Source organism: Aplidium turbinatum, chromosome 14 (genome assembly GCF_918807975.1).
Source record: "Aplidium turbinatum chromosome 14, kaAplTurb1.1, whole genome shotgun sequence".
Taxonomy (NCBI): domain Eukaryota; kingdom Metazoa; phylum Chordata; class Ascidiacea; order Aplousobranchia; family Polyclinidae; genus Aplidium; species Aplidium turbinatum.
In genome coordinates, this window is record NC_137485.1 from 12,541,533 (window position 1) to 12,613,621 (window position 72,089).

At 38.0% G+C, this 72,089-nt stretch overlaps 2 protein-coding genes across 3 annotated transcripts; one reads left to right on the forward strand and one right to left on the reverse strand.

The window, feature by feature from the left end:
• Positions 1-12,296: 12,296 nt before the first annotated feature.
• Positions 12,297-45,469, forward strand: LOC145783023 (cleavage and polyadenylation specificity factor subunit 6-like). Its single transcript, XM_082594786.1, has 10 exons — positions 12,297-12,470; positions 21,278-21,352; positions 32,568-32,669; positions 32,868-32,971; positions 38,107-38,252; positions 38,702-38,923; positions 41,998-42,104; positions 42,232-42,637; positions 43,616-43,772; positions 45,091-45,469. Exons 1-10 carry the CDS (start codon positions 12,414-12,416, stop codon positions 45,287-45,289), a joined length of 1,575 nt encoding a protein of 524 aa, XP_082450912.1. The 5' UTR covers positions 12,297-12,413; the 3' UTR covers positions 45,290-45,469.
• Positions 45,470-45,536: 67 nt separating this feature from the next.
• Positions 45,537-54,198, reverse strand: LOC145783025 (CUE domain-containing protein 1-like). Of its 2 annotated transcripts, none has more exons than XM_082594790.1 (12): positions 54,064-54,198; positions 53,255-53,404; positions 51,673-51,745; positions 50,854-50,980; positions 50,422-50,489; positions 50,019-50,215; positions 49,150-49,292; positions 48,721-48,770; positions 48,328-48,391; positions 47,869-47,928; positions 47,551-47,649; positions 45,537-45,726 (listed from the first exon to the last, which is right to left on the reverse strand). In XM_082594790.1, exons 1-12 carry the CDS (start codon positions 54,126-54,128, stop codon positions 45,713-45,715), a joined length of 1,110 nt encoding a protein of 369 aa, XP_082450916.1. In that variant the 5' UTR covers positions 54,129-54,198; the 3' UTR covers positions 45,537-45,712. The 2 variants fall into 2 exon arrangements, with proteins under 2 accessions (XP_082450916.1, XP_082450914.1); XM_082594788.1 differs by having other exon boundaries at positions 50,422-50,491; positions 50,814-50,980.
• Between the last annotated feature and the right edge of the window lie 17,891 nt (positions 54,199-72,089).

Below are 72,089 nucleotides of genomic sequence, written 5' to 3' on the forward strand. Positions count from 1 at the left end.
TTTTCTATATACTATATAGGAAGATAAAATGCTCAAAAAACCTGAAAATACCCATCAAACTTCAGACGACTTTTTAACACTAATGTAGCGCCATGCGTACGGGAAACTCGTATTGTTACATCTCAATCACATTGCTTATTCACTCATTGTGTCATAATTGCAATTGTAACTTTGGTACTTGCTGAAGTCAATTCTTCAACAGTTTAGTTTCTTCCGTAATTTTGAATGTTGATCGCAAGATTTTAGCTCTCCAAGTTCGTCGTTTCGTTTAGGCTACGTGTTTTTTGTTTTTCTTTTTCGTTTTTTTACGTTGGTGCTGTGTTTTCCATTTCTTTGTTCTTACTAATTTTTCTTGCGATCTAACGTTTTTGGTGTGTTCTTACTACTGTACAGTATCTTTTTTATTGCGTTTTCACTGTGTTATTTTGTTTATTGGTTTGTTTTGAATCTTTACCGTCGGACTGACAAAGCTTTGATTGGTTATTCCTGGTAGTTTCACAAACTTGTAAAGGCTTTTGACGCAGGCCCGGTCGCCGAGATTGGCAGAGTGAAGTTTTCCGATTGTTGAAGTGTTGTTGTCGGGAATTATTCCATCCATTATGTGCCGCTGAATGGAGAGCAGTTCTGAAATGTGTTGCTCAAGTGCACGCCCCGAGAGCCGAACCAGCGCCGCTTGATCTTAAGTGGAGCGCGTAACCACTGTGCTAACGGAGAGACAATTGACTTCTTATTGTGTGGTGCGGACCTCGAGCCGATTTACAAGTGTTGATTGGGCCCTCAGAGCAATTTGAGTTTGAGACCCTTGGTCTACATTCTACAAGAACAATTCCAAATCTTCATCTTCTACAGTGTTTTCACTCGAATCTTTGGCATTGGCATGAACATTGTCAGCTAAACACTGTCTAAAATATCGTAATAACACTTTTCAGTCTCAATTTCCGAAAAACATTTATTTAAAAAACTAGTTTCATAGTATGTATCAACTGCTTCCAAAAAGAGCCAAATATTGAAAAAAAAGGGCCAAGGGGCCAAAAAATTTTTTTGGGGGCCAACTACCTCTAAAAAGGGCCAAATTTCACAAATTTGGCCCCAAAAGGGCCAATCTGGCAAGCCTGACTCAGCAATCGTGGAATTATCGTCACGCTCGACTGACTTTATGGACACAATCAACAATCAAGGTTGCCAGCTTGGCTAGCGTATCTATGGTAGGCTATTATTGTACGGTTTGGGCTTGGCGAGTGGTGGCTTTTGAGCTCTTTTGGAATATTTTGTTTGGCGTATATTTCAAGTTTTCACAGAATAGCCTACTATGAAAAATCAAGACAATAAACTTTCTTCACGTAGGTTATGCAACTTCTGTTTCATGATCGTTGGAACTACCACTTAAGCTTAGGCTATTTCCAGTGACTCATTAAAGCTTGTTGTAGGCAGTTTACAAACCTGAGATAGAGGGGCGCCGGAACAATTTTAGGACGAGAGTTTTAGGATGAGATATAGCGATAATGCTGGGCAACTCATTTGTTTTCCCGCTATTAGCCATGAAAGTCGAAATGTGAGACAGATGAATAATTGCAATAGCTTGAACAAGAAACGAAAGGTAAATTTCACATTCATAGCATCACAATCTGCTGCAAAGTATAAAATGTGTCCACGGGATAATTTGTGTGGGCCTACTGTAGGCTATAGGCCCTATAATTTGGCTATTTGCAGTAGCTTACATGACCTTAAAAGGGCACCATTGCCCCCCATCCAGAGAAAATTTGAGGGCAGGGGGCATCCTCCCCCCTGCTGAGACAGCTTCATTAGCATCACGGATCCAACCGCCAAACCAAGACAATTTTAATGTTTGGTACACACCATAACTAGGCTACCAAATACTGTAGCACAGCTTTCGGTAGCCAGCAGTAACTTTCATTTTGGTAACACTCAGTAGATTAATTGAATAAAACTTCAGCTTGTCCTGGAACTACAGCTCCAAAAAAGGTCTTTACTTACTTATCAATGGTTGACAGCCTTGTTGTTAGGCATTGTCGGAAGTTTTCAGGGGTTGTCAGGCATTGTAGAGTAGCTACTTTCAGGCATTGTCTAGGATTTCCAGGCATTGTCGAACATTATCAGTGGTTGACGGGGTTGTTAGGCATTATAGAACATTTTCAGGCATTGCCAAACATTTTCAAGGGTTGTCGAGAATTTTCAGGGGTTGTCAGGCATTGTAGAGTAGCTACTTTCAGGCATTGTTGGGAATTTCCAAGCATTGTCTAGGATTTCCAGGCATTGTCGATCAATATCAGTAGTTGACAGGTTTGGTAGTCATTATGGAACATTTTCAGGCATTGTCGAACATTTTCAGGGATTGTCGAACATTTTCAGGGGTTGTCGAGCATTTTCAGGGATTGTCAGGCATTGTCGGTAATTTCAAGGCATTGTCTAGGATTTCCAGGCATTGTCAATGCTAGACAACCCCTGAAAATGTTCGACAATGCCTGACAAACCCGTCAACCACTAATAATGATCAACAATGCCTGGAAATCCTAGACAAAGCCTGGAAATTCCCAACAATGCCTGAAAGTAGCTACTCTACAATGCCTGATAACCCCTGAAAATGCTCGACAATCCCTGAAAATGCTCGACAATGCCTAAAAATGTTCCATAATGACTACCAAACCTGTCAAACACTGATATTGATCGACAATGCCTGGAAATCTTAGACAATACCTGGAAATTCCCAACAAATGTCTGAAAGTAGCTACTCTACAATGCCTGACAACCCCTGAAAATGCTCGACAATCCCTGAAAATGTTCCATAATGACTACCAAACCTGTCAAACACTGATATTGATCGACAATGCCTGGAAATCCTAGACAATGCCTGGAAATTCCCAACAAATGTCTGAAAGTAGCTACTCTACAATGCCTGACAACCCCTGAAAATGCTCGACAATCCCTGAAAATGTTCGACAATTCCTGACAAACCCGTCAACCACTAATAATGATCAACAATGCCTGGAAATCCTAGACAATGCCTGGAAATTCCCAACAATGCCTGAAAGTAGCTACTCTACAATGCCTGATAACCCCTGAAAATGCTCGACAATCCCTGAAAATGCTCGACAATGCCTAAAAATGTTCCATAATGACTACCAAACCTGTCAAACACTGATATTGATCGACAATGCCTGGAAATCTTAGACAATGCCTGGAAATTCCCAACAAATGTCTGAAAGTAGCTACTCTACAATGCCTGACAACCCCTGAAAATGCTCGACAATCCCTGAAAATGTTCCATAATGACTACCCAACCTGTCAAACACTGATATTGATTGACAATGCCTGGAAATCCTAGACAATGCCTGGAAATTCCCAACAAATGTCTGAAAGTAGCTACTCTACAATGCCTGACAACCCCTGAAAATGCTCGACAATCCCTGAAAATGTTCGACAATTCCTGACAAACCCGTCAACCACTAATAATGATCAACAATGCCTGGAAATCCTAGACAATGCCTGGAAATTCCCAACAATGCCTGAAAGTAGCTACTCTACAATGCCTGACAACCCCTGAAAATGCTCGACAACCCCTGAAAATGCTCCACAACCCCCAAAAATCCGACAATGCCTGACAATGCCCGACAATGCCTGACAATGGGTATTTAGAGGTACCCTCTGTGACTGTGATTTGTTTTCAATCGCTAGAATCTCCATAAAGCAGTCCATGCGGAACGAAAATGTGACGTCATCACAAGCAATCCCTACGTCAACTTGAAAACGAAGAAAGTTTTATTTAAACAAAAACCAAAAAAGTATATTAAAAATAAAGTTGTTTTGCTGTGCCAAGTTTGAAGTCAATGCATACAGCCATAGCTACGCTGTTAGCCTTCAAACATCGTTATGCACCACTGAGTTGCATATCTATATATAAGATATCTATGGTTCTACACCCTCAAAAAATTTTCAATAGACAGCCACATCACTGAGACTTGGCAGTCAAAGTTGCCAGGATGCAATCAAATCAATCAATCACTCATTTTATTTTTCGTCATTAGCGCGTTCGGGACCAAAAAAATATTAAATTCAGAAAAAAATGATACATTGGCCGAATTTTATATGTTGTGTCCGGTAGTTAGTTAGCAAAGCATCGGACACTAATTTGTGCCAAAGTTTAACAAACATGATCAGTCTGTTGAAGAAGAACAGCAGTGAAGCGATACATAAATAAATCAAAGTTTTTTCGCCAGTATTCTGCCAGTGACAACTGAGACAAAATTTGACATTTGTTATCAAAAGTTAATAAAAAAAATGAAATTTTATCGCCAGTATTCTGCCAGTGACAACTGAGACAAAATTTGACATTTGTTATCAAAAGTTAATAAAAAAAATGAAATTTTGGTTGTTTTCAAATTTTATTTTTTAAATTTAGAGTTTGATGAATACGATGTTGAAGTAGAATATAACTGCTGATTTCCAATATGATAGGCCTACCATATTTTCATCGCATAAAAAGAGGACACGTTTCGCCAGAAAGTAGAATTTTACTCTTGAAACATTTTTTACATGTGTTTAGATCAACGAGATATAACACAATGAGTGAAAACTCACTCTTCTCTTAGTGTTTCTCTTTTATCTCTCTCGTTTCTCTACGTCGTACATTTCATGGTTCACTGCTTGCACATGGAAGGCTACAGACTGCGACCGTACGGGTGTACGGCGTGCTAAGAATGCACTAAAGCAAGGCTAAAGTGACGGCGAATACCACGAAGCAATTGGACTGTTCCGACCATAGTATTATTGTTAGGTGGTTTAAAAGTTTATTTTCGTTACCGCTTGTCTTTTCAGATTATTGTGTGAAATTTTAAAGTAGGTTAATCAGGATTTTACAGGTCAATAAGCAGGGTAGATACATAGGCTCTTGCTAACAACAATATTAAATTAGTATAGGGTAGCAAAAGTCTACGAAATACGATACAAAACGACTGACTGTAGGCTATATGGTTATCAAAGTTTATCTTATCCAGCTATAAACAACCAACAGGGCTAGAAGAAGTTTGGCTTTTTATAACAGTGCAATGGAAAACAGTTCTGATAATTTAACCATCGAGTATCTTGTGGAAATAATCGAAGATGAAGAATTTCAAAGTATTCCTATTTCAACGAGCGCGTCTACAGTGCGTGAATTTGGGTAAGAAAGCGTTTCAAAGGACCTCGCACCTCTAATTAAATTGTGCAGTTGTGTGTTGAAAGCTGAATAAAATTGTTTGGATTATCCGGTAATCCGGTATTTTTGCAGATGTCACTTATGTCCGAAAACTTACAAAACCAACGGGGGATTGCGTTTTCATGTCAAGTCAAAGCACGCTGAAAACACATGTAATAACACCAGAAAAGGTATGGTACTACAGTTCCGCATATTACCTGCCTGTAGACCGGCAAGACAACTTTATAGCCTGAATCGTCCATTTACACATTGTTTCTACGTCTGGCGACGACGGATCAACGTTAAAATCTGACTGCAGTCAGCCACTTGTGTGTAACAATTGCTGTGGTAGGCATATCCAGTCTGCCAAATTAAAACATATCGCAAATATTGCATTTATTCAACACCTGCCTACGTCGAATCGACGTAAAAAGGGGAAATTGTTAGACCACATTCCAGACGTCAAAATAGCAAAATGATCCCCTAATTTCTTGAAACGGAGACCCATACCCCCTTCAGGTTGCAACTAAGACATCATGTATTACGTTTTCGTTTGCAGAGGGGGCATTGGTCCCCCTGACCCCCCTCTCGGGAGCCCTGATTCTACTGAATAGCGTCATTACACCAATATATAATGGAAACATAAGCTACCGGGACGCATCTTTTGAAAATGTACCATTACATAGGTGTATAGAGGGAATGGACCAATCAGAGGGTTAGGGAAAAGGATAGTAATAATATAGTTGCTAAGATCGAGTTTTCGACCAACCAACATGGTGTAGAGAGTATGCTATTGGCCAGAAGACTGGAGGTCGTTGGTTTGAATCCTCTATTTTGGTTAAGATAACTTTGATTTGGGAATTTGTAGACAAGTTTCCTTTTAGGAAACGTATTGTGGTACACTTTCAAAAGGTGCTACCGGGACATCCGCCACTACATGTAGTATTCATTACACACTTTGTATTTTTTTAGTGTCTGAATCAACAGTACAGAAGATGTGGTTACAAATTGGTGGTTCACTTGATAACTTCACTGATGCAGCTCTTCAATATTACATTCGTGCATTCGAATCCACCACAAATGGGAGCGAACTTTTTCACAAGTTTAGCTGTGATGCAATTGAAGTGATCCCAGGTTTATTTCACGGAAAACTTCAACGTATGGAAGCAGTGGAGCAAACAAGAAAATTGTTTGATGTGTTTCTGAGGTAAAAACCAAACATATAGTGGCATTTTCATTCTATACCGATGCTATAGCTTGTTTAACCAATGTAGCTTATCAACAGTGATTTACATTTATTTCAATCATGTCTGGTACGACGAACGACAGTTCTGCCAGATTTCAGAAACTGCCTTCATAGTTAATATATGCTTATCCAGTGATCTCGTGGGATTGCTGTTGACTGAGCCAATCCCAATCTCTCCGTCTTATCTTCAAGTACGAAACTTGTCTTAATTCAGTCTGTATTTATTGGTCAATATCCAAAAACTTCATATAAAGTCGGCAAATAGATAACGCAATTGTCTATAGCCTACCAGCCAGTAAATGAGACATACTCAAGATGCATAAAACGGGGCAAGATGCATATTTTAACTTTGCCTACATTACCGTAAAAAATAGCACGAATTTACGATTTGTATACCATTAAATACTCTTGCCAGCATCTATGTTCAATACACAAACATTAACGTTTTGAAATTTACATTTCAGAGATGAAAATAGCAAAGTTTCACAACAACAACAAACGACTAATAGGCCTACGGTGCTTCCCAGCCAGCAAGCCCATATGGGCCTCATATACTATTTTAATGGGCTTGTGGGCATGTGGGTTCTATGTGGGTTTTTTTGTTTTTGCCATATGTGCCCAATATGGGCTTTCTTGCAGAATGTGTTTCTAAATGACAAGGTAGAATATAAAACTTCCAATCTTCAAATGCGTGATCATATAAATGCATTTTAATAAATTTAGCCACATAAAATTATTGATCATGGGCTAAGCATAAATATTGATGGGCTTCCCACTGTTTATGGGCAGACCATGGGCTGCCCACATTTTTTATGGGCAGAACATGGGCTGCCCACATTTTTTATGGGCAGAACATGGGCTGTCCACATTTTTTATGGGCAGACCATAAGCTACCCACATTTTTTATGGGCAGACCATGGGCTGCCCACATTTTTTATGGGCAGACCATGGGCTACCCACATTTTTCATGGGCAGGCCATGGGCTGCCCACAATTTTTATGGGCAGACCATGGACTGCCCACATTTTTTATGGGCAGACCATGAGCTACCACATTTTTTATGGGCAGACCATGGGCTACCCACACAGTGATTCAAAGGTTTGTGGGCAACCCATACTAATATGATATACACCTTGATCAGCATTTGTCTAGACTTTGAGATTTTTTTAGTTGTCTCAAACGACTTTTATTGATCTTTTAAACAAACACAAAATGAAATTGAACAAGCAAAATTACTGGGGGCACCTTGCTATGCATTGCGCAAAGCTCACTGCTTGCAGTTGGAGCACTTTGGCAAGGTTGGCAGTAGTACTATTTTTGGTGCTTACGTACTACAAATAGGAAAATGTCACTTGGAGGTATATACCTTCATGACCATTCCAGTGTATAATAAACGGTGTGCAATGTCTACAGTAATTGACGCTCTTGGCTTACGCCGATTGAGCACTTTACTGGGGGCACCTTGCTATGCATTGCGCAAAGTTTACTGCTTGCAGTTTGAGCACTTTGGCATCTGTCTGCAGTTATATATATACCTGATATACATATGGGCAGCCTGTATTAGATTTATGGGTTACACTTACATCTGGGCAGCCCATATTAGATTTGTGGGTTGAGTGTGAGCAACCCATAAATGAATATGGGCAGCCTATATGGGGGCAATGTGATGCCCGCGGACACAATGTGTATGGGCCCCATATAGGCAGCTCACATGGGGCCCGTACATCAGCCCATATGGGTCCCCATGTGGGGCCCATATGGGCTTGCTGGCTGGGTTACAACTGATGAAATACACATAATAGAATATATTGGGGGATACGTGTTACGAAAATTGAAGCGCAGTGCCACAGATGAACAACAAGGCATTTTGTCTAAACTAGAAAGTGACACCAGTTGCACAGCGGGTTCATCTATGATTGACACACTACAAAACGACGAATACGGAACATTACTGAAGCCAAGTCCTACTCTGATGAAAATTTTGCTGAGGCTGGAAGTGGATTTTCGAAAACATTTCAGCTTTTGTAATACAATGCAGACTGTGTTTAAGGAGATATAAATGCTATCATTATTATTATTATTATAATTTCACGCAGTGGCGTAGCCAAGGGGGAGGGTTTTGGGGGTTACAACCTCCCCCCTTTGGCACGCGTATGACGTCACGATATTGAGAATAATGCTTTCAGTCTAAAAAAAAATTGCCTAATTTTAAACAAAATTGCATTAAAAGAGCGAGTTTTGCCAATACCAAACATCTCAGCCAGGAATTAGCAACAAGAAAACACAGAGACTAAGCTTTATTTCCGAAAAATGAAGAAAACTTGATCTTCGGCATTTTTATATGATATATATACTTTTATATGATATGATCTTCGATCTTCGGAAGAAAACTTGATCTTATCCTTTTGCTATGCTACCGGACAGCACCATTTTACAGGAATATTCGTACCCACATTTTTGTTGAAAATGCTCTCAAAATGCACCAAATTCAAAGTAATTTTTCAAAATGTTCTGGGGGAGGCCCCCCAGATCCCCCGCCGCTGGGTGGTCAAAACCCCCCCCCCCTTTCAAAATTCCTGGCTACGCTACTGATTTCACGATTCAACTAGCAACAGTGCAAGACTATAGCCTAAGGTTTTAAAAACATTGTAAGACTTACGACGCTAGTCTAGACGACTTATTAGAAATTCAGGTCCTTCAAAATTGATTAAGTTGCTGACAGGCTAACAGGAGCCTGGCTGGGTTAACTTTAGGGCTGCACTAGAGTTTAATTTTAGGCTTCTGACAATAACATAATGTTAAATAATAGGTTGAAAATAGCCTAACATGTGGATAGCACCTTACCCATGGTACAAAACTATATTACTAATTAGCCAAGCACCTTAGGCGGTGAGATAGCTCAGTGGTAGAGCTCAACGCACATAAAATCGAAGGAACATCCCATCTAAAACTCTTGTGATGTCCGTTTAATCTACTGCGCAAGTGTCTGTAGTGAAGCGTGACGACCGACACGTAAAACGGAGCAAAAAGAGGAGTTTCCACTCATTGTGTTATATCTCGTTGGTTTAGATCATTACGGTATAGGCCTACGCAGCGAAAGTTACCAAAAAAGAAAACAAAATGACTGAACGTTTAACTTATGTTTCTCATTTCTAGTGCTTCCTTAAGACAACAAATATTTTATATTTTTAAAAGTCAGCAAAAAGTGAAAAAAAGACCTAATTTTTAGACAGTTTCAGTCAGACAGCAATGATCACAAAAATCTGCAAAATGTGACAAACCAGGCACGATCTCCAGGTCAAGCCTTAACTTTTTTCAACAAGGAATGGTCAGCCTTAACGAAGTTGTTAAATTATTTGCCAGAAATAGGACTAAAACAGTAGGCTGCACTGTGTGGAGGACTTGAACCACTGACCAGGGCCTCTGAGAAAAACCAACAGGAGAAAAACCAACTTTTACGATTTAATTTTGGGTGCTTTAAAACGGAACATTTTTGCACGTAAAGCATTAAATCACCACTTTGGGCCCCTAATTTGCGCGCAATGCACTCAATTACTTTTCCGGGCCCTTTTGCTACATTACGGGCCCCCCAGGACTAAAGGATAACAACTTTTATGCTTGAATTTAGTCGTTTAGGGTGGTTTTAACCATCATTTTTTCGCGTAAAGTATAAAATCGCAATTTCGGGCCTCCCAACAATCACAGTCCTGGGCCCTCAAGGGTACGCCGTACCCTCAGTACCCCACTCTCATAGGCCCTGCCACTGACACAGACCCGGTCACTGAGGTTGACAGCGTTAAGTTTCGGCTTGTAGAAATGGAGGGGTCTGTGTATTCGTTCATTCATGAGTTGCTCCTGAACGAACAGCGTTGGAGTGTGGAGTGGAGCACTTTTAGACATTCCTTTCGATTTGTTTCAAGTAACAAACGAGTTAAACTCGGTTGGTAATCAACAATGTCTACAAGCGTTGTATCAATATAAAACGTATGGTATGTAGATAAAAGAATAATTTTTTTGTGAAAGTGTGAGCAATGAGCATGGTCTTTAAAATGTCGTTTAATATTTTACAATAAACCAGGCAATGAACGTTCAACAACAGTTCCATAAAATGCACCAATTTCTTGTAGAATTTATAAATCAACATGTTACATTGGTATACAAAATGTTTAGAAAACAAATAGCCTACAAGCTGTCGCTGAAACGTCATCAAGCAATATAACCCCGTTGAAAATATAAGCATGAAAACCCAAACTGTCAAAAAAGAGGACATTTGAGCATTTTTTAGTGTCCTCGGAGGACAATTCATTTTTCTTGAAAAAAGAGGACAAATCTTCTTAAAAGAGGACATATGGTAGCCCTACAATATGAAGCATGCAGAAATCTAAAGTGCTGAGACCTCACGCCAAATTTCCAAAGTGAACGTAAATGCAGCGGTTGTGGCTGGATTGGTTGACTGCCTCTGCCTGATGGGGTAGTCACTTTAACAAGTCGAAATTCTGCCACTGAAATCGACTACAGTGCAACCGCTAACCAATCAGAACGTGTTATAAGAGGCTACCGTCCAATTGTGACCCTTCTAGCACTCATCCAGAGAGTTAATGCTTGTTTTGAACTTTATTTGGTAATTACAGAAGAAAAAGAGCAATAGCAGTGGTGAGAATCGAACACGCGTCAATGAAATGACTACTTTCTAGCCCTAACCCTATCCTCTAAGCTAACCAGCTGACAAAAAATCCATCACTTAATTTGCTTTCTATGATCTTCTTTTCGTCATTTTTTACGTCACTTAAACCGTAGCTTATGATTGGTTGGTGGTTTCATTCTAGTCAATTTCAGTGGCAGAATTTCGACTTGTTAAAGTGTCTACCGCCTGATGGAAGTGCTGAACAGGGTGACCAATTTGGCTTTTTTGAAGCCAGATTTTGAGAATCTGGCTGTTTTTCAACTCCCTTGGCTTATTTTTTTTAAATAAAAAAAGCCAGAAAAATTAGGCTTTTTCTGGCTTTTTTTCATGTTTCATCGATTTTTTGTCAACTTAATAAAAAGCCAACATAATTTTGGCTTTTTTTGGCTTAATTTTATCTTTCCGGTTTTTTTTAGAAAAAAAATTCAGTCAGCGTCAATCGGAGCAGTAATTTCTAACTTATATTTGGTTGTAGTGTCCGACCGAATGTCGTTTTGAAGCCGAAACGAGAAAATTTTCTAGTTGCTTGTCTTTTCATTAACTATGTTTCTGCGTTGTCGCTGAAGTCAAAGTTCGGTGGAACACTATTTGGTTGTGCAATTTTTATATGTGTATGTTTAATGAATACTAATTGGCTTTTTCTTGGCTGTTTCAGCTATTTTATACTGGCTTTTTCAGCTATTTTCTTCTGGCTTTTTTTAGGCTTTTTTTGTGACTAGGTCTGGCTTTTTTTGGTGAAGACAGGTTGGCAACCCTGGTGCTGAAATGCCGCCATTACGTAACAAGAAATGGTGTGCTGTTTTACTTTCAGTGGCGCCATGTTTGCTAATTTATACGTGAAACTGCTTAGATTAAACACCTATGCGTTTTTTAAGTTGTAATAAACGTGCATAATTTCAAACAGCTTGATTAATTTTATTCTTAAAAACATTATGGCAGGCTACACTCTTAAGTCCACAGGTGTAGTGGTCCATTGGTTGGTGTGTTGCATTTGTCAATCCTTACTTCATTTTTAATAATTTGTGTATGAGTTACTTGAAAAATACGCACATAGCCAATCTTATTATTTGATTTAAATTTAGAATGTTCCATTAGCCTTAATGGGCAGCATATTAAGCCTAATTATGGCATTTTGTTTTTATTTGTAAAACGTTGTTTGATGGTGGTAGTATGATTGCTCAGGCTATTTCCCACTTTCGTTCCATTTTAAAAGCACATATACAGTTTTTTTGCATAATATTATATTAGCAATATTAGTTGTTCTTAGTGTGCTGTTTAACATTGCTGAGAAAAATGACAGACGGTGTTGATATTGACCTATATGCAGATGTTGATCATGAATTTGCACAGGTATGGATAGTTTGTTTTCTTTAAATTAAATGTCTTGTAGCTTAGATGAATGCATTGTAAGGACATGGCTGTATATTCACTTCTTATTGCACTTGCACATAATCATATGCACAATTGCATTGCAATTAACAAGATGATAGTATTTCACTTTCAAGAAACACTTATATGTGGCTGCTTTGCAAGACTTTTGCAAGTTTCAATAAAGTGGCAGATAATGTTTTGAGTATTTTTTAAGCGAAGCAGAGGTTATAGTTACCACATGAGAAAATCGTAGCATCTAAGGTTACATGGTTACCGTACCTTGTCACTCGAACATGTAATACAGCCATGTAATACAAGTTCAGTGGGTGCAACCTAATTCGTACCATGAACAATTCGTACCGTCAGATCGTACCTTGAAAAAATCGAGAGAAAAAATTAAAAAAAGCCGAAGTTGCTAAAGTTATGAAAGGCCACCGTGATTGAGGACTGGGGTATAAGGGAAGAAACAAAACTAAAACCTACTATTTTGACAGTGTCATAATAAACATTACATCATAATTGGGGTTTCTGAAAAATTAATAAAGGGCTTACGCATACTCTCCAAATAGACTAAAACCAAGTCATTTGTGTAGTTGTACAAAAACTATTCGACAAGTAATGTGCAACCTAAGGGCGCTTGTCGTATGGTTGAGAAGCTTTTGCCAGGCCAAGACTACTCAGGTAGCAAAAATGTGTAATTTTGCATCGTTTTTATGTTGCTAAACCAATGAAACGTTTGTATTCACAATTAAAAAATCATAAATGACAGTCTTCATTAAAGAATTGAATAGTTAAATAATAATGACTTTAATTGGTGCTCATTACAACAACATAAAATACAATTAAAAATGTGTGGCAAAACAGGTGAAAGCAGCGAAAAAGCACTATGTATTATCGAATGAGCTGCTTCTAGTTTAAATCAAGTTTGTCAAAAAACACGCTTCTGAGCTGTATCGCATTGAGTGAGACATGAAATTGCTCGCCAGGAACACATGATTTGTTGGGGAGTTTTAAAGAGTTGTTTTTCGTTTGCCTTTGTTGTTTTCGTTTGTTTAAAAAAAGTCAAATCGGAAGATCCTGATCTTCTGAAAGCGTCTTGCATGCCTATTTCTGATTTGCAATCAAGGAGACTGTGGCCTTTGGAATAACTATTGGGTATTGACTGGGTATTGACTATAGTATAAACTGCAACTGGCGGCAGAGGTTTCACTCTGAGACAAAATGGAGTTACCTCTTTATTTTTTTAAGTTTTTTTTTTAATAAAGAGTTCTAAAAACATATTTACATTATGTACACTTTTATGTACACTTATTGATACTCGCGGTTTTTCACTTATCGCGGCTGGTTCTGGTCCCTATTAACGCAATAACTGAAGCATCTTTAGTTTGTTTTTATTTCCGATCATCAAAACGAACAGTAATGCTTGCCATACCACAGTAGAAGTCTGGAAAAAAGAAGCGACAAAATGCGAACGTTAAAGCGTGCCCGAAATGGAAATGATTTACCTCATGCAAGGATTAGGCACGGTTACAAGACCTTCAGAAATTTCGTGACGTGACAATTTATAGAAAGACAATTTATCGAACGACAGTTCATCGAACGACAGTTCATCTAACGACAATTCATCGAACGACAATTCATCGAAACGACAATTCATCGAAGGGGCTAGTGGTTAGGGTTAGAATTAGGGGTAGTGGGTTGGGGGTGAGGGTTAAGGGTAGGGTTGGGGGTTAAGAGGTTGGAGGTTAAGGGGCTGGAGGTTAAGGGGTTGGAGGTTAAAGGGTTGGGGGGTAGGGTTACGGTTAGGGGTTAGGTTTTAGGTTAGAGGTTAGGTTTTCGGTTAACTGTCGTTCCAGGCCGTAACCGGCTAGGGGGGCCTCGCCCCCCCTGAAAAAATTTTGCCCCCCTCCCTGGCAAAATCCCAACATTCAATAGCAACAGCTACAATTATCATCATTTTGCCCATTTAAATTTTTTCAGCCCCCCCTAAAAAAAAGTTGGCCCCCCCCTTGCTCTGCGGTCTGGCTACGGCCCTGTGTCGTTCGATAAATTGTCGTTCGATAAACTGTCGTTCGAATGATGTCATTCAGATGCCTTCAAAGATACGAAATATATCATAACAAAAGCCTGAGAACCTGCCCAAAGCTACTTCCATGACTACTTTCCACGAGGATGCAAAAGAATAAATAAATTCTCCACATTCAGAGTATTTATACACCTGTCCCTTTCTTTTCCAGCGTATTGGATTAAAGAGGTCGAGAATTAAGTTCCTAATTATCTTGTGGAAAGACTAGAAATTTTGTATTGTGCTATTGGAACTAACCAGGACAAGAACGGCCTAATAAGAGACAGAAATAATCGCCCAGGAATATCTCACGACTAGACGACAAAAGAAATAATTAAGTGCATGCACAGGCCATTTATAATTGAGGTGACACATTTTTTAAATCTTCTAGAATTCAAGCTAGCCCTGTTTTACGTAACACAATTAAACAATGAACTGTTTGCACAGGTCGTGAAAACCATTTAAAACGAGACAAAACGTTTTGCATGCGTTTGCAGAAAGTCTACAGCAGCATACCCCAAATTGATCTAATATTTTGATTTACTGCGACAATCTGCTGGATGCAAGTTTAAAGCTCCTTCTCACTACTCGAAAGTATATATCTTTCTAATTTAGACCCCTTTCAAATTCTTCAATGAATCGCGATCGAATACGTGTGACAATATCTAATCATCATCATAATCCATCGTCGGTTTGTTCCCCACTAGTGGGGGTGGCCGATTGTTTCCGCGCAGCAATTGTTTTAATCCCTTTTCTCCATTTCACCCTGTCCCTTGCATCTTCCTCCTTTAGTCCGACTTTTTTAAATTCATCCTTCACTTGTTGTTTCCACGTTCTTCTTGGACGACCGCGTTTCCTCTTCCCATCCACCTTTAGATCTAGTGCCTTTCTAAGAAAACTTCCTTCCTCCCTCCTTATCACATGTCCATACCATCTTACTCCATTTGCCCTTGCCAGTTGGTCTATGGTCTCTCTCATCTCTAGCATATCCAACAATTCTTCAGTCCTTTTTTCCCTTCTCGTTTTCACCCCACACATTGCTCTCACCATTGACCTTTCCGTTCTTCTCAGAATTGCCAGTTCACTCTCTCTCAATACCCATGTCTCGCAATCATATAGCATTGCAGGCCGCACACAGCTCCGATATACTTTTCCTTTCATCCTTAGTGAAAATTTTCTGCCATGCAACATTTCCCCACATTCCCTGAACTTTGCCCAGCCCAATCTTGCCCTTGTCGTCACCGCTGCTTCACATCCACCACTTCCATTTATCCGATCACCCAGATAACAGAAGTCTGTTACTGTTTCGATTCCATGGCAGAACTCATCATCATGGCCTTCCACTTCATTCCTTCCTTTACTGCATTTCCCACAAACAAAACACTTCGCCAATCTTGTTGCGGCTCTCTTGACATTAGCACATCTTGCATGTACCCACTTTCCACATTCCTTGCATTGCATTGAATTTCTCATCACTCTCTTGCCACATATTCCACAAGGATCTACTTTGTTCTCAACAACTGTTCCTTCTGCCCCACTCACTATCACTTTTGTTTTTTCAAGATTCACCTTCATACGTGATGCCTAATCTATCTCAGAAGGGACTGATCTTGGTAGCAGCGCAAAAATTATCGTGGAATTGTTTTGTTTATTTCTTTTAACAGGGGTGACTGCAAATTAGACAGAAAATCAAAGAAATGCGAATTGCCCTGAATGACTATACAAAAAAAAGACGAGTTAAAGGGAAATAAAAGTGGCTTTTTTGTGTTAAAGAGTTAACAGAAAAGCATTATGTTCAAGTGACATATGGTGACTATAGCCTCTGAGGCTATCAATATGCTTACCATATACGGTATGGTAAAAATAGTCACTGTGTTTATTGTTTAGACCAGTGGTTGCCAACCTTTTTGTTGTCACGGACCCCTTTTGACAAATTATTAATTATGTGGACCCCTACCTAAATTTTGCCTGAAACTCAACATACTATTGACTATTGCAAAGAAATTTATTTTCACACAAGTCAGTTCAATCACAGTACTATTGTAATAATTATGCTACTCAACTACTGTACGGCGTCATATTGCATTGCTGCTGTGACTCCTGCGGCAAATATCAGGTTAAACAGTTGCTCAAATAAGAAAATGAATGGATTGTTCAAGAAATGTCAGCAGTATTTGAATATTAAGGTGACCCAAAGTGCCATGCCGAAATTTTTTCAACGTAAGCAAATTTAATGAGATGGTTGTTGTTGCCATTCCTGAACTAAACAACTGAAATGCGGTTGAGTTTTTGACAAAAGCAACACGCATGTCATCTTCATTCTTCAACGTCCACTGTCCAGGCGATTTCGATGTTGTTTTTATTGTAACAAGAGCTGAGAATCCTGCCTCGCAAAGGTTAAGTGGTTATGAAGTAACAAAACAATAATCGCTTGCTTTGCCAAGAATAGTTAGGTTTGCAGTTGTGAGCACCAAAATTCTTCCACAGTTTTTGAATGAAACTCAATGTGTAATAACTCTTTTGATCTCAAATCAATTAGGTCATCTTTACTGAAATCGTCGCTAATGTTGTTCGAGTCAAAAAGAAAAGGATTTCGAATCCATGTTTCAACTTCGTTTGGCAGGTGTTCTAAATTAAAATAACGTTGAAATGAGATTTGCAGGGTTTCAAGTGTGCGCAAAATTTTTCTCTTATAGAGATCAAAAGAGTACATTCTCTTTGAGTTTCATCCATCAAGATAAGATCTTCTAACATTGGAAAGTTAGCGTAATTACCTGCTTCCAATCTGCGCTTCCAAACCGGCAAGTTGGCTAAAAACGCTTTCAGTTTTTCAGCTGCATCAATTATTGTCACACCTGGTCCTTGAATGCCACGATTAACATTGTTAATATGATCGAAAATATCGGCTAAGTAGGATGCCGTATAGAAAACTTTTACTCTCGAACAATTTTGAGAGTGGACTTCCTTTTGCTTTCAAAAGAGTTGATACCTCATTTTTTAGCTGTTGCAATCGTTTTAAAACTTCTCTAGATAACCAACGTAGACTACCTCAGAATGATACAAAAGTACTCCGTTGTTTGACCCTACTTCTTGACAGAGCGCTTTAAAAGTATGGTGGTTTACAACTCTGCTTTTGATGAAATTAACGACTTTCATGCAATTCGTCAAAAATTCTTTGAGACTTGCTGGTAAAGTTTTTGCTGCTAAGGCGTACTTGTGCAAGAAGCAATGGATAACAACCATAGGCGTCGGCTTCCGGGGGCGGTGCCCCCCGTAAATATATGGTTGAGGGTCAACCAAAATGGCAATTACAAGTGGTGTTTCAAAGATAAAATACTTCGCGAAACCTGGGTTGTTTTTTTCGCTGAGACTTTTCGGTCATTTGTTCGAAATCACTTGAAAAAATTTGGTCATTTTTTTTGATCAAAATATTTCCTTTCAAGTAGCTGATGCAAACCAAAATTTGCAGTTTTGCACTTCCTGACTAGCTACAACATTAAGTTTCGCTTAGAAACGTTGTCGTGTTTCTCAGCGACACTTTGAAACAGCGTTGTCGTGTCATTTTCACTGAATTGACTATATATTTTTTTCGGACATTTTGCTAAAAAATCAGTCAACGACCGAAAAAAAACAGCGCGAAACACATTTTTAAAGATTGCTGAAAGCGAAAAACAGCCTATGTTGCTCTTGCCCACAAAACAGCAGCTGATCGCATGGCTTCCTCTGGAACGTGAATTACTGCTGAGATGAGCACGGCACGCGAGGCGCAACTTCAAAGCCAAAACGCGTGGTAGCGAAAAGCAAATGCGAGATTGAATGTTTGTTCTCATTTCACGAGTTATCCAAACGTTTGTTAGATTTTCTGTGACTTCAAACATGTAATCGATTTTAGCAAACTATCGAGTTGATACCATATGACACAACGAACAATTACGTGAATACAGTTTAAAGAAATAATGCATTTTTTAAAACTGTCATCCGTGTTTTGCTTCAATAAGCACTGTATTGATGTATATCAACAATTATGAGAAAACTGCGGTATTCGATAAAAGACTAAATAAAGACTTTCAACAATGAAAAAACAGAATAGAAAATACTTCACCGTTGTTAACGCTTTGAAGGTAAGTAATCAGCAAAACGAGCGAAACGAGATCAATAAAGTTGATAACAGGCTTCCACTCTGCTTGAGATCATGATTTTTTGCGTTTTATTTCGATAACTTCACTGTCTTGGTTGTTGCTATTCACTCGGGCAAAAGGAAATGAATCGGCTTGCTTTACAACTGTTCCAATTATGAGCTAACAATATCAAGATTTTTACGACTAGGCGTACTGCATGTGTAAAACTAATCGTTTCAAGCAGCAGTTCTAATAAATTCGGTTTGCGACCTAGGTGTCAATATAAAAAAAACAGTAAGCTTAACCAAAGACTATTTTAATTGCATAAAATAGCATTGTGGTTATGACGTTATCACCTTTCTCGCCCTCAAGGTTTTTTGAAAAGTCGGTGCCTGTGGTAACAACCACGCGAGGAGCTTTGTTTTTTACTAAAGCAGCAAATTCGGATTTGTTCCCGGGCATAGTTGGTGCTCCATCCGTGCATATAGAACAAACTTCTTTTTTTTCCAAAATTCATCAAGGTAATCACGAACCCCCAAATGCTTTCTCACGGACCCCCAAGGGGTCCGCAAACCCGGTACACGACAAGTGGGCGAGACAAACTGGGCGATACCCACTTGGGCGAAACCAGGTGGGCGACGGACCAAGTGGGTGACGAGCCAAGTGAGCGACGGCCAAAGTGGGCGTTGTTAGCGAAAGTTTAGCCGTTCGGAACGGTGGTGACATATATAATTTATCTAGTTGCTTTGCGGCGTCACGGTTTATCGTGAAACTTCAGAGAAACCCCTCAGAAAAGAGACAAACCAATGGCCAAGGAGTGGTTGAAGTCATCGAAGCTTGTCAGTCGTTATAAAGTCGTATTTTCTGTTTTAGATCATAAAATATTACTTTTAATTTTTACTTTAAAATACAATGATTGATTTGTGGAATGGAGGCAATGAGAGTTCTCACGCTGAGTTTCACGAAGCATTGGAAGCAACATTTTCATTATTTTTTGTAGTCTAGTATTAGCGCTTGCTGTTTGATGTTAATTTGCATTGTGACATCATCTTGACACATTATTTTGCAACACACAATCCAGTCTCTGAATATTATAAACACTTGCGGTGGGTCACTAGATCAGCCAGTGCTGAGATCTTAACTACTAAGTACTGTAGCTGGTTTGGTAGGTACGTACATGCATTAGACATTTGAATTTTTGTAGTGATTTTCAAGCAAAACAGAAGTTTTTTGTTAGTTATTCGAGTGTGTTATTGTTCAAAATACATGTAAAAACTTACATACGAATCATTAACTACGGAGATTAGCATAAATTTAATGCTTTAAAAATAAAGTCATATTTTTCAATTTTTAGGTCATAAACAAAATGGCCCTAGTAATGACTGTCAGTCACACTGTGTTCTGTAAACTGCTGATGCGGCTACGCAGCGTCTAGACTAGAGCATTCGGATTAAAAAATATCAGTTGACTTTAAGTGCCCAAGTTAAAATTATGACTTATGCCTTTTGAGAAGTCCTACATAGTCTGTGGTGGATCCTGTCCATTGAAGTTTTATTGGTACGTTCACATACAACATTGTAAATGTAAATTAATAGCAAGTCTCTATGAGACATTGGATTTTCCGCGCACGTACGATTTACAGCGTCTAGAACACTAATTGTGCGCTGTTTTTTTTTGGGTCATTGACAGATTTTTTAGCAAAATGTCCAAAAAAAATATAGTCAATTTGGTCAAAATGTTCGAAAAAATATATAGTCAATTCGGCCGAGTGTTGCAAGGTTGAGTTTCGCTGATATACGTTGAAGAAACGTTTGTCTGTTCTAACTTTTCTCTGATAAAACACGACAACGTTTCTCAGCGAAACTTAATGTTGTGGCTAGTCAGGAAGTGCAAATTTTGGTTTGTATCAGCTACTTGAATGGAAATATTTTCATCAGAAAAAATGACCGAAATAAATAAAAAATAACCGAATTTTTACTAGTCATTTCGGACAAATGACCGAAAAGTCTCAGCAAAAAAAAAAACAGATGGCACAACAAAACTCACCTTAAGCAAGTAGAAGTTGTGTTTTATTAATGCTGATGAAAACGCTACAACCACCAACATAGCACGTGCCATCTGTTTTTTTTTTGCTGAGACTTTTCGGTCATTTGTCCGAAATGACTTGTAAAAATTCGGTTATTTTTTAACGACTGACATGCTTCGATGACTTCAACCACTCCTTGGCCATTCGTTTGTCTCTTATCTGAGGGGTTTCTCTGAAGTTTCACGATAAACCGTGACGCCGCAAAGCAACTAGATAAATTATATATGTCACCACTCACCACCATTCCGAACGGCTAAACTTTCGCTACCGTCGCCCACCTGGTATCGCCCAGTTTGTCTCGCCCACTTGTCGTGTACTACCGCCGCAAACCCCAGGTTGGGAACCACTGGTTTAGACTAAACTAGAAGCAGAATGTCATGATTTATGTTGATCTACCTTTCATCGGATGACTAAATTACGTTAAATGCCTGAAAAACCTTCATCATTGGCTATAAAGATTTATTGGCAAATATTGTTCACTACGTAATCACAAGATGCTCTCTTGTTTTGCATGCAGGAGGAGGGAAATTACAACAGTGTGGATTTGTATGATGACATGCTGCAGCCTTCATCAAGAACAAGTGTATCCCGCGTGAGTTCATCTCCTGTTTCTTGAAATTGTTTATTGTGCATTGTCTTTTCTTTGTGTTGCGAAGACAATATTGTTTTTTTCACAACATTATTATGAACTTCGTCTATAAATAATAACTTAAAAAAAAGATTTGTACGTTCATTTTTTGCGAGAAATTTGATAAAAAGCCCATTTGTTAAGAACATTTGTCAATGCTATTGCGATGGCACTAGCTCGAGATGAAGTTTTTTATTATATATATATTGTCCGTTTGCTTGTTGGATGACCTGTCGTAAACAAGCTAGCCGTCTGGCTTGACATGTCTCGTATGTATCATAATATATTTTTAAATGCCACCTTATTTATGCCCAGTCATGTGGTATATTTCTCATGCTTTTGAGATTAGAAATGTTTTTTTTTTAATTTTGACAGAATAAGTTAGACCAGTTTTAATATCAGTGTGTTACTGACTTACTGTTAGAACTATAAGCAAAATGAAAGTTTTAAATTGTGTGATATGTCTACTCCATATTGTACGGTAACAGTTTTATGGCACCTCAAGCAGATATTTGGGATACTAGTTATCTGATCTAAAAGTATCTGCTTTCAAGATGATTTTCTGAGCGTTTTTACTGGGAGCAAGTCTTTTAGGCGCAGAAAGTTAGGCGCCGGTCAAATAGGCGCGCACTAGGGTGAGGCTGATGCCCCTATGACTCCCAATTTTTCTGGCCCTTTCAACAAATGTTCTATATCATATAAATAGTAAAAATCCAAAGTTTCAGAAAAATTGGTTGACCCCTTGGGGTGCCAGTTTCATGTTCAAATTCCTGCAGTGGTGTGCTGTGCATACCCTCCAGCTTCGTATAGCAAAATCTAAAGAAATTGCCATTTTTAGCAATGTTAAGTCAATTTTGGATCTACTCAACAGGCCATGAATATGATCAATTGATCAAGGTGAGGTAATGGTCATACCGCTTGTAAATACATGTGAATTGGAGGCATTGCTTTGAGGGAGGCTATCTGCCATCAGCATGGCAGAACAACAAGGTGCAAGCAACATACGCTATATATAAGGCTAATGTACTAATGTGGTCAACGATTTGCTGTAGGTTCTCAATTCATTTCAGTTCAGCCTACAGAAACATAGAACATGGAACTATGTACTAATGGCGATACTATAAAGTGCAAGGAAGGCATTTTTAAAACACCTCTGGTACCTGACAGAAAAAATGGTTCCACTATCTCTCTTCAGTTCTGTTGTGTCCAACAGTAAAAGACAACCATTGCTCAGGCATTAATGCAGCAGCCAAAAGGTGATGGTATTTTCAAGAAAAGATTTGGAGTTGGATTTGGTATAAACCGTTTTTTCCTGATCTTACACAATGTGCAAATGATAGAATGCTTTGCAGCTTCATAGGTCCTGATTCATGGAACTTCTTTCAACTGATGAAGATCCATTCATCTTTTCTTAGCAAATCAGTGGATGAGTGGGGTCATGAACACTCATATGCAGAAGCAAAAAACAAAGTTGATCACTTCCATGTTGTTAATGATTCTGCAGAGCGGGGTGTCAAGTTGACACATGATTTCCTTCCATCTGCTCAGCTTGAAGAACGCTACCAGAACATTCTTCAAGTTGTAGAAAATATAAGGAGGTCATTGCATGTTGGTTGGCATGGATGATGTGTTGTGACCAATCAATTTTGAGTTAATAATTATCCAATAATACATGTAATTATAGAAGATGAGTGTTCAAAGATATAATTTATTTGCAAAAAAACTCAAAACCAGTGACATAGGCAGTAATTTTTTCAAAATTTTTAAAGTATGGATATGATACAATCAAATACAAGAGTCAATTAATAAACATTTTCACCATTGAAAAACAACCATATAAAAATAACACCAATTTTTTTCATTTACAGGCGGTGAGTTGAAATTTTTTCTTAAAAATAGTGAAATTAAGCATTGAAAATTTAAAATTAAATCTGCTAGTTCAATTTTCAACCAATCTTGTTGAAATTGCACACAATGTGTTTTTTTACCAAAAGGCACATATAAAAAAAAGTAGAAGTGAATTTGATAAAGTTTAGTTTTTTGAGGGGCGCCTGCAACACCCTAATGTACAGAGGTGCATGCAGTGCAGTGGTGTATTGCTTTCACTGATGAAATACAAGCATTGAATCCAGGTGGAACATGAAATAAAAGAGAAGCTGCCAAAAAAGTTGCTAATCAAATGGTTAGATCATATTCACTTGCAAACATAAACGCAATTACTCAAAAGGAGATGGATGGAAAAATTGTTAATTTTTACGACTAAGATTTAAAAAAGTTGCAAAAGATAAATGCCACTGATCGTGATCACAATACAGCAATAATAAATTTTCAGAATGTTTTAAGCAAAACTTTGCCAATTTGGCTTAAAAACATGTTCAAGTTGCTTAAGGAGGAAGAAGATGTCAAATTTTTAGAAAGTATGATGACAAACAGGATTGCCACATTTGCAGGTCGAGACATGGTAACAATAGAAAAAACAAAAATAGAACCGAGCAGCACTCTGTAGAATTAGCTAAAAAGGAAGAAAACTGGAAAAAGTTAGACAATTCATAGACACAACACTTGATGAAACAGCAGACTTTTCATCTGATAATGTCTCTGAAACTGAAGCTATTTTGCCAACATATTACAAAAGGTGTCATCGTCAAAGATGGCACAACGATTCGGGTGCCTTATGATGTCCTCAAATACCCTTCGATAGTTGGGTGTTGTTTGAGGAACAAAATTAGCCCTGTGGCCGCTTCCATAATGATAAGGGAATTTATCACTGCATGTGGTGGAGATATCAACGGTGAAACTCAATTATACACACTACACAGGCACTGAGGTATCGCACCAAAACAGCTAAAGAAACTGCCAGTGCCATTAAAGAAAAGTGGCAACCTCCGTTACCTGGGACTAGATCCCTACATTGGGATAGAAAGCTGATGTCCAGCCTCAATTTAAAGGTCATTGATGAAAGGCTGCTACCTGTCCTTGTTTCTGGTCCGAGTGGCGTTAAACTACTAGGAATGCCTAAGTCGCCTGCTAGCTCATCAGAACCTATGGGAGAATTGATCAGTACTGCAACAGAAAAGCTACTTGATGATTGGAACTGCAAAGCATCGGTGGGAGCTATGGTGTTTGATACCACCAGCTCCAATACTGGCCACATCACAGCTAGCTGTATTGCCATCCAAAATAAGTTAAATAAATCGTTATTGTGGCATGAATGCAGACATAACGCAGGTGAATAAATTGTCGGCCGGGTGTTTAATAACCTGCAAATAGAATCATCAAAATCTCCTGATGTTATGATATTTTAAAGATTCAAAGAAAACTTCAACAACTAGTCGTATAGTGATTTAGACAAAATTTCATTTTCGTATATCGATGATGCTCAGTGCTCACCCTGAACTTGATATATACAGTACAAATAAGAGCTGATGATAGTAATGAAAGCTATCTCACATTCCAAGAAAACACCAAGAGATGATTACAAAGAGTTAATTGAGCTCACAGCCTTCTACCTACAAGCAGACATCTCCGATGTACACAAAAAGTCCAGGTTCTTGAGCTGTGGGGCAATGCATAAAGCCAGATGTACCCCAAAACAACTGTAGAAAATTCAACGTTTTGTAAAATTTGTTGTGTTTTTTCATGTTAAAGAAATTGATGAAGAAATTGCAGAGTCAGCTTTATTTGCTTTCAAAAAACATCTTTAGTATCTGACAGCAGAATCTTTCCTGTGATCTTGTTCAGTGACAAAGCAAATGAAAATGACAAGCAAAGCTACAGAACTGCTGTCTTTTGAGAAAGCATCAAAACCCTTAAAAAGATACAGCACTGGGTTTGGAAAACCACAGTTTCCTGATATTTGCACTTTCACCTACTCAATTACATACAAGGATTGGTTCGAACGAGACTCTTGGTCTTTCTTTGAATTGCTGAACATTAACACAGAGTTTTTGTATAAGCCTGTCTGCTCATGGAAAACGGTCTTAAAACGGATATCAATTTTTTTAATGCCAAATATGTTATCAAATCTCTGCTGGTTACCAACGATTGTTCAAAAAGAGGTGTTAAGCTCACAAGTGATTTTATCAGTGAATATAGGCTGGAAGAAAACTTTCAAAACGTGCTGCAAGTTGTGGAACATGAGCAGAACCAAATCTCTTTCTCTAACCAAAGAAAACGACTAAAATTGACTTCATAAATCATTCCTATTTTATCCTTGGGTCTTTTCAACAACATCAAACTGTGAAAAATGGTACTGACAATAAAGTTCCTTTTGGCAAAACAAATTTTTGATTGTATTAGAAACGCACTTTATGTGGGTTTTTTTAACAAAAATGACATTTTTTTCAAATTTTTAGATCAAAACTGGCACCCTTAAATGCTAATTTTTTACATCTTTTTTTTTAAATAGTGATTGTAGAGAGGCTGTAGAACATATATACAAAGGGCCGAATGACTAGCTCAAGTTTTTAATTTTTAAGGGGCACCAGCCTCACCCTAGCGCGCACACTGTGGCGTCTGGATATTTAGGTGCGGAGCACTGTGGCGCCCGTTCATTTAGGTGCTATTCGTAGTAAAGTCTGCAGATTGTTAATGCGCGATTGTGCGTGCATTTATTTGTTGTTAGTCAATAGTCATGGCTTCAGTGAGTGAAGCTGTTTTATCTGGCAATGCTTTTCACACAAAATGTTGTATTGGACAGAAAATTATGTCATGGCTTCGGTGAGTGAAGCTGCTTAAACCGGCAATGCTTTTCACACAAAATCTTATAATGAACAGAAAAACATATTGTTTTTTTAATGGGCGTGTTCGGCATTTATTTGTTGTTAGTCCAGGTTTGCGTTGGCGAAAGCTTTATCAATAAATTATTCAAATTTCCGAACATGACTGAGTTCACTTTTAGTTATGTAAGTCAAATAATAACTGCACTAAACATCAGTGAAAAATATACCGTAGCGTAGCCTATATCCAAGCGGGTGGTAGGTTTTCAGAGTGAAGACTGAAGAGTAACTTAATTTTCCATCAAAACCCCGACTAGGTTTTGCCAAAGCTGAGCTGATACAATCTGCAGACTTTATCATACTAAGAATAGCGCCTATATGAACGGGCGCCACAGTGCTCCGCACCTAAATATCCAGACGCCACAGTGTGCGCGCCTATTTGACCGGCGCCTAACTGTCTGCGCCTAATAGACATGGACCCTTTTTTCTGAAATATGTTTGTATTTGTTGTTTTGTTTTGATTCCTGCTGTTAGTGTTAGTCTTGTTTATCAACTTATAAACCCTAATAGTTTGTAACTTTAAAACTTTTAGAAATGAGTTTGAATTAGAGATTTCACCTTTTGACAGATTTGTTTTTTTAAATCAATTGTTTTTTAAAACAACTACAAATTTCATTGCACATTAATTTTAATGTTTTAGCTGGACTATAGCTCCCCTATGTTTGACAGTATCCTATGTTTTGCATTTTCAATATTGAATAATAATATCGTCATAGCACATGACTAGGGAACTGTGTTTTGGAAGCTAGTGCAATTCGCTAGCCTATTGCCACAGCGAACTCGCAACATCAGCCTAAAACAGGTCGTTGATATCTACAATTGTGAAATTTTCAATATAATTGGATAGACCTTACTTCCGTACCCATAAACCAAAAGATTGTGATATTTTTGAATTTCTTCAATAGTTTTTGAAAGCATGTATTCTTTCAATGTGTCACCACAACGGAGACAGTTTTTTTTCGTGCCATATTTGGCAGATAAGAAATCTGCTAAACTCAGTGATTGGCTTGGTTTTTAGTGGCTGTATTAGTGTGTTAGCGGCTGTTAAATTAAATAGTTTTTGTTTTCTATTATGATCCATTGTGTCACAGTCTTGTTGACTACTTAGCCATGCTAAGTGTGATTTAATACATTGCCCTTTTTTTACCAGGTGTAGAGTAATAAATACCTGCAGTGATTTCATAGCCTAATCAAAGCATCTTCAAAATCAAGCAATATTTTTCTGGTATCCCACTATAAGTTACAACTCATCTTAACAGCAATGCTGTTCTAAGGATTGGAGTTCTTCTTTACTAATGAATGCATGTGTAACGCTAATGCAGCAGTTTAAGAAGTGAAACCTTTTCTTTTATAAATTTATTTGCTCAATTTAATGATACAGTTGAGACATCACTAATACTTGGTAAGATAGTGTTAAATTTTGACAAAAATGCAGGTTTTATACTTTCATTAACTGTATTCAGCAAATCGTTTCTATCAAACTCAAGATTAAAAAGTTGTATTCTTGTGTAACATCTCAATGCATTACTTAGGATTAAAGTGTTAGAAATGACTTTTTATAATACAAATTATTTCATTATATATATAAAATGTGTTAATGTTGTATATAAATATGCATTAAACCAAAGTTGTTATCTTAACTAGATAACTTCCTAATTGTGATGAATTGAATAAAGTTTACTTCACGCTTGCATGGAATTTTCCTTTCATAAATTCATAGTGGACACCATCCACATTTTCATACTTTTTCAAGTTATATCATATACAATATCCATGTTTAACCTGTATGGTGGTAATGCTTCATATTTATTTGAAGCTACTTGGAGAGAATGTTTTTGAAGTGTTTTTATGATGATTTTCCTAGACGTTCATATTGTTTTTGGTTGTCAAGTAAATTAGTTTTTTTTTTGTAGCAATTTCAGTCATAAACATTGTTGGACTATCATACGTGTTTTGTAAGGGTTGGAATTGAGTTCAGATGTGTTTAGTGAAATGAAGATTTATAACAATTTTATATCAGTTTTCTTAAAATTTCGATTTTTGTTTAAGTTATTTATGGAATCGAATCAGTTGGTTGCAACATTTTGCAATATTTATATTTTGCAAGCTTTCCAGACAAGCCTTTTGCATTACTTTAAAATGTGAAAGTTCTTTGTTTTTTTGGAAAATTTAATTTCCTGGAGCTGGAGGTCCTTTCAACTTCCTTTTACATGACTTGCAATGTCATGAAATAATGAGTTTGCTTCTTTCGTGCCTTTTTCATGACCTCCAAACACGTCAAAGTTTTAAAAATATGTCCTTTCAATTTAAACTTGTTGGTTTTTCAGAGAATTTTTATGGTGCCCTAGAAAAATTGATGCTCCTTGTATGCGGAGCTGTTGTAGCATAAAAGTGATCAAATAGGTGTTATGTTAATTGGTCTGCATTTTATTGTTGCTTAAATTATACCGGTACCACATGGTTAATAAGGCGATGTGAAAATCAAAAAATTTTTAAAAATCAAAAATCGAATTATCACACAGGGTGACTATTGCTATGTAGAGTATTTCTGTAAAATTTCACGCAAAAATATTCAGTAACCTTAAACATGTAGTCGATTTTGTCTTTGGCATTTGTTGCCAGCACAGAGTTGCCAGGTACAAATTTTTTGAAGAAAAAACTTTGTTTATTTTTTTTAAATTGTAAAAATTTCCAACTTTAACAACCACAACAACAATTACATATGATGCGACTGCTAGTTGCCCTTTTAGGTAAAGGCTGGCGGTGTACGGCAAGATATTAAACAATCACCTGGCAACCCTATTTTTGCTTGGTCAGCAAAAACTGATGATATTAAAGCCTTTTTCACTTCTATGGCAAGAGTAGGAATGCACTGTGCGTAAGATGACACTTTGGTTTTGTTGTAGTAATATGTATTACATAATCACACAATGCACTGCATTAATATTCGATTGTTTTCGCCGATTTACATTTGTTTTATGACAGATATAGTAACTGCAACTCTCCAATGGTAGCTTACACATCAACCAACCAACTTTATATGTGCTTGTAAAACGTGCACAAACGAATGAAGAATAAAGACAATGAATAAGAAACAATGGTGAATATCAAAACATTGTACTGCAGCCAATGAAAGAAAGTCAGATTTCGTGTCTGCTTTCGGCAAGACCCTACGCGAAGCAACTCTCGCCCGAATGAAACCATACCGTCGTTGATGGCCAGCAACACTTCCACAGTCGTTAGTGACTTCCCAAATGATACGCTGCACAGCCTGAGTATGGGCAGGAAAATGAGGGCATTCAAACTTTGTGTTTATCAAACCCTTTAGTTCATCTATGGTCAAGTGTGAAGTAAGGATAGACTCAGTAAGCGTGGCATGGTCCCAATCAAAGAGAACAGTGAGTTGGCATCCAAATTTAATTTTGGTTGGGTAAAAGTGCGGACAGAAACATCACAAGAGTTACTGCCTTTGCGAATATTTTCTAACATGTTCACAGAAAAAGATCGCAGAGCAGGATCATCACTGGATACCAGGGCATTGTTACATTCAGATGTACAAGGTGCAGCTGGTTCGAAAGGAGGGTCAATTTCTTCATCAATTGCTGCAGAAAACTGCTGTTTTTTTCCAGTTCTCTTCCTCTATCACTTGTGACTTCTTTGCTGCAGCGAAATCATCTCCTCACTGTTGTTTGAGGCTCTTGAAAAACAAGTTTTTTGTGTGAATGATAAATGTAAAGAACACAAAATAATCTATGTAAATCGGTTCAGTTCGTTTTTATTTCTGACCATCACAACGAAAAACAATATATGCCAAACATAACTAATAACACTCTTTCGGACAAATGGCAGTAAAAATCAGTGATAGTCAAGAAAAATCTTCTCGCCATAGCACGACTAGCTTTAGTGAAAGCACAAGCTGCCTGCCTTTACAGACATAGAAATCAGAACATCTGAATCACTTTCCCACGAGGAAATGCTTTAGGAAAGCGAAAAATCCTTAAACCACCTACTATCTAGAGTTGGTTGCACTGCATCTGCAATGGTGAAGTGGGGTTGTAGAATTGGCAGTAACCCATTCTCCTTCTCATATGGCTCCATTCAACAAATGTTGTTAAAGGAGCCATGTCAATGACAACAACTGACAAACCTCAGTACACAACATGGGACATGTCTATGCATGACCCATTGACCCTGTTATCAAAGAATATACTTATAAAAGCCTCACATTTTATAGAAAATTACTAGACATAAAAGTTTGAAAAGATACCGTATGTAAGAGCTACCGTATGTAAGAGCTTACCTTTTGTTAACTCTCTTTTGAAGCGTTTTCGTTGTCCTTTTGTCAAGAGGCCCAATTTGGTATAATGGTGCTTCTACTCCACGATAACGTTGGGAGAGGAGAAACCTCAATTGTTTTAGGAATGCGATCTTCATTTGAAAAGAGAATAGTTAACTTTTTTTCCAGCTTCCTGAAAAATTAATTCCTTATGAGAGCTATGTCTTTGCAAACGTGGAATTAATTATTTCAACACATTAAGGTTTTGAAAAGTGTCTGCTAGTTGGTTATTGTAGCCTACGTGTACTGTTCATTCATGCAAGCTATATATATGTTAGTATTTTTAACAACTACCCTTCATCCATACGAAGATATACGAGTTGGTCTATGTTTTATGTCACTACCAAGCTTAATTAAAACCGGTCAGAGAAAAAGTTGCAGTAATAAAGTACTTGAGTATCACCTTTAACAAAGTACAGAATGCAAGAACATATCGTAGTGTTGGTAAATCAGCAGTGGGAAGCTCCTTGGAGGGTCCAATGACAGAAGAGCTTTCCATGCTTCTTACTCTCTTTTTAGAACTTTTAGGCATGATTTAACAGTTAACAATGCTACCCACAACAAGGTCAGCTTAATGAACTAAAGATAATATGTGAAGAGATTAATGTATTTAAAAAAAAATAAACATAGCCCACTTACAGTACACAGAACTAAGAATTTAAGTGCTGAAAACTTAGTTGTCTGAGCCTTCCGTAATACTATGAACTTTATTAGTGTCATTCTCAAAGCTACATATAAAAAATGCAGAACCACAAACAGCAACTTCACCTGAATAAGCAGTTTTTATTCCAGAAGACCTGATAATTACAGACACTGCCTCTTAGGCCTACTTTACACAATTTGGAAAACCTAGCCTAAACTAACTTTGAACCTAAGTCTGAATGATTATTTAACAACCAAGCATAAAATCATAGCAAACATTTTGGCTGAACACAACTTCTTATCTGAATTTTGCAGCCTTATCTTCAATAATAATCAGCAATTCAGCATCTCAACTCTCAAGCTATAAATCTCTCAGCAGCAGACAGCAATCGCTCGCGCGCGCGTGTGTGCGGCACACAACGCGTTTTCCCCAACTAGCCATTCAGAGCGCGCTATCTGGATCACGTGGATTGATGCGTTGTGATAGCATTTTTTGTGGAATCACCTTGCAAGAATTAGAAAATACTAACCTTAAAACGCTTACATGTTTACGGATACTGGATTTTATTGCATAAAACTTCACAAAAATACTCTACACAACAGTAGTCACCCTGTGTGATAATTCGATTTTGTCCATTCAAATTTCACATCGCCTTAATGGTTAATGGTTTACTTCATGCCACTTTTACCATTTCACATGCAGTCAGTTCAAATTTCTGAGTATTGAGATATTTTTTGTCTCGTTTCTATGTTGCACCGTCTACTGTTTTGTGTATATATATATATCTGCACATTGATTTATACTACTAAATTATGTTTAAAGTTTTTAATGTTTCCCTGTTAAGAAAAGTCATCTTTTTTGGCATGAACTTCAAGACAATGGTTTTCTTTCAGGTTATGTGCTTTGCAGTAATTTTGCTTTTAAAAAGAGTACTTTTGATTTTGGTGAATCTCACACATAAGAATATCAGGTTTGGTTTTCCCAGTTGACTTAAATTACCTCCTCACAACGAAGTTGCCAAGTGGTAAAAAGAGTTTATTAGAATAAACAAGTTTGTTGTTGTATATACTATGTTAATTCACTGCTCAACTGAATCACACACTGCCTATATTCCAGTGGATACCCTGACATGTCACTATTAATGACAACTTTGGGTGGAAGAAGTGCTTAAGGATAACGCATGCCCACTGTGCATGCTCTCTCTCTCTCTCTCTCTCTTTCTATGCAGCGTTTGACATTCATCTGTATTTTGTAGACATTTTTAGTCGAAGATAAATATTGGTTTGAATTGATGGAAGTTGAACCGATTCAAGTTAATGCTTTGAAATTGGTTAGCTGAAATTCAACAGCAGTCTTTAATATTTGAAAGTATTGTAGTGTCATTATGATTGCTTTGATTTATCATGTACTCTTCGTGTTCAGCAGGCTAGTAGCAATGGACTTACAGGTTCTTCGCAGTCAGCTGGATTGAAATATAATTACCAAGGAAAAAAAGCATCAATATACGTTGGCAACCTGACGTGGGTAAGGATATAGGACTACAGTCATAATTAGTAAAGCCACTGATATCTTTACTAGAGATTAAAATTTGAAAAAAAGCCTATAACCACGTAAAGAATGTATGCTGGAAGTATTCATGGTTCATGCTGCTCATTACCAGTTATTCATTCAAAATTTCTAATTTTACAAAACACCGTATAAAAACTTGCCATATTATTGCAGTGGACAACCGACAAGGATTTACTGAAGGCGATTGCTGCTGTAGGTGTCACCGATGTCATTGAAATAAAATTCTATGAAAATCGTGCAAATGGGCAGTCCAAGGGGTACGAATGTTGTTGAATTGTCTAAAACTAAGTTTTGAATGTTTTATAGTGCCAGCTGTGAGATCTTTCTCATTCACCATGTCAATGCTGGGTCTGTATTCTTCAAGTGATCCAGAAAAAATTGACTTTTTAACCACACCCTAGAGTTTCACATTGAAACTTTGCAGTTACATAGATCTCAGCATTCTGAGCTCAGAAAACTTTCAATTTTTGAAATCGGACTAGTATTGGCAAAGTTATCGCAAGTTGAAATTTCTAGTGTTTCCATTGAATTTTGCATAGTATTTTTGCATATAACATTTCTTGATTACTCAAACTCTTGTAACTTGAAAACCTGTCCACATTTTTTTCTAATAGTTTGCAAGATCACATAAGTAAGTGTGCTGAATGAGATTTATAAGTAGTTATCCTGAATTTTGACCTTTGAACCTTGAAAATTGGGGCCAAAGTTCTATCGCTTTTTTATGTGCAGTCATGCGTGACAACATTTCAAATGTCTGTAACTCAAAATGGGTAACTTGAATTTCAAAATTTTTTTTTTTTGTTTGAAAGGTCTTGATGAGGAGATTACTTTTTACTTATACATATCAATGGTATTCTTTTTTAGAGATGCAAAAATAACAAGATTCAAAATTAACTAGTCTCTTAAATAAAACTTGAAACTTTAAAACTATTTGGTTTTACAAAATGTTAAGATTAATCAGATTTGAGCTGTTAAGAAAACACAAATAGTCGAGGTTCACATTCTGGGTACCTTAGTGAAAAGCCTGGACACCAACGTCAAGGTGTACCCATTATCCAGGTTTCCTTATTTCATATCAATCCCAGAAAGGAAGCCCTTTCACATCAAATGTATCAGTGTTGTGAAAAGGGAAATGAAACTGGATCTATACAAAAGTCAAAGAGATTATTGGTGTACATTCTCTGCTAAAACATTCCAGGATGAAGCTTTTTCCAAACCACTCTGTATTTTCTTCATGGATGCTGCATCAATCCGATAAAATCCTCTTGTTGTTGCTAATGAAGGCACCTCAGTGATGCAGATAATATGCTGGAATGGTATCCAACAGAAATCATCTTTTTCAGGCCAGAAAAAAGACGAAGATGGGCCATTTGGATGCATAAACTTTATAAAACAATCTTCTTGCTCTTGATCAATGCTTTGCACTATACCAATGTACCATTTCCTATCATAAAGAGCTGCAATGAAAGAGCCGCTGGTAATTGCTGGTGAAGATGTTGGTGCCAAAGTTGTTGTTGAAATTAAAGAATAAGTCGAAGCAAGACTAAATCGTTTCATTCCAATTTTATTTGGGGAAACAGGCTTGAAATAGTGGAAACTTCTTGTGCCTTTGATGGTAGAGGCATGATTAAATCGTGTCTGCAATTCTGTCCTAAGTTTTAAGAGAGTTTGACATGAAAGTTCAACAAAATGGATGGCTGGAATTTTGGTTATACAGTGAGTCATCATATCTTTTACTGTTAAAATCTGGTGTGCATATGGGCGGCGTAAACTTTCCAGGGCAGTTGAGCGCTTGACAGTGCCACCAATGCCATCACAAGGTGATTTGCCATGGCTGGTGGCAAAAAATGACCAAGATGCCTTGATACCAAAATCCACTTCATGATGGCAAAGATTGTAAAAGCTCTTGCAGTTTTTGTACTGGGCTGCGCATCCATCAGTGAAATACTCTACTTCCTCTAAGTCAGGAACACAATTTTTCAAAAACTTGATAGTTTCTTGCTGAATACCATAAACCATTGATACATCATGTTCAAGATCTTTTGAAAGAAAGCAAATGCTTTGATGGGACAATGCATCACCAGCACGGCTAAAATAACAGACCACAGGATGTACAGTGCAACCCCTGTGTGTCCAGTGATAACCCTGTGCTTCATCCTGTATGTGAAAGGAGTAGTTTTCACTGAAATCCATGAGAATTATTGCAGATTTTACATTTATTTCCTCTTTCCTCTTTTTCAGGTATTGGGATTGTAATTTCGAAATGAAGTGGTGAGGCACAAGCTTTTGCATCTTTTCAATCAGGAATGAAATATATTCTCGGATAGGCATCTGTTGTGTTATCAAATCAGTCCTGTCTACAGATACCCACTGCTTAATTTCAATGGTTTCATCCAAATCTTCAAATTTTGCTTGGAAGAGGTTTTCCACTGTGGCAATATTAGGACAGTTGCTGCATCTCTGAAGCATACAGTCTTGATTCTCAGAAGAACATACCATCATCTCTATTATAGCCTTGTAAGTCTCCTCTAGCTGTGCTGCATGCAAGAGCAGATTTACATTCTGGTGAATTGTGCAGACACACACTGAATGTGTTCCAGATGCACCTGCACCAATGCAACACTTTGGTCTTAATGTGCAGAACTTAGAAAAACCTATTTTTGTATCTGGATTGGATGCTTTGAATGCCAAGTATAATTCTTTTAATGTGCAAAGTAGTAAGCGTTTCTGTTCATATTTGTTCTTGCCAATACAAACTCGATCTTTTATCCCTGGAAGAATTCTTGTGTTTTCGTTATCAAGGAAATAATTCTTAATTTTTTCAACTACTTCTGGTTCAAGACATTTACCTTTTCTTGGAGGGGGCATTGCAAGAATGCCATGTTTTTGCTCTAGAGAACGCGCAATTCGAACACTTCTTTCGCTGACTGAAAAAAAATCTGCAGTCTTTTTTCTAGACCATTCCAAGGGTGAGATCGTCAATAGCTGTATTTTCTCTGCCCTGGTTGTTTCAGTATCTTTCAATTTTTGTTGTATTTTTTTCATTAGCAGATCAAAAGACTTTGCTTTACTTTTTTCATCCTTTTCCGTTTCATCACCCGTGTCAACACTTTCAATTGGCTCTGTCACAAGTGCTTCGCAAATACGTTTCTTGAAGTTTTCCTTTATCTTTTCCAACTTTCTTTTGCCATATATTCCTTTGCTGCTTGACGGTAGGCTATGCAATTTAACTGGTGATTCCCCAATGCTTTCAAGAGATATGTTCAGACTTTTACGTGCTAGAGCACCTTGACAATGGATGATTTCTTCATCAGCCGAAGTTGATGCGGCACTGCTTTCGCTGTCACTTTTTCCAGAGCTATCTACAAGTTGTCTAACTTTTGGGAAGCAGTTGCGACAGAGCTTCTTTCCTGGTACTAGGTTTAGAGAACTAATGTTACTCGATGCCAACTGTTTTGCCCATTCTATTGTTATTGGTTGAAGTCCACTTTTCACATTTTTTTATGTTGCTTAAAGGGGTCACAGCATTTTCTTTGTTGAAATATGTACCTGTCCAAAAAAACTTCTTTGTGGTGGAAGCAGATGTCCAGTATCTCCAGTTCTTTATCCTTGCCTGGTGGCACACCATTCATGCATCTCAATGTAATCAGGTCTAACTCATTTTCAGACAATGAGTTGCCTGAAATGAAACCTTTGTTTGAACTATAGGTTGTTTTGTGGCAATCAGATCCAATGTAGGTTCCAATTGAGCAGTTGTTTTTCATTCTGATATCAACAGTATATAATACTGTACAAAGTTTACCAGAATCGCGATTATTGAAAAATAAAAATCACTCAGTGGACAAGGTTAACAGTGTACTTACAAATCTACAATTTCCTGTCATAGAACAATGATAATTAAAAGCTGTGAAGTTACTCAATTGTTGCAGTTATTTTTATGCAAGTCAAAAATTAACTGGATTCTAGCTGTGACTTTTAATTTAACATGACATGACCAAAAACATTTGGTCTGTTTGTCTATCACTCTTTTGTTGTACTGCAAAATTGAAGAACAGCCACATTTATTGTAATGCAAAAATGAAGGTGATACAAAAGTGTACCACAGGTTCTTGTTCTCAGAATTTAACTGGGGCATTCATTCCATGTCAACTGTCCTAAACTTTTGAAGTCACAATTTGACCCTCTCCTAATTTTTGAAAGATTGCTTCACATTTTGTTCTGTTACGTCAATCCATTGTCAAAATAACATAGTTTGTTATTGGAGTAATGAAACCAAAGTTGCTTTATTTTCATACAAAACAAAATGTGGTTTTTATTTTAACCCTTTGAGGACCATTAATTTTCTCCAAAAAAATATTTATGTAGAATTTGTTTGTTTACACTTCATATGTCATATAAACAACACCTACGCAAAAAAAATTAAAAAAGGATGTCCATCCTAAAATTTAGCATAGATATCAAATATTACGTTAGGGTATCAGCAGTGGCAAGTCAACTGGGGGGAAATCGGCCTAATTTCATGGGACACATATGTCCCAGCGGCGGTCCTCAAAGGGTTAACACAAACTTTCATACAAAAAGTACATGGAATGACTTCTTTTTTGAATATTTTGTAAATGCCAACCAGTTCCTATGTTTCAAACTTTACTTATGTGGTGGGAGATGAAATAACAGCATTAAGAAAAAACGATCTCAACAAGTGATGTAAAGTTTTGTAAATTTACCCCACATTTTGTATGTTGTCATTTATGCATATCTTATGAAAAAATACCGTTGATTTGCCTGAAAAATATAAATTCTTTTCGTCAAGACCTTTCACTTAAAAAAAAAATATTTGAAATCCAAGTTACCCATTTTGAGTTATACACATTTGAAACATTGTTACGCATGACTGCACATGAAAAACTGACCAATTTTTACTCCAAATTTCCAAGGTTCAAAGGTCAAAAATTATGTAAACTTCACTTAATTCTTATCCAGCATACTTACTAAAGTGATTTTGCCAAATACTGGACAAAAATGTTGACCTACTTCAGAGCTGCAAGAGTTTGAGTAAGCAACAAGTATTTTATATGCAAATGCTATGTAAAATTTGATGGCAGCACTGGAAAATTCAACTCGCGATAACATTGCAAATACAAGTCCGATTTCAAAAATTCAAAGTTTTCTGTGCTCAGAATGCTGAGATCTATGTAACTGCAAAGTTTCAATTTGAAATTCCAGGGTATGGTTAACTGCTCTGGATCACTTGAAGAATACTGACCCTGCTGGTTTACATCAGCTCGTAATTCAATGCAAAGAAGGTGATATTTTTGTGCGGTTACTGTTACTGGTTGCTTGTCATATAGTAGTGCCTACCCCACTTCAAAGAAATAAGTTTACGTCTTCACAGATTTGCTCTGGTGCATTTGCAATCAGAGTCGTCTTCAAGGATTGTGATGGAAAAGCTACCACATAAAGACGTACATGGACAAAGTCCAGTGGTAACACCTTGCAACAGGCAGAGCTTGAATCAGTTCGAACAGCAATCGAAGTCCCGTAAGTAACATAAGCCTCAATTTTTTAATACACCATTGCTCCCCTGTTAACTTTGACTTGACAAAATGACCCAACACGTTCACGCGAAACAACATTATATTAAGTTTTCCAAAACCACGCACACACTTGTGAAACTGGAATCAAGATATTTCGTTGCTCTCACAAGCATTGGTCGCAAGCAGTTGTTTTCTCCCAACCGCCTTTCCTTCAGAAACTACGCCCACCCAATGCATTACACCTTTAATAGAGGTAAACGGTGTTTATCAACAACCAGCTTAAGCCGGGTGGCGAACCAAGTTCGTATAATTGGAAAGCCAACGCCTTATCCGCTGCGCCATCCTGCCGTTTTTCCATCAAAAATCATTCATTTTATAGTTTATGGCAAAATGAAAGCCAGGGAAAGCACAAACCATTGCAGTTATGGGCTACATTTCTGTTTTCAATTTCAGAATCTGGTGGCTCAGCACCACCTCCCAAGTCGCCAGCTCCTGCAACACCTACCCCTGCTGCAACACAAGCTGCTCCTCAATTCTCTCGTCCTCCTCCGGCTCTTCCTACTAGCACGCCAACTCATATCTCGTGGCCACCTCCGTCTGTCCAAGCTGTGACACAGCCACCAATCCTTGGAAATCCTCCAAGAACAACGCCGCCTCCTCCTTTCCCACCGCCAGGTTTGCCACAAATTCGCTGTTTACTAACTTTTTGTGGTTTGCTTTTTCCCAGTTCAAGCGTAGCATGCGTAATAGGGTGGAGTGAAAAAAAAATTTTTTTTTTTCAAATAAAAAAATCAGATTAACCAAAAGTGGCGTATGGACCTAAAACCAACTTCTGAGAAGGTTTTGGGTTTGTGCCACCTACACCCAGGTGGCCCATAATTTTTAAAGGTCATCCGAGGGTCAAATTTCATGAAAATCCCATAACTTGGAAACCGGTAAGCTAGAATGTTGGTTTTTGGCTTAAAATTTCCAGAAGGTCCATGTTTATATATGCTCTAATGCAACTTTTGTCTCTATTTTAACTACATAAGCTGATAATAATAAAAAATGACGTTTTAGTTTGAAAGATATGTAACGTGAAGAATTGAAAATGCTATATTTGAACTATTTGCACCTATAGTTATGTGTTAAGGCATAATAAGTACAAACTGACTGAGTACTGCTTAAAATACTTTCTAAGTAGTTGGTACAAAGGATATGCAAGCAACAATCATGAATATGTGACAAAAAAAAACTCAATGACAAAAATAATGTAGCAAAGACTCCTATGCAATAATGTTACAATGTTATTTGACATCAAGTTTCAAAATTTACATCTTTGGTTTCTATGAAATTTATAAGAAACTACTTACAATCAGGGTCACATTATAAAAATTATCATGTGATGAAAAAAATATTGAAAACCTTCAACCTGAAAACATCAGGATTATCAAAGTCAGAAAAAATATGTTTCGACTCTGATCCATTGTAAATTTGGGCAAGGCTGACTCTGGTTTGGTAAACCCCTTTGCCAACCTTAATCCACCACTGTTTGCAATCAGTGTTACAGAAACCATGACATCAGCTCATTTATAATTACACGTATCCAATAGCAATACACAGCCAGGGGCTCTGAGAGGGGGAAAGTCGGGCAACTTTTCCCCCTAGCATAATATTGTAATGGAAAAACAAATGCAGAGAAGCATGGATTTGAAACTGCTCAAGTAGGCTTCTTGAATGAGGCAGCTTTATTTTGAATTTCCTATCTGGCCTGGTTACACTTGAAAATGACACAAGCTACAGTAGATCAATTACTCCAAAAATGATATGACCCCGAGAGTCAAACCAGCGCTGCGTCATCTTGAGCCGGGCGCATAACCACTGAGCTAACAGGGTGGACTTATGCCTGGCTAACGCAGTTTTTTAAGTCAAGGTTCCGTTGGTCAAGCAAAAATAGTAGGCTACACGCTTAGCCAAACGCAGCAGCACCAGTTGTCAAGTTAAAACAATAGAAAATTGATGATGCCAAAATCAGTAGGCTCAACAGCATCAAATTTTAGGTAGCCACTTTAACAAGTCGAAATTCTGCCACTGCGAATGACTACAATACAACCGTCAACCAATCAGAACATGTTATAAGAGGCTACCGTTCAATTGTGATCCTTCTAGCACTCATCCAGAGAGTTAACGCTTGTTTTTAACTTTATTTGGTAATTACAGAAGAAAAAGAGCAATAGCAGTAGTGGGAATCGAACCCGGGTCAATGAAATTACTACTTTCTAGCCCTAACCCCTAAGCCAACCAGCTGACAAAAAATCCATCACTTAATTTGCTTTCTATCATCTTCTTTTTGCCATTTTTTACGTCAGTTAAACCGTAGCTTATGATTGGTTGGCGGTTTCATTCTAGTCAATTTCAGTGGCAGAATTTCGACTTGTTAAAGTGGCTACCCAAATATTACGTCTTGAAGCAGTTTAACATCGCCTACCTTAATACGAGAATGATTTGTTCTTGATGAGATACGTTTGAAGTTACATATACTATGATCGAAAAATACTTGGAACTGCCTATTTCAAAAAATTGTTTTTTTTTAAGTTGGTACACTATCATTTTTAGTGGCAAAAATGGGCCCCCTCAAACATGAAAAAACGAAAAGCTACTCGTTTTTCCTTTAGGCTACAATGTTATCCTAGGGGGAAAGTTGCCCGACTTCCCCCCCTCTTGGAGCCCCTGGCTGTGTATTGTTATTGGATACGTGTAATTATAAATGAGTTGATGTCATGGTTTCTGTAACACTCATTGCAAACGGTGGTGGCTTAAGGTTGGCAAGGGTCTTTACCAAAGCAGAGTCAGCCTTGCCCAAATTTGCATTGGATCAGAGTCGAAACATATTTTTTCTGACTTTGATAGTCCTGATGTTTTCAATATTTTTTCACCACATGATAATTTTTATAATGTGAACCTGATTGTAAGTAGTTTCTTATAAATTTTATGGAAACCAGAAATGTAAATTTTGAAACTTAATGTCAAATAACATTGTAACATTATTGCATAGGAGTCTTTGCTACATTATTTTTGTCATTGAGTTTTTTTGTCACATATCCATGATTGTTGCTTGCATATCCTATGTACCAACTACTTAGAAAGTATTTTAAGCAGTACTTAGTCAGTTTGTACCTATTATGCCTTAACACATAACTATAGGTGCAAACAGTTCAAATATAGCATTTTCAATTCTTCACGTTACATATCTTTCAAACTAAAACGTCATTTTTTATTATTATCAGCTTATGTAGTTAAAATAGAGACAAAAGTTGCATTAGAGCATATATAAACATGGACCTTCTGGAAATTTTAAGCCAAAAACCAACATTCTAGCTTAACCGGTTTCCAAGTTATGGGATTTTCATGAAATTTGACCCTCGGATGACGTTTAAAAATTATGGGCCACCTGAAGGTGGCACAAACCCAAAACCTTCTCAGAAGTTGGTTTTAGGTCCATACGCCACTTTTGGTTAATCTGATTTTTTAGTTTGAAAGAAAATTTTTTTTTCACTCCACCCTAATGCGTAATTGCAATAGCGAACAGTTGAGACATAAAAGAACGTGTCCAACTGTCCATGTTCTAACTTGAAGATTTTGGGTGAAAAATTTGTTGGATTCTGTAGTTTGCATGTTTGACACCGTAATCTAGAGATTCACTGGAACTGGAAATCAAGCTCTCGTTCTGTCGTAACACTTTATCTCGTTTTAAATTGTAATCCCAACAGGCGTTCGAAGATTGCAGCCTCCCATGAGCATTCCTCCACCACGTGCAAGAATGGCAGTTCCTCCTCCTGGTGTGCCTCCACCTGGACTGCCACCTCCACGTACTCTGGTAATGACTTTGAATTGACCTTCAATCATGTAAAATCTCTTCAAAACTGTTCTAATTTTTTTCAAGCTAAATTTTTATCTTTGTGTTTTTTATATTGTGTTATTAAATTTTAATATATTCTGTTAAGGTCCCGCCTCCTGGTATTCCTCCCCCATCGCTCATGCGATCAGGGCCACCTCCTCGATTACCTCCGACTTTACCTCTCCAGCCTCCCCCAAAGATGACAGTTCCTCCACCCTCGAGATTGGCAAATGTGAACACTCGTCTTCCTCCTCCTATTGGTATCATGCCTCCGAGCATTGTGCCACAAATCGCCACTGTGGCTGCTGGTGCTCCTCCAGTTATGAGTGGTCCTCCTCCACCACTACCCGTTCCTGTTTCTGCTCCAATATCATTACGACAAGAGCAACTTCGAGTAGAGACTCGATCACGATCTCCCCCGCCAACGGATGCAGAAGTGGAAGAAATCATGATCCGCAACAGAGCTGTCTCCAGTAGTGCAATCTCAAGAGCTGTTTCGGATGCCAGTTCAGGTAGGCTTTGTGATGTATAATGTATATCAGCGGTTTTTGACCTTTCGACACTGCCGGACATTTAAGAAATTAAAAAATCCTTTTGCAGATCGGTAACTATGTGATATATTTTTCCGTACTTAGTGGTTCAAAGTTTTGCGGATTATCATCAAGTTCCTTCCTCTCGTCGAGGGTTGGAGGCAATGAGGCGCCAAGTTTCTCCGTTGTGAGATTTTTTTCTACTGCAGTTTTGTTAAAGAAACTTTAGCGGTTTAGCTGATAGAAAGAAGGAAATGCTGTCGCTGTGTTTTCCTCTTGATAAATTCAATATTTAACTATTGTATTTTGTGCAGATGTAGATAAAATTACTGTGTGTTATTCCTAAAGAGGACACCATGTGATGTCGAAAACGTTCGGTGTGAAATTTGTTTAAATGTAATTTTTTTCTGTAAATGTTAAAAGTAAACTTAAATGTGTTAAATCTGATTGCGTTACTCGGCTTCGTATACCTATTGCCTATGAAACAACAAAAATAACTCTACTGTAGCTCTATCAGAAAGAAAGGAATTCAATTTCCTTGCCGATTTCTTTTTTGCTCTATCCAGGCTTTATGCTCGGTAGTTAAAAGGGGACGGGAAGGCAAGGAAGCTTATCTTGGTGTACTCCTTCAGGCATGTCATTAAGTGTCCTGTCAAAGACATATGTCTTTGCGATATCGAACTGGCGCCCTTTCGAGTGCCGCACCAGCGCTCTCACCAGTCACCACTCGGCTATGCAGTCAACAAGTGTGTCACCAAGACCCAGCCCCGCCTGCTTTCAATTCGATTTTATTTTTCATTGCTGGCGCAAACATGTAGAGAACGATAAAGTAAACACGAATTTGACATCAACAAAAGGGAAATATGACAAACCAAATTTCGGCAAGTGTTAATAAAAACTTGTCCAACGATGCAGTAAATGGGTAAAAATTCTAACATCTTTGCAATATTCACTGTTCAGGTGATTACGGCAGCGCGATCGAAACTCTAGTTACGGCAATTTCATTGATAAAACAGTCGAAAGTAGCTGGTGACGAGCGTGCGAAGGTGTTGATTGGCTCACTTCAAGATTGCTTGCATGGTATCGAGGAAAAGTCGTTTGGTTCCGGGGGAAGTAGGTAAGCTGGTTTCGTTAATACGGCGCCTTCAGGTGTGATAATAAAAGCAAGGTTCATTTGTGTTATCCGCCATACTTATTTTACTGTATTTCATGTTAAGGGGGATTAACAAAGTACGTAGTTGGAACAGTGCAAGTTAATGCCCTCGGGTTCGTTATTGGATATTGCAACAGTTTTTAGGTTCATTTAAAAGGGACAGATTGTTTAACCTTGTATGACGAGAAAACAAACTTGACGGAAGATATCGACCACCGCCAAATCTGAAGTGCTTGTATTTTCGATTGCTAACATACCAAGGAGCAAAAGCATCTAGAAACATCCAGCTACCAAAGTAACTATGGCCGGGTTGCGAAATTTTTTTTCCCACGAGATTTCTGTATCATTGGTTCTAGTCACTCTAAAAGTAAGATTTTCCGACAAGCGTATTGAGAGATTGGTTGATTCAGATTGCGAAATAACTATTTGCCAATGATAATAAAATATAAGCTTTCCCTAACCCTACTTTTTTTGAAAAGCTCTTGTGCACCGCAAAAATTAATTTAAAGAAAAAAAAGTTTGACTTCGACGGGTGTCGAACCCTCGTCCTCACGATCACTTGGCAGACGATGAAGCCACAGAACCAACCGTGACATCGAGATAATGCTGCATTCACAGGGTTTTAATACAAACTTTTACCAAAATATGTAAATGAGACAGAAATCTCGTGGGAAAAAATTTTTCGCGGCCGGGTTATCCTTGCGATAAGAAATCACACTGCTTCCAAACTTACTTTTAAATTGGTTTAACATCTCCATGGTAATAGGCTATTTTACAAATTGTTTGCCGCAAGCTCAAAGCCGATCGCGGAAAAGGAAACCCCTACTTTCTACTATCAACCTAGGTTGATGATTACGACAAGCCGAGTTTACCTTGTACCACTCATGTGGTTAGGAACTGCCTCAAAAGCATGATTGGTGTAGTTAGCTGTACAGTGCAATGACGACAGTGAAAACGAGAAAAGATGGCACAGCAAAGAATCGAATTAGAGTTACGGTTGAAAACTGTTATTCTTCACTTTGAAAGACCTGGAACAACTTTTAATGCAAATATGTTTGAAAACTTCTTGGGGTTAAGTTTTCCAGCACAAGACTGGAGGACCAATCAGTAGCGTAGACAGGAGTTCCAGGGGGTATTTTTGAACCTGGATGATTGTAGGGGCCCGAAAACTTGAAGAAACCACCGCATATTCTTGTATTTTAATTTGGACTCCGAGGATCGTATTGGGGCCGGGCCCGAATTACTCTCTCGGCCAAAACTAATCCTAATTTCTTTCTTTCAGCCGAAAGCGTGATCGGTCACGTGACAGAGAGGAAAGATCACGCCATCGCGAGTCGAAGTCACGGCGTCGGGATCGCGACAGAGATCGGTCGAGAAGTCGCGATCGTTACGACGATCGTGAGTATCGGGATCGCAGCAGGGAGCGAGAAAGCGGCGGGAGTTATTCGAGGCATTCTGATCGTGAACGTCATCGCCGCTAAGGCTCTGAACATGTGTTACAAATCGTGAAGTTGTGAATTGATTGCAGAAGCTTTGTGTACAGCACACGTCAGCAAGCTTGATGAGGTACTGACTTGGTGGTCCTCTCACGTGATCACTGACATAATGGCGATTTTTGCTGCTACGACAGCGTGTTTGTGTAAATACAATGTTAGTGTTGAAGTGTGTGTTAAGCTTGATCAATATTCTCCAAACAGATGGCAAAGGTAAAGATTTAGGAAACATGCATACAGTGACGTGCAAAGCACTTATAAAATTTACTCTTCAACGTGAAACGTAATAGCGCACAACGATGTCACATTTTATGAACTGGAAAATAAGCAGCACCGAGCAAAGATGTGAAGAAAGGCAAATATGTTGCAGCAATGACAGGATCTCGTTCCACGATGCAGTTCTCACGGTCGTTAATCCTCCTCGCCTGGAAAATATGAAACGCATTACGATCAAGCGGTGGAAGGCGCAACGGATAAGGCGTTGGCTTTTCAATAATGCAAACCTGGTTCGACTCCCGGCTTCAGCTGGTTGTTAAAAACACTGCTCACCTCTACCCAGGGTGTAATAAATTGGGTGGGTGTAGTTGCTGAAGTAAAGGCGGCGGAGAGAAAGGAATCCTACTCTTCCTAATGCCGAAGGCTTAGTACAATGAGAACCTTATCTTCTCATACCCGACACTTGAATCAAGTGTGGGACCCCTTTTACGATTAAGCGCGAATTGCCTAAAAGCTTCACGGCGTTAAGTATTTTGTCATCTTTTAAAGAAATTGACGGCGTTAGCGCTGTTTTAACCAGGGTCTCATAAAACGGAAGTATTTCTCCTTACCAAGTTCAGGCTAACAATAGCTATAAATAAAGAGCGGGTATTATGTTTTGAGACTGTGTTGCTTAGCTTGCCGTATTAGTTTCCTTGTAGACACACAAGCATTGTTACGAAACTAATTGCTACGAATCCATCTATTGTTTTGCTTAATTGTTACGTTATGAAAAGTTGCAGCAATATTGATGATTAAGAAGTGCCATCTTAGATTATATCGGAGAGCCAGATGCCATCATCAAAAGAGCCATATAGGCTATGACTCGCGAGCCATGTTCCCGACCTCTGTGATAGACCATCAACTAGTGGCATAGATAGACAAAGGTTCTTTATAGTTAGTGCCCCAGCCTTGTGTATTTGACTTCTAACGAGATTGGTTTTTGAGACTGTTTCGAGCTGCGAAAGATGATTTCGTTTTTGCTCGACTCAGATTAACCCAGGATAGGTCTACGATTTACAAACTCGAAACTGCATAATAGGATAGACGGACAGCTGCCACAGAAAAAGATTGTTCATTGTTATCATAGTCGGAAAGTCAAAACGTCAAACCAAAATTAACTCTCATTTTGAAACGAGATTTTCCATGAAAACGAAAAATGACGCATAGCGCGTGACGCTTAAAGTCGGCATTGACGGCGCTATCACTTCCGTCAACTAAAAAATAAACTGACGACGCTAGCCTCAGTGTCAACAAATAGTTGACGCCGTCAACGTACAACACTGCCTATTTATGCTGATAAGGCAGTTTAAAAATCACGTGATGTTCTGGAGAAGTGGGTGTCGGGACTGTCATATTGTATTGCATCGGTTGACGAAAATGTAAAGGGAAGCACAGAACAACCGTGAGCGAACCGTTCACCATACACACATAAACTACCCTACTACTGAACTACTACAATTGATAATTAAGAAGTGTCATCTTAGATTATATCGGAGAGCCAGATGCAGGCCCGGATTAAGGGGGCAGAAGGTGCAGGTGCCCCGGGCCTACGATAAACAAACTTGAAACCGCATAATTGGATAGACTGCCACAGAAAAGGATTGTTATCATATCATAGTCTGAAAGTCAAAACGTCAAACAAAATTTAACTCACATTGTGAAACGAGATTTTCCATGAAAAATGACGCATAGTGCGCGACGCTTAAAATCGGCAAATAAACTAAAACTGACGACGCTAACCTTAGCCTCAACAAAAAGTTGACGCCGTCAACGTACAACACTGCCTATTTATGCTGATAAGGCGGTTGAGGCGGCGATCTGGAAAAGTGGGTGTCGGGACCATCATATTGTATTGCATCGGTTAGCGAAAATGTAAAGGGAAGCACAGAACAACGGTGAGCGAACCGTCCATCACAAATGACGTAAAAAGCAGTGCGAAGTCAGAAAGCCCAAAATACGCCCGAAAGTCCAGATCAGTTACCCCAACTTACGCGTAGCGAACACGGGGTCTATTGTGTCGTTCATCGATTTGTAGGACTTCCTTCGAGAGTAAAATCGCCGCGCTATTTCGTAGAAACTTTTCTTTGCAGCTAAAAAGAGTAAATGAAATGTTTGTCTTAATGTTTGTCTTGTTTCGTATGAGAGGTTGGTTTTTCAAATGTCCGGGCATTCTTCGAGCAGCAACTTGATTGTAGAGTCCTAACTTCAAATGTTTGTTATGGTCCATGACTAGTAGCACCTAAGTAAGTTGTATAACAAAACAATAGAGTAGCCTACAAACAGCATCGCAAAATGACTGTAATACTTACATTTGTTCATATGATTCAAGCTTTCTTTGAAATCTTTCTCTTCAGGGTTTTCTTTACTGCCTGAGAATTATATTCAATATTTTAGAAATTGTTAAATAAATACTTGGTCAAAATTCTTTGTTTTATGCAGTGTGTTCGGTAGCGTTGACAGGGAAGTTTAGAATGATTCTAAGGGCCAGGAAGCTTAAAGAAACCTCCACTTAGTCTTTGGATATAGTGCGTTTTCTTGGAAGTGCCTTGATTTGGGACCCAAAGATCTTGTTGGTACCGAGCTGAAATTATCCTCTCAATGACCCTGAGTAATGAGTATGCTATATGCATAGTCGCCTAAAACATTGGCTGACACATCAAAAGAAAACTAGCTGGGTAGGCAAGTGACGCTAGCGTCTTTCAAATACCTACTTTATCAACCAGGCATGCGACAACAAAAAGCAATAAATGAAGTATTCGGTAGCATACTTGTATTGTGTGAGGCAGTGGGAGCTTGCGCTGGTTCCATTGAATCCACAGTGATGCGATGAAACTGGTACAGTAAAAAAGGCAGGTAAGACTTTGCCGCTCTACCGGCAATAAGCAGCAGCCAGAAAACGGCGCAGAGTATTTCAGAAAACACCAAAGTTCACACTGTTGTATTTCAATCACAAAGAATATTCTAAAAAGAGATGGACACACATCTCTCTGGCATTACTGATCTGATAAAACACTTCTGGTACGAAAAACATAGCCTAAACAAAACAACAATGTAATTGTATTCTTTTATGATGTGACATGTGTTGCATCAACTTCGGTGACACATTAGCAGCATGTTTGCATTCGGTACAAAAAAGAAAACAGTGTAACCCAAAACCTCACCTCGCGCGAGTTGGGGTTGGTGGGCTGACGAGGTTCATGCGAAACATTCTCTGAATAAAAAAAAAGAAACTATGATGCAAATGTCCGTGCAACCTTTTAAGTCTTAATCAACTACCAGTTAGAAATTAGATATATGTAGCAACCTTTAGAAAATCTGAACGTAAAAGTAGGGGGTAAATGGCTTTGTTGATTTGCTAATTGCAGTAGAATTCGCTGCCTCAAAAGATTACAAAAAAGTGACCAATTAGACGAACTGACGAATTATGCAAACAGGTCAAAACTATAGGAAATCTGCCGGGACCGACAAAAATGTGACGAATTCTACTGCACCACGTTAATGGGAATGCCATAGAATTAGAACCGGTACAATGTACATTATTTCCTACTCTTTTTATCACCAAGGCGTTCATCTTTTCCCTTACCACTAACCTTTTTTCAGCTCTTGTAGAAATTGCTCGTTCCTGCGCAATTCCCTTAGAAATTCTTCGTTTTGCAAGAACAAAGCAACTTTTCGATCTTCAACATATTGACTTTGTTCGTTCGAACTTCTCCGTGGAGTTGCAGTCAATGAACTGATGAAACAAAACAGTTGACACTTGACAGCAAATCAAACATTTTTACAATAGCTGACTTAAATGTGTAGACAATTGGATTGGGTGTTGCTTATCACGGGTCACATTTAACCGAAATATAACTGGTACTCATAACTACACCAATGCCCAGGATATAACAAACCGGGTGGGAGGATTTGCTAAAATGCGGCCGAGAGAAAGGAACTGGCCACCCTATCCACATTAGCGTCGTAAGCAATGAGAACCTTATCTTCTCATTCCTCGACATTTGGCAACCCAGTGTGGGGCGTTAGGATACACCTCGTTAAAGGGAAACACTTGCAGCTCAGCGTGAAGTGTAGGATACGTCGAACTCAGCTATTAATAAAAAAAAATACCATTGTGCAATGCATAGCCTGAGCCTAATTTGAGTGGGCCATTTCTTGTTATGTTCGATTCCCGTTTTTGACGCGTCGCATTCAAAACCGAAAGTTCATCATAAATCCGGCGATGGCAAGTAAGTACCTCACCCTTGATCTGAACAAATAGCGACACTAAAATCATGTCAAAAGGAATTTGCTGGTAATCAAAAAGCAACAATTCAAAACAAATCACTGATATACCGTACGCTACCCATTTCAAAATAATACTGTGTCAATCTTGAGCAAAACAAAAAAAATTCATCCACTAACTTTACTATCAAATTCACAACATCCATAACGAGACAAAAATACAACTAAACACTACTTTTGATGTGAAGAGCGATCAGTTGGAAAAGCGAAATCAGCAACTACGCCTATTCCTCCTGTGGTTTTCCGTCGCTGCAGCGGCCGACTGGTAGGTGAGTCAAAACATGGAGAAGTTTTAACAGTATTTTTGATGGACAGGCTTCGGCGTGATGGTGGCTGATGAGGTTTTTGATGACTCGACAGCACGTGATGATGCTACAAAGAAAATAATACATAAAATGTCAGTTTGGGCATTAATTCCTTATACAGGAACAACTAGGGATGAAACTGCGCACCATAAATAATTCACTTTGCAATTTTTAAGATGCTCAGTGCTCTAAATCTCTGGGAATAACGCATCAAAAAGTTAAAGAAACCGTTCAAAAAAAAATTTCATTGCTTAGCTGCAAAGCTATATTCACCTTGCTGGAGTTGTCAACTATGCGTAGAAAGTCATGTGGTAAAGTGCCCAGCAATGGAGGGTTCCAATCTCTAGAACAAAAACATCACAATCGAAGTTTGAAATTTACTTATAATATTCTGATACAAAACATGAATAATCTCGTCACAAAACAGTTTGCAAAATAACAAAAGAAAATGACGCACAAAGCGTTCAGTGGATTGACTTTGGGGCAGAGTTGCAAAATACAAAGTTAAATTTAAAGTGAGCTCACACCAGAAAGACGCAGCTGCATAGTTAGTCAATATAATAAAAATAGAGAAAGTTTAGTTCAGTAACAGTTTATCCTGTTTAGTTTGCGAAAAAAAAAACACAATTCGCACAACAAGAATAATAATACACAATAATACACACCTAAAGTGTTTGGTATTGTTTTGACAATAACCTGATCTACCTTGGGAAGTAAAAAGAGCACCTGGCTGTGTGGCAACACTGAAACCAAACGGGGGCGGTGCAAATTCTGGGGCCAGTGTATACTTTGGTGGTAGATCTTCATCACTTGAACTCAAACGTTCCTGTAACTGAGTGTCAAAACACAAAAAATAATGTGGCTGTGGCTGCAAGTGTTGTAACATTTCATATGTCAAAAGATTATATACAAATTGTAAAGTAAAACTATCCAAGTCATTTGTATTAATCTTGTACATAGTATCAAGTGCTGTATATCTCGGTTTATTGGTACTAAGTAACTTGGGTTACCGCATATTGAGACTTTTACAAAATAGTTGAAAAAAAATAAAGAGGAAGGCAAAAAATCAATCTTTATTAAAACAGAGCAGTTTGCTCACAACAGGCATCTAACATGCAGATTATTGAGTGTGCTAGGTAACTACAGGGTGACCCAAAAAGATGCGTACCCATGTTTTATTCGATTTTTTCACATTTGGAACACATCTTAGGAAAGCCATAAATTAACTAAAAATTGACAGAAAAAGCTGAAACTCTGGTCAATGATCTTCCATAAACTGAATAATGTGTGGTTGTAATTTGAAATAAATAGCTTTTCAATCAAAGTCACAATTGAAATTTTCATGGGTACGCATCTTTTGGGTCACCCTGATACTTGGCCGAAACAGGACATGTCAGCAATATAAAAGTCCTTACAAGAAATAACATGTCCAAAAAAAACTCTAAAAAACATAGCACTGCTAACTCATATCAATACCCTGACAGAAAATCAGTTATTTTTTACATTATCTGGGTAGTTTCATACCTCAGGAGAAATGCTTCCACTAGAATCTGAGCTTTCGTCGTAAGTGTGATATAATTGCTCCAATGACTGTGAGCTGAAAAAGATAAACATTACTTTTCCAAAACTTAAACAGCATGAAGGCAGCAAGTATAGCGTGGTGATTAGTGTTGGGCAATATATCGAATTTTCGATACGATATCTTTTCAATAACGATATTTATTTCAATATTGTTCAATAACTCATAACTGCAAACCCCTACAAAAACGTTGCCAAAGCCAAACGGCAAAAGTTGAAATTGCCTCAGCAATTGCTGTGAACGTTTATTACGAAAAAAATTGTACCAAACATGGAAAACGAGAAGCGAAAAATATGCTAGGTTAGTCTATCACGACCGCACTGTTTGATTTGTTGTGATGTAATAGTACCAAAAGTAGCGATAAAGCGAGCAACGCGATACGCACGCTGTTACGGTAATTCACGTTGAATCACTCACGGGGAGGAAAAGTAAGTTAATTTTGGGTTGATTCAACGTTCGAGTCAGCACAAATCGATTTAATTTTCCCGGCTGGTTATAGTGGTTATATTGCGTAACAACAATGCCCAATAAGAAATTTACGTTTGTTTTACATTAATTCGACATCTAGCGACGTTGAATTATCATAAAATAATGTTAATTGCTCAACCAAATACCGGTAACAAATTAATCGCTCCCTGCGAGAAGATTGCCTCGATTTAGGTATGCACTAATATAATTTCGGCACAGTTGGGATACTGCGAGCAACACAAAGTCTGTTTGATGAAGAACTAGATGTCAGAATCGGAATCATCAGAAGCTGTATCGAAGGATGAGGTTGTCGTGTCATCACTGGAATCGGACACATCAAGAGGATCATCGCTTGGCTGTAAATCTACACTGTATTTGCCGTTTGCAATGAAGCATCCACGTTTTGCCGCTTTCGTGCTTTGATACCCATCCACACGCCTCTTTCGCAGAGCTCCATCAGGGTGTTGACTAAGGAGCAAATCTATGGCTGTGGCATAACGACTGGGAGGAATGTCTATTCCTAACCTTACAAGCGCTCTTGTGGCATCGGCATTTTTATTGCCGACGCTAATGCACCATTCATGCATCTGCGTCGGCAATTGCCGACACTAATTTCGAAGACTGAGAAACTCTTTTCTTAATTAGTACAAAAATATCGAAAAGTATCGAAATATCGAGTATTTTTTCAAATATTGTATCGTTTTGTTTTTTTCAATATCGCCCAACACTATAGTGCATTGCAGTGCTGCAATATCTTCAATTTCTAGTTCAATGTGAGAATTCAACAATGGTAAAAAACATCTGCACAAGATATGCTCAATGAATGAGATGTCCCTGTGACAGGTTGGCTGTGCCAATATAGCTGCCAAGTCGAGTCACCTAATGAGCTTATCGCGCGTGTAATTATATATCTCCATGGCCATTGGCCATTCCAGTGTACCTACTGCACTGAGAAGACTGGAAGGTCAAAACAGTGTGCACTGTCTGCAGTTACATTATACATAGGCCTATATATTAGTTGTCAACACATTTCAAATTATACAACAATTTTTTGCTTACTTTCCACCACTATTGGAAAAGCTATCTTGGGTTAGCTGTAACAGTTGATCAATAGTAGAATCAACATGACCAGAATTTGATCGAAGCACACACTCAATTACATTTCTTTCTAAACATGGAAACATGACATGGAAATCCTTCATGGCTTGTCTAAATAAAAAAAATGTATATATTGTTATAGCTACAATTGCCATACCGGTAAACTTTCACAACCAACATGGATTGGATAACCTCATTTTTTTTTCAATTTTGGTAAAGAGGTCACTTTCTTCAACCACAGACATATACAACCAAGCAACCACACGACATTTAACATAATCCATTAAAATTGAACATAAACTGTAAGCTACAAACGTTTTCGGCCATACACACGTTAGCCCTTATCAAGTAACAAAAAAATTACTGCTTATCATATCTACAATGAAAATGAATAACTGATCTAAACACTGAAATTGAAAAACGAAATGCAAAATGAAACGGCAGAGCATAGGAGAATGGCACATCACATGGCGTTTAAATTACGCGAGCCAAAGACGCATCATATGACGCATCAAGAAAAGATGTTGAGTAAATAAGAAGCGCCTGGGGCAAACAATTGTGTAATGAGGCAAGGATTGTATGATTTTATTAGCAAAGCTTCGTTGATTTTAGTGTCGAATTTGGTGGAACATTTACGCATAATTCTAAACGACTCCAAGGATGGTTTGTTATTTGAACATGTTGGAGTCGTTAATAAAGTGAAACAGGCTGTTCTTTTAGTTAGTAGCAACTGAACTTGATATATGATAATTATGTATACGTTGCTCAACCTGAATTCCAGTGTCCTAGACCGAACAGGTGAGCTGTCTTCATTTGAGTTGTTCATCTTTAACATTAGTAAACATACGATAGGCTACAGCACATCCTTAAATTATAGCCTTTCAAAAAATTTAAATAATTCTTTTCTGCAAAAAAAAATACAAGTACTGTTGCCTAACATGACAATATTAATTCAGAGATGTAGTCTAGTAGGAAAGGTCTTGTGAGGACCAGGATGATTTTGCATCAAAATCAAATAGGCTTGTTGGCAAAAGCCACCCTTGTTGTGTGAACCTGGGGGGTTTTTCGGTCATTTACCGATTTTTTAGCAAAATGTCCTAAAAAAATATAGTCAATTTGGTCAAAATGTCCGAAAAAATTTATAGTCAATTTGGTCAAAATGACGTGACAACGCTGTTTTAAAGTTTCGCTGAGAAACACGACAACATTTCTCAGCGAAACTTAATGTTGTAGCTAGTCAGGAAGTGCAAATTTTGGTTTGTATCAGCTACTTGAAAGGACATATTTTCATTAGAAAAAATGACCGATATAAATAAAAAATGACCGAATTCTTTCAAGTCATTTCGGACAAATGACCAAAAAGTCTCAGCAAAAAAACCAGGAACTATTTTCCCTTTATGTTTGCACATTTTTTTTCTTTCTTGCCAACACAAAAATGTAGCTTTTATGTTTGATCTTTAACTCTAAGCTAAGTGCACTTATTTGAACAGATAGTTTTGGGAACATTGAATCTCAAATAACAGCAAAACTCCAGTAAGGTAGGTACCTAGTTTTAGTTAGTAGTTTTACTTTTAAAAATGACAAATGATAGATTTTTTTCCTTTTACTAGTGTTGCCAGATGATCTTCGGATTTCCAGCACAAGTGACAAAAACCAAAAAATTTTAACCGGTCCGGAATCGTTTGGTCTGGTTGATTGGTTTGGTTTTTTGAATCTTTATCCTCGGACTGACAAAGCCTTGATAGTTTATTCCTGGTAGTTTCGCATACTTGTAGAGGCTCTTGACGCAGAGCCGGTTACCGAGATTGGCAGAGTGAAGTTTTCCGGTTGTTGAAGTGTTGTTGCCAGGGAATTATTCCATTCATTAGGTGCCGCTGAATGGAGAGCAGTCCTGAAATGCGTTGCTCAAGCGCATACCCCGAGAGTCGAACTTGCGCCGTGTGATCTTGAGCCGGGCGCGTAACCACTGAGCTAACGGGGCGGTCGGCCAGTTTTGAATGGAGGAGTCGGAGTTGCATATTTTTTGCTCAACCCCACGACCCTGACAAAATGTTGTCCAACTTTTGTATGCTAAAAATGGCACACAAGGAGCTAAAATCACACAAAAGCTATGTTTATCAACTATTTTTAAGGCTATTAATTTATATCAGCGATTCTAACTCCTACCAAGCTCAGCAGATCTGCTTCCAGTCAAATGTCAAAATCGCACATTGGCCTGATCTATGTATAAAAAGAAAGGACATGTATAATTGTATAGCTCCCGCTGAACTTGCAGCAAAACTAGTTAAAACAACTTAATTTTAGCGTAAATCCTTTTTTAACATATATATGATTAAACGGGCAATCCATTAATATCAGTTTTCTTCAGTGTAGTGATATCAGAGCTACTATATACACTAAGCCTATAGTGGCTCTGCTGGTGATATTGTGGTGTAGCGGACAGCAGGTAACGTAACTTATGTTGATTTCAAAATAAATATACACTACTACTTGCAACAGCTACTTCACAATTTGTAATAACTTCCTTTTTTGCAATCTATTCCAAATTGGCTGGAATTCTACAGTACATTCGTCTTCAATTTACATTTCATTACACTTGTAGAATCCTATGTTCTACGTAGCAAGCGATTTCACCTATTGATAGGCCTACCATATTTTCATCCCCTAAAAAGAGGACACGTTTCGCCAGCGAGTAAAATACAAGTAGAATGTTACGTATGAAGAATTTTTTACATCCTTTTGGAGAATTATAGACGTATATGCAGCAAAAGTTATAGCAAAAAAAAAACAGACAAATTTGTTTTTCGCAAACCGATTTGTTAGATTTGTGTGACAAAATAAAAATGTGATGTGATAATGCTATAAAAATGTGAGGCAGGCAGTAGGCTCTGTAGATAGCCATGCCTTAACGTTTTTCAGAAAAAAAGAATCAGCTTTAACGAAATCATAAAATTACTTGAACTAAATATAATTGAACTTGTATACAGCTGTTAATGACATGTTAAGAACAGACTCAATTAAAAGGCTGATTACTTTCTTGTACCATTGTAGCTGCATCACAAATAAAATTAATTTTACAGTTGCACCCACATAAGTTGTAAGTATCCAACTATCTATGCCACGATTTATTTTGAAATAGGTTATATGTTATGCATATTGCATAGTGCACATTAGATTATTTTTTCGATTTGCTTCACTTGACAAATTAGCCAAACTATTAAGTTGTTAATCAGCAACGTCTACAAGCGCTTAATCAATATAAAATAGATCTGGGTAAAACAATAATTTATTGTAAAAGTGTGAGAACCTTAAAGTGTAAACACGTCAAATTCTTTTGCAAGTTTTGCGTTTTTTATTTCTCTGTGATTTACTCATTCTTTTTAATTTTCTCAATTTTTTTAGTTTGACAAGATTTTCTTTTTCATAAATTTGTTGATCAGATCTCCTCAAATAAAGCAATTCCCTCACAAGTGGATTTGCACTTCACTCGCACTCATGACTGACCGCTATTTGGCTACATACGACAATCGCAAAGCAATGTACAGTAGTTTGTTTCAATGAATGTCGAAGATTGTTTAGAACAACAGATCAAATAACTTAGTAAGCCAATGTTTTTTCGAAAATCTATAAATCAACATGTTGCATTGGTACAAAAATGGTTGGAAATTGCGAAAAAGTCACATAACAATAAAATCCTGTTGAAAATATGAGTAAGAAAACTGAAAATGTAAAAAAAGAGGACATTTGAGCATTTTTGGGTGTCCTCGGAGGACAATTTATTTTTCTTCAAAAAAGAGGACAAATCCTCTTAAAAGAGGACATATGGTAGCCCTACCTATTGAGATCTCTCGCCAAACCCGAATAGCTAAGATGAGACTGTAATGTCTTGATCTCTCAAGATATGTTGATTCTTATACTGAATTATAGCTTCATCAAACTAGCGTCTTGCGCATACATCAGTACTCGTGAGAATATATATTTCGTCATAGTAATGGTAACCGCACATATATACAAGTTGTAGATGGCGCTATAGGCCTAATCATTCAATCTGTTACATCTTCCTTCTTCAAATAGGCCAACATTATTTACACAGCATAAAAATACAATCGTGAAATATGAACAGTAACACAAATGCTTGTAAGTCACAAGTCGGTGAATAAATCAATCACGATATCTTTGTGGGGTGACAACTTGTCTGCCAGATCGCGTTGTCCTATTTTCAAGTCGAGAAGTACTTGATTCATTTCGAACATCAGGCACATTTTGATTCAAATCATGATTATTTGCGATACAGTTTTCATCAGGATCAAAATTGAAATCACCATGACAGTACGGATCAGCGGGCATTTGCAATAGATGTCTACGATTACGTCGAAGAGGTCCACGTTCATTGCGAACAATGTAAGATCGAGGTTCATTGCATACATTCGAAACAACAGCATTGTTCCAATAATTACGTGTTTTATAACGTACTTTATCTCCTTTCTGCAAAGTAGGTAAGGGTTTTGTATGACGATCAAAATAAGACTTCTGGCGATTTTGACGTTTGCGTAAATCAGCATACACATCAACAACTTTAGGCACAAGTAAAGTGTTAGCAATAGGCAATTTACTGCGAAGACGACGACTCATCAAAATTTGAGCAGGTGAGTAACCAAGACCAGCAATGGGTGTATTACGGTACTCTAACAAAGCTAAATAGGGGTCAGTGCCTGCATCAAAAGCTTTTTTGAGCATTTTCTTTGTCTGAACAGTGCGTTCAGCCTGGCCATTACTCTGAGGATATTCGGGGCTGGAGGTAATACTCTTAACACCATACTCTTTACAAAACTCAACAAACTCTTTGCTTCGAAACGGCATATTGTCGCTGACAATTTCTTCAGGAATACCGTGTCTCGCACAGACACTTTTAACTTGTTCTACAACAGTCTTTGCTGTCTTGTCAGCTAAGGAAAGCAGTTCTGGGTACTTGGAATAATAGTCAACAACAACAAGATAATCGCGATTTTTAACAGTCATTATGTCCATAGCAATTTTTAAAAAGCGTCCATCTGGAATTTCGTGAGAAACTAGCGGTTCACGTTGGTTGTTTCGTTGATGAGCACAACAAACAGTGCATTTTGCAACAATGTTTTTGATGTCTGATAACATCCTAGGCCAATAAAGCAAGTCTTGCGCTCTGGATTTGCATTTTTCCATTCCAAAGTGGCTTTCATGGATTAAATTCAACATAAACGATCGTAACTCGACTGGGACAACGATTCGATCGTTGGCCATTATTAAATGTTCGGCTTCATGCAATATGTCACGCATATTCCAGTAACTTCTAGCTTCGACCGGAACGTCTCTTTGTGCACGAGGCCATCCATTTTTGCAATAGCTTTTGACCTTTTTTAGACCTGCATCTCGCTCTGTAGCCTCAATAAGCTCGTCCATGCGAGATGGCGTAACTGGAAGGCTAGTTATAAGAGTGTGGATTACACGAACAAGGTCATCATTCAATTCATTGTCTGGCACAACATTGAGATAAGCACGTGATAAAGTATCAGCTAGGTACATTTCTTTTCCTGGAACAAATTTGATTTTTAAATCGTATGGCTGCAAACAAAGCATTAAACGTTGAAGTCTAGGCGGAGCTTTGCACAATGGCTTCTTCATAATTGATTCAATTGGTTTGTGATCAGACTCAACAACAATAGAGTCTTTCCCATAAATGTACTGATGGAACTTTTTTGCTGCAAAAACGATAGAGAGCATCTCTTTTTCTATTTGTGCATAGTTTTGTTCGGCGGAAGTCATGCATGACCTAGAAGCATAGGCAATCGGTTTTCCATCTTGAAGTAAGCACGCTCCGAGTCCCTTTTGAGAAGCGTCGGACTGGATTGTTACAGGCTTCATGACATCGTAGAACGATAAAACTGGCATACTTGTCAACAGTAATTTAAGATGAGTTAATGCTTCGTCATGAGCATCAGTCCACTTCCATTCAACTCCTTTCTTTAACAGATCACGTAAAGGCGCTGTAATAGAGGATTCATTAGGTATATACTGAGATAAGAACTTCGTCATTCCTAGCAATCGTTGCAAAGAATGGACATCTGTGGGCTTGGGCATGTTCACAATAGCGTCAATTTTCTTTTCATCCGGCTTCAGACCATCTTGTGAAACAATGTTACCCATATATTCAACAGTTTTCACTTTGAGTTGGATTTTCTTTTTGTTAAACTTCACTCCTTTTTGACGAGCTCTGTCTAGCACAGCTTTGAGAATTTCATCATGTTCTTTCTCAGAAGATGCTGCTATGATGATGTCATCAGCTATGACATGCACATTGGCAATGTCACCAAATGTCTCTTCATTTCGTTTCTGCATTATTTCAGATGCGGACGACAGTCCAAAAGGCATTCGAAGAAATCGTTTTCTACCCCAAGGGGTGTGAAACGTAGTGAGGTACGAAGATTCTTCTGTCAACTTTACATGCCAGTAAGCGTCTTTCATGTCAATTACAGTAAATAAATTCTTTCCGGACAGTTGGGATTGGACATCCGCTGGTGTGGGAATATTATGACGTTCACGCTTAATAAAAGTATTCAATGGTTTTGGGTCTAAACAAATGCGCAACGATTTGTCTTTCTTTTCAACTACAACAAGGTTATTTACCCATCAGTTGGCGTATCAACATCAGCAATGATTTTTTGTGTTTTAAGTTTTTCAAGATGCTCTTGCAAGTGTGATCTTATAGCATAAGGGATTTTTCTGGGGTGCTGGATTACAGCTTTGGCATCAGGCTTGAGCATTATGTGGTATTCTTTATCATAAGCTCCAATGCCAGAAAAAATATCAGCATATTCATGGGTAATATTTGCAATAGTACCAGTGCCATTTTGTGTGTATGCGTCGATACGTTTAACAAAGTTTAAAATAGCACATGCATGTTCACCAAGAATAGCAATATCAATGACATCAGTTACGTAAAATAACAAGTCAAAACAATTGTCGCTTTTATCATAGCATTTGATTACGGTGGTGCCATGCGGCTTAACAACGCTATTACCAAAACCACAAAGCTTGGTGCTCGTCTGCTGCAATTCAAGACCGGACATTTGTGCAAAAAAATTGTAAGGAATAACATTTGCAGCTGCACCAGTGTCAAGCTTACACAATACAGAATATTTGTGACCATCAGGATCACCAATAAGCAAGCGAGTTTTCATTTTCGTGCTGCTTTCTTGTTCATCAATGGTAGAAACTTGTAGAAATGTTGGTTCTGATTCTTCGGCTTTGATGTCGTGCATCGGCTTCGTAGGTGGCTTTCGACACACCGATTTAAAATGATTACGCACACCACAGTTGAGACATGTTTTACCATAAGCAGGGCATTTTCTGGGTGCGTGGACTTTACCACAGTATCTGCAACTGTCTCTTGGCTTTGGAACGGGTTGCATCGCAGAGGCTGCGCGGTTCGTCATGGTTGACTGGCGTTTACTACTAATGCTGTCGATGTGTTGTGTTTGTGTGTTATTCATGACCAACAAATGGCTTCTTGTTGCGTCATAAGCGTGGCATAAATCAATAGCTTTTGCCAGCGTTAAGTCTGAGGTTTGCATCAGCTTTTCTCTAATACTCTGGTTTGAAATACCACAGACAATTTGATCACGAAGATTTCTCTCTTTAACAGCTTGATTATGAAATGCACAGTCATTTGCAAGTGTTCTGAGATCATTAATCCAACAATCAAAAGACTCACCATCAAGTTGATTTCTATGCCAAAACTTGTACGTGGAAAAAATTTCATTCTTCTTTGGTTCACAATATAACCGAAATTTTCTCAGTACGTGGTCGTAATTGTCTTTGCTATCATTATCATCATTGTCTGGAAAGACAAAATTGCTAAAGATTTCTTGTGCTGCAGTCCCAGCACAGTGTAGCATGATTGCGACTTGCGTCTCTGCTGACTTCTTACTGATCTCAGCGGCTACATAATAGGTTCGGAAAGACATCTCCCATTTTTTCCATGCTTCTGCTATGCTTGAACTGTTGAAGTTCATCGGGGCAGGCTGCTTAAAATCTGCCATGTTTTAAGACTAAAAAAACGACTATTGATAATTCTTCTTGCAATACGTAGGTTCAAGTAAGTTCTGACACCATGTAATGTCTTGATCTCTCAAGATATGTTGATTCTTATACTGAATTATAGCTTCATCAAACTAGCGTCTTGCGCATACATCAGTACTCGTGAGAATATATATTTCGTCATAGTAATGGTAACCGCACATATATACAAGTTGTAGATGGCGCTATAGGCCTAATCATTCAATCTGTTACAGAGACGGTGCGGATTTCTTAGGCAATTGGCTCGCTAATCTTCTCGTCTGCAGGTGCCAAACGAAATGCTCTCAGATAATTTCTATTAATTTCCAACGTTTCCACTCAAAAAGACAGTACGCTTCCAATAGACAAACTCGGAATAAACTACGTCAAATTGAAATTGGTATTTAAAGACAAAGAAAAAGAGAGAGATTTCGAATAGTTGTGGCAAACACCTACAACGAGCTAAAATCTGAAAGATAGAACGAAACTATTACTGTTTATATTTGTCACGTTTTCTTTCTATCTCTTACCAGGAAAAAGACTTGGAAAGATTCAATGACGTAGTTTAATGGGTCAACCGAAAAGAAGTCAATTAAATGTCGAATAATTCTACTAGTGAAATGATAATCTGACTTCTTGAAGAACTTTAACGAACGGCTTCTCAAATAACTCTAATTTCTGCATCAACTACCCATCCACAACTCATAGCACAACTCTCATAATCAACTTATAATAAACACCATAATAATCTCAGAATCATCATCAGAATAATCAGAATAATAATTACACAAACTACACCACTATTTATATAGTTGGTTGTTCAGTCCAGTAACCTCGAGAAGGCCACGTAGTGTTGCATCACACGAACTCATCGTCGGTCACGTAGCATTTAAATGTAAACAACAGAAGTCTCTAGAATGTCACGTAGGGCCGAAGGTTGTAGAAAACACGTTACATAATACAGATTTCGTCATCAGAGGTTACTTTAGGTCAATACCCGATAATAACATACCGCTCAAGAATTCCATAATGAAAACAGCACATTCTGTCAAGACGCAAAGCAGCCCGACGCAAGGCTTTGCACATTGATTGTGACATACGCCCCCCCTTAGAATATTGTTGCAAACAATATAACAACACAATCAATACAAAACACACTACAAAACAATTAATTACTCAATAATCAATTCTCATAAGTCCATCGTTGCATGATCTACCAACGATAGCTTTTCTCAAAACAATAGTCACGTTTTCTGTGAAAGTTTCCAACGTCCTCAATATCTTCAGTGCATCGGCGAGCGAGATGACCCATCTTCCTACATCGGAAACACCTCCTCTCCGGACAGTCCTTGGCGAGATGACCTTCTTTATGACAATTGTAGCAAGCCTTTTCATCAAAAGGGCAGCTCCTGGCTATGTGTCCAATCTCCCCACATCGGTAGCAGTGGTTGTTACGGCGACGTCTATTTTCCGAAGGTCTGCCGTCAGCAACGCACTCCCTGGCGAAGTGTCCGCGTCTACCGCATCTATAGCAAACTCCAAATGGTCGTCGCCTGCCTCTTCTCCTCGGTTCTTCGCGCTCATTGTATCCATGACCGTGAGATCGTCGCTGATTATCTGCAGAACAATCTCGAGCAAAGTGACCATTCTTGCCACAAGAATAACAAGTAACTTCAGAATTTCTCTCAATAACATTTCCGATTATAAGATCAACTAAAGAGTTTTGTAAACATAACGCTTTCACAGTCCCACTACAATATGGTGTTTCGATGTCTATCATCGCTAACGGTCCTTGAATTGAAGTGTTATTAATCTTTATCACATGGCCAGTTTTTCCCGTTAACTGACTGTCTTTAACCAAATCTCTCCTCACTATTATACCAGTAGAACCAGAATCACGTAAAACTTTTACCTTTTTGTCTCCAACTTTTCCATCTACTACTGGCAGGTAATCTTCAGATATTATTTTTCCGCAAACATCTTCATCCGGTTTCTCCTCCCCAAGCGTGGGTTCAGGAATCATTAACGCACAACGGCATCGATAAACGTCCGTGTCTTCATCTTTTCCAGACTGATTGGATCGGGAGAACGACTTGTCTTTGCATTCCTTCGCTTCGTGTCCTTGCCTATTGCAACGATTGCACCACTTCCTCGATTCCTGATGATTTCTGTTAGTCTTCCTCCGGCAGTTAACAGACTTATGACCTAAGCCATTACAATTAAAACAACGTACTTCTCTTGGAACAGCACCTCCTTCAAAATTATTTGTTTGCTCCTCGTCATTATCGCCTGACAGCGTTTCTTCAGTCGACAACTTCTCATCATGAGCAACTAAGTATTGTTCTGCCACACTGGCTATTTCTTCTAGAGTCTTTGGACTTCTCTCCATTAAATAAACAGACAGATCTTTTGAACATGAATCTGTGAATTGTTCCTTAACTATAAGGTTTGCCAATCCGTCCAATGATTGGTCGGCCCCTGAAAGTTCAAACCATTTTAACAAAAGGTTTCTTAAACGTTCAATAAATTGACCTGGACTTTCGTGTCGTTCAGGCTTTGCCTCACGGAATCTTTGACGGTATCCATGCTCGGTAAAATTGTATCGCTTTAACAGAGCTAACTTCAATCTGTCGTAGTTCATGGCTTCTTCTTGTGAAAGTCTTGAATATACATCAAGAGCTTGTCCCGATAATAACATGCTTAGCTGGGTAGCCCACGTCGACTTCTCCAATTTGGCTATTGTAGCATATCTTTCAAATCTTAACAAATAACTATCCAACTCATCTTTTTCTTCAACAAATGATGGCAAATCTGGACGTCTAACTTGCGCCACAATAACATCTCGAACATTATCATTAGTAGAATTAGATCGCTCACCAATGTCCAGCTTTTGTTTTTCTAATTCAAGTTTTAACTTTTCCAATTCATATTGCGCTCTTCTTTCTTCAGCTTCTGCTTCGCGCTGCGCTCTTCTTTCTTCAGCTTCTGCTTCGTACTGCCATTGAGCACGTTTTTCTTCAGCTTCGCGCTGCGCCCGCTTCTCCTCTGCTTCGCGCTGCGCCCGCTTCTCCTCTGCTTCAGCTTCAAGTTGTGCTCGCTTTTCCTCAGCTTCAAGTTCTGCTTTCCTTATTTCACGAGCAGCTCTTCTATCTTCTCTTTCGTCAGCTTCTCGCTGAGCTTTTTGGGCCATTATCTTGTTATACTCTTCCATCACAAACTGAGACTTTTCATTGTCACTCAGCCCCATTCGTTCAGCCATGCTCCGTAAGTCTTCAATCATCTCATGTTTGACGGCATCCGCCATTTTGACAGCTTGTTGTTAATTTATTATTCTTTCAATAAATCTTTCGGTATTCTTCGGTTTTTCGGTAATCCCGGACGAGCCCCCAGAATGTCACGTTTTCTTTCTATCTCTTACCAGGAAAAAGACTTGGAAAGATTCAATGACGTAGTTTAATGGGTCAACCGAAAAGAAGTCAATTAAATGTCGAATAATTCTACTAGTGAAATGATAATCTGACTTCTTGAAGAACTTTAACGAACGGCTTCTCAAATAACTCTAATTTCTGCATCAACTACCCATCCACAACTCATAGCACAACTCTCATAATCAACTTATAATAAACACCATAATAATCTCAGAATCATCATCAGAATAATCAGAATAATAATTACACAAACTACACCACTATTTATATAGTTGGTTGTTCAGTCCAGTAACCTCGAGAAGGCCACGTAGTGTTGCATCACACGAACTCATCGTCGGTCACGTAGCATTTAAATGTAAACAACAGAAGTCTCTAGAATGTCACGTAGGGCCGAAGGTTGTAGAAAACACGTTACATAATACAGATTTCGTTATCAGAGGTTACTTTAGGTCAATACCCGATAATAACATACCGCTCAAGAATTCCATAATGAAAACAGCACATTCTGTCAAGACGCAAAGCAGCCCGACGCAAGGCTTTGCACATTGATTGTGACAATATTCATGCCATAAATGAAGCTGCACTAAAAGTACGAATACAAGATAGGCTCACATCAAGCTACTAAAACTGGTCAAATAAATTGGACGATGGATGGAAAGCGCGTTCTACTGGACAATTGTGCGCTTAGAAAGCAGTGGCCCATATCTTACTAAATACAGAGAAGTTACGTTGAACAACAAAATACAGAGATCATAGCAAGAGAGATAGTCGCTGTCCTATGACTCCACGTGACTCGTATCGAGAGTTTCAAACGCCGCCTTTCTGGCGACAAATGTGGGAGACCTAAACATGACGTTGCCAAGACGAATATGTAAGCAATATCTACGTAACGTTAAAATCAGAGAAAAAGCATTACAACGGCCCGAAACGACGATGTGTTTGTAACATACCGGCCCCAAAAAGATGATGAGAATTCTCATTTTCTTATAACAAATTCAAATTCAAAGAACAATTTCAAATCTTCATCTTCTATCTACAGTGTTTCCACTCGAATCTTTGGCATTGGCATAAACACTGTCAGCTAAACACTGTCTAAAAAATTGTAATAACACTTTTCAGTCTCAATTTTCGAAAGACATTTATTTAAATAGCTAGTTTAATAGTATGTAGCCTATCAACTGCTTCCAAAAAGAGCCAAATATTGAAAACAAAGAGCCAAGGGGCCAAACAATTTTTTTGAGGCCAACTACCTCTAAAAAGAGCCAAATTTCACAAATTTGGCCCCAAAAGGGCCAATCTGGCAAGCCTGGGCTCAGGGGGGCTCGTTCAAGCTTCTATTTTTCAGCTTTTCTGGCTGAACAACAACTTCTCGACTGAACATTGAACAAGTAATACTTTAACAGCTTTCTCACAACAGAACAGCAAAAAAAACACGAACATAAGTTGATAGCAATCGCCGTTTTCCCTGATTAGGTCCCGTATAGTTAGCTTATTCTATCATGCAATCTACATGGTAGTAAATCAAGCTTTTTGCAAAAAGAGCAATAAAGAATGACATAACACATTTTGTGGCTCTTTTGACATTCTAGATGTCCGCGTGTGATGTGGCTTTTGCATTGAATAGCTTTTCCCACCCATGTGCCCTAAAATTTAGGCTATAGCATTTTTACCAGGAAAGTTTTTGCGTAGCCTACCCACCGTAAAAAATAGCAGACCTCAAAAGAATTAACTTTATCCCTCCGAAATGGCTTCCAATTTTCGATTGTATGTTGACAATCCTTGTCATATACCAGATACGATAAAGTTGCTCAAGAACGTAGTAGCCTACTAAACATGATTGCTATAAGTTCTGCTGAAGCCGACCGTGGATTTTCACAAATGAACTTGGTCATCACACCGCTACGATCACGGCTGTCTTGGTGCTTATACCTTAGCCCATAAAACCAAAGACCTGGCAGACAGGCTATTTGTTTTGTGTAATCTCGTTTGCACCAACTTGGAATATGCTTTTGCTGTAATTGGAGTTTTTTAAACTGTTCGTTAATAACTAGGCTAAATGAGATTTTAGTGTAACTGTCACATTGGCAGCTTATTGGTTCTTATATAGCAAATCTGCAACCACAAGCGCTCATTTCAAGAATTGCATTTCCTTACTTTCCCATTGCAGCCAATGTTTTTGAAAGTGTGCGTAGGATTGGCTCATACAAATAAGTTTACAATTGAGTTAAGAGATTGGAATTAGCTCATGCAAATCGAGTTTCAAGTGTAGGGCTACGCAGTAAAAAAAAGCAAAGGAGATTGAGGTGTAACAATCAAGCCAAATTTCAAACTTATAATTTTATTCAAAGAAAATGAAGGGGTGTACCAGCAAACATCTATAGGATTGGCCCATGATACAAGAGAAGGATCCCCAGAGGATACACACTGATATAAATGAATCAACAAGTGAATAAAAAAATAACAGTTAACCTCTCAAGTACATGTAGCTCCACACAGAGTGAAATTTACATGCCTTTTGACTCTTTTTTATTTCTTTAAAAGTATTATTGACCCAAAAAGAACGTCTAAAAAGACATTACGAAAAGTAACTACGGACAAAGGCCAGTGTTTCGATCTTCCGATCTCTTCAGCGTAGTAAAGTGTCGAAACACTGGCCTTTGTCCGTAGTTACTTTTCGTAATGTCTTTTTAGACGTTCTTTTTGGGTCAATAATACTTTTAAAGAAATAAAAAAGAGTCAAAAGGCATGTAAATTTCACTCTGTGTGGAGCTACATGTACTTGAGAGGTTAACTGTTATTTTTTTATTCACTTATAATTTTATATCGGATTCAACCACGTTTTCACGTTTTGTTGCTTCTACCTTTTTCTGTACTTCAAGCTATGTTTTAGCATGGGTTGTTTTTCGACATGATGTTCAGAAGTAAAAACAAACTGAACAGTGTTTCCTTTTAAAAAGGTAAACATTGTTGGCTAACCTACACCGATTACTTATACATACTTTGTCTATAACAACACAGCTAAGTGTTAGAGCCCCCCCAAATAAAATTTTAGGAATGCACCCCTGGTTAGTAGCCTATATGTTTATCGCCAAAAAAGTGGACAAGCTTCATCAATGAGTCAAATGCAAGCACAGTTACACGTTTAAAAAAAATTGCATTTTTTGATAATTAGAGGCCTATATGCAGCAGGGTTGCCAACCTGTCTTCACCAAAAAAAGCCAGACCTAGTCACAAAAAAAGCCTAAAAAAAGCCAGAAAAAAATAGCTGGAAAAGCCAGTATAAAAGAGCTGAAACAGCCAAGAAAAGGCCAATTAGTATTCATTAAACATACATATATAAAAATTGCACAACCAAATAGTGTCCCACCGAACTTTGACTTCAGCGACAACGCAGAAACATAGTTAATGAAAAGACAAGCAACTAGAAAATTTTCTCGTTTCGGCTTCAAAACGACATTCGGTCGGACACTATAACTAAATATAAGTTAGAAATTACTGCTCCGACTGACGCTGACTGAATTTTTTTTCTAAAAAAAACGGGAAAGATAAAATTAAGCCAAAAAAAGCCAAAATTATGTTGGCTTTTTATTAAGTTGACAAAAAATCGATGAAACATGAAAAAAAGCCAGAAAAAGACTAATTTTTCTGGCTTTTTTTATTTAAAAAAAATAAGCCAAGGGAGTTGAAAAACAGCCAGATTCTCAAAATCTGGCTTCAAAAAAGCCAAATTGGTCACCCTGATATGCAGTACAATTTACGGCTAAAAAAAAACAAATTTGTCAGATTCAGCCATTTTATTTTAAGGTTTCTTTTGCACAGCTACTTGGCAAATGCAGCAACTTAAATTTGATCTTTGAATGAATTTACGTTCAAAAAATTTAAGTTCAAGTATTTCGTGGCAAAAAATCTTTTTAATTATGCCAGTTTAAAGTTTTTTAAACAACTAGATTCAAAAACGTAGGCTAAGCTACCCTAATTTCATGCAGAATCGAAGAAATTAAGAATCAACATCTTACATAACTGTAATAAATCTTTGGAAATCATATGCGAACCGTTGTCGAAAAGTCACATAAAAGTAAAATGTAGTCAAAAATACCAGCAAGAAAATTAAAATCCAAAAAACGAGGACATTTGTGCATTTTTGAGTGGCCTTGGAGAATAATTTATTTTCTTGCGAAAAAAGTAGGCTACCACTCCTCCAAATAGAAGACATATGGTCGCCCGAGTTTCATGCCTGATTTTGAACTATGAACGAAGAAACAGCAAGATCAAACGGCGCTGGTTCGACTCTTCGAATGTGGATTGTACACTTGCATAATGCGCATTTTAATGACAGCTTTTCATTCAACGTCACCTTCTGGATGAAATAGTTTACAAACATCAACCCTTCAACAACAAGCTGAAACTTCACTCGGTAGGCTCTTCAACACAGGACAGTTTTCCTTGCAAATCAGCTGATTTCAGTCATGCGACTCAGCACGTCATATTCTGACCGATTTACTCGAAAGATTGTGGTGCAAAAAAAATATGTGAATGTATCGCCACAAGCAGCGTGGCCTAATGGGTTAAGCCTTAAGGTTAAGGCAAGGGAATAGTCATTTCGATTGAGTGGGTTCGATTCCCACCCTGTGGTATTGTTCTTTTTTCTGCAACTGAACTGAGTGGAAGAAGGATCTGTAATCAATTGAGTTTATAAGGAAAATTGTTCTACTTTTCTTAACCAATGCGCCGCAGCGCAATGGTGGTAGCTAGTTCGCACGGAAAACTGTCACACGTTAAAGTGCCTATACCACTTCACTCTGTCAAACGGTAAAAGCTCGAACATGTCCATAAATTTGAGAAGCAGAGAAAAAGCCGTGAGGAAAAAGTGTGTTTCTCATTGCACACCTACGGATTTGAACCATTCTTTTTCTTATTTTGTCGTTTTTCAAAGATGCTTTCTCGGTCCGAGGTTAAAAATTTCCATAAACAAACGCTGCGCCATAATGATTAATAAATCTTTGAAGAACATAATGCAAGCCGCACGCTTCTAATTTTGCTTCGTAGCCTATTCTGTGTTTTGAAATTATTATTTTTGCTTCAAATGAAGCAAAGTTGTCTGGACTTTTAGCGAGATCAAGATAGGCTAAAGAAGTTTTACGACGAAATAAGATGTTTAACTTGAAGCATCTTAGCCTAACCTATTTTCCAGGATAGGCTATCGCACACATAGATGACTTTACTTTACCTCACTTTAAAGTCTTCCCATTAGCTTTGCATCATGCTGTTTTTTATGACAATATGGTCCAACCAGGCTATATTTCAGCCTATCCTAAGAATCCACAGGCTACTTTACAAAAAATTAATAACTTTTCGGTTAGTTCCAACTAAACGAAGAATGAAACAACAGATTTACAGTAAATATTTACAAGATTAAAAACTCAAAAACAGCAAAGATAAGTACACACGTAATTATAATTATTAGTTTACTGGAGTGCATTTTTACTGCGAAACCTTTTAGTTTTGAAAACTTTCTTCACTGCTTAATTTCCAGAAAGTCTCTTGGGATTTGTATTTCCTTGAAACCAAGAACGCTGGGTATCATTGAAGCTCGCAGAGTTCAACCGGAAATTCTGTTTGCTGTGTCTCTACATTAACTTTCGTGCAATTGAAGTGCCTTTTGAGGTTAGGTTTTATTCTATGAAAAATTTTAATCTTTTCTTAAGTCGTAAAATTTGAACTACAAGCTCGAATTTCAGAAGTTGTTCAATACCAAGAAACATATGATGTTGCGATGTTGCATACACACGATAAACGAATACCGAGAATACTGTCCACTGGTCACATCTCGGCCATTTAAATCAGTAGTTTTTCCATTGATTCAACCTCTGCAGACGTTGAATCGACAAAAATAAGACCAATTTTGCTAGCTGTAATCTGGACCTGTATGTAAACCACACCGTTTTTAAATATCATATTGCTTCGTCTAAATGACGTTCATACCGACTTACCTAACGCTTACACGGTGATTTATTTGTACACAAAAACCAAGCGCTTGTGGTTTTAAACTAAAAACATTATTGATCATAAAAACGTAAGTGATGCTGCTCTAAATTTTAAAGTATCTTAATTTCTTAGAAACGTTATTTTTCGTTTGCAGCTGTCCTTCCTCTGGGGACCAAGCCTCTTAGTCTTATCACATGTTTTTTCAACTCGTTGCCTGGAAAAGTTTTGTAAAGAAAACATAGGATGCCTTGTACTGTTTTAGGAACTTTCAATATGACAATTGTGCAAGGGCCTCTATTTTAGTTTTTCGATGACTTCAGTGACTTCCTTGACTTTACGCTGTCTTGCTTAATGCTCAGTTGTGCATTATTTTATTTATTTATTTACCGTATAAAATTAGTGTGTTTTTGTGCAAAAAGCCCTTTGACTGTACAACTGCAATGTTCGTTGGTGCTTCTTGCTTATGTATTTGCTCACTTAGTATTTGACTTATGAAATTGAAAGGTAAATAAACAATGTCTCTAAGACGCTTATGAGATTGTCTACCAAGAAAGAAAGGTTTTTAAACAGCACAGTCATGGGTATAGAAACAAGGGTATAAAAGCGCGAAAAAAAAATATAGAAACATACTCTATTTGTAAATAAATAATGTCGGCGTTACAAAACTTTAGCGAAAACATACTTTTTATTTTTAAAAGTCTCCTGGAATGGTTTATTGTTTGAACAAGTTTGACAATCGAGTATATGATCTTTAATGGCGCTTTTTCTGTTGAGAGCAGTTAAATCCAAATGGTTCCTCACTCTTGTGGAATTGCATTTAGAATTGTACGTAAATGCTTCACCAAATTTGATATTAAAATCCATGAGGCTTTGCTCATAAAATCTTGCAATCCTCGCCTCAATAGGCATCTGTTTGCCGCAAGCCCCTCCTATACTGCTAAATGTCTTCTCGTAATTTGTGCTTTTTCCTAGGCAATTAAGCGTCATGTGATTTTGCCTCTCCTCTGCCTTGCCGTTTCATTCCTATGCGTTTTTTTTGTGTATGTAGATCAGATCTGTAACTTCAGTTATGAAGAATATCAGTCAGTTGGTTACTTGAAAAAGGCTAACATGAGTATAGCCGAAAACGTTTGTAATTTTTAGTTTATTTTCGTGTTATTATGTAATTTATATGAAATGTCGTCTGGTTGTTAAGTTTTATTTATCTATGGTTAAAAAAATCACCTCTACAAAAAAAATCCTTAATATGCAATGTATTTCTAGAAGGTTCTGCATACGTGTATAAGACTAGA

Coding starts and splice junctions, on each gene's coding strand:
- LOC145783023 (XM_082594786.1), top strand. CDS start 12,414: ATGACAGACGGTGTTGATATTGACCTATATGCAGATGTTGATCATGAA. Junction 38,924..41,997: donor TCCTCCTTTCCCACCGCCAG/GTTTGCCACAAA, acceptor TAATCCCAACAG/GCGTTCGAAGATTGCAGCCT. Junction 43,773..45,090: donor TTTGGTTCCGGGGGAAGTAG/GTAAGCTGGTTT, acceptor TCTTTCTTTCAG/CCGAAAGCGTGATCGGTCAC.
- LOC145783025 (XM_082594788.1), bottom strand. CDS start 54,128: ATGTTAAAGATGAACAACTCAAATGAAGACAGCTCACCTGTTCGGTCT. Junction 50,981..51,672: donor GTGGAAGCATTTCTCCTGAG/GTATGAAACTAC, acceptor TTTGACACTCAG/TTACAGGAACGTTTGAGTTC. Junction 50,492..50,813: donor AACAATACCAAACACTTTAG/GTGTGTATTATT, acceptor TTTTTGTTCTAG/AGATTGGAACCCTCCATTGC.